The sequence below is a fragment of the Malania oleifera genome, chromosome 4, assembly GCF_029873635.1.
Source record: "Malania oleifera isolate guangnan ecotype guangnan chromosome 4, ASM2987363v1, whole genome shotgun sequence".
Classification (NCBI taxonomy): Eukaryota; Viridiplantae; Streptophyta; class Magnoliopsida; order Santalales; family Ximeniaceae; genus Malania; species Malania oleifera.
This window is the reverse complement of record NC_080420.1, coordinates 119,712,145-119,773,650: the sequence shown is the minus strand read 5'-3', so window position 1 is coordinate 119,773,650 and position 61,506 is coordinate 119,712,145. Positions and strand designations below refer to the sequence as shown.

The following is a 61,506-nucleotide window of genomic DNA, read 5'->3' as shown; positions in this document are numbered from 1 at the left end:
TCGGGTCTTTACAAAATCATTGGGACATTATCCATTGTTTCTCAATAATGTGTACCTTAAAATCTCCTGACTTGACTCGAATAATTTTTCCCAAAGATATAGGAGTAAGATGAATATTTTGCCCTAGAAGATTTGTTTTGATCCCATTTTCACACTTTTCCATATTTGCATAGAAAATCCGAACCACGTTTGGATAGAATCCTTTTGCTTGATAAGTAATAAATCGATCTCATCCAATTTCCTTAAAAAGTTCCATAATTTCAGGAAAATTGGAATTGAAAAATGTAATATCAAGAACTTTACATAGAATGGGTTCGGCCAAAGTGATTTGATTCCTATAGAGTTGCTTAGCATGTGGAGTTACTAACTATTTCTCTACTTCATCATTGTTGATCATTGTCGAAGAGGAAGAACCCTTATTACCAACTGATTTTACCCATGGTATGTTTGCATTGAAGAGAAAGGCAAAGAAACCCTAGGTAATATTCGCAATTTGATGTGGAGGGAAGGTTTTGATGTTAGGTTTTAGGCTGATTTGGACAAGGAGTCTGTGTGGAAAAGAGTAGGAAAGAAGAATTTTAGAGAGAGAGAGAAGAAGGAACAGGCGCCTGAAGGAAGTTAAAATGACATAAAACAGGGTTTTAAACCCTACTTGCCGCGAGGCAGTCGCCTGCTAGGATAAGGCAGGTCCTGTCAATAAAGAAACTCAAAAGTCAGTAGCCTAGCAGTCGCTTGGCACCTTGGTGGCAGTCGCCTGCCAAGCAAAAAAATTAATTTACTTCTTGAATATGCATCATTCCCAATTCTCTTCTAATGAATATGAATCGCTCTTCAGATAAAGGTTTTGTAAATATATCTACTAATTGGTCATTCGTATTTATAAATTCTAACATTATATTTTCATTTTACATATGATCTCTCAAGAAGTGATGTCTTATGTCCATATGTTTTGTTCTTAAGTGAGATACCGGATTTTTTTTGAAAAATTAATGGCACTTGTGTTGTCACATTTTATTGAAATAGTTTAATATTAGATTTTAAAATCTTTTAGTTGCTGTTTCATATACAATGTTTGGGTACAATAGCTCTCTTCTGTTATATATTCTGCTTCTACTGTGGATAATGCTACAGAGTTTTGTTTCTTTGAAGACCATGAGACTAAAGAGTGTTTTAGAAAATGACACATTCCATTTATGCTTTTTCTATCTATTTTGCATCCAGCAAAGTCTGCATCGGAATAACTTATCATTTCAAATTCAATTTTCTTTGGATACCATAAACCTAGTTCAAGTATGCCTAATAGATATCTAAGGATTCTTTTAACCGCTGATTGGTGTGATTTCTTAGGAGTTGATTGAAACCTAGCACACATACACTATAAAAAAATTAGTTTTTAGTGACAAAATTATTAGTGAAGGATTCAAATTCGTCATTAAAAATCGGAAAATATCGTGCGAAAACATTTTTCGCGCATAAATTATCCCGTGATAATATTAGCGACGATTTCTGTGGTATTAGTGACGAATTAAATTCGTCACTAAAAGATAAACACTAGTGACGATTAAATAACCGTCACTACTATTATTTAAAAAAAAAAAATTTAATTAAGAGTATTAGTGACGAATTTACAAATTCGTCACTATTGGTCCCTTATTAGTGACGGACATGCAAACCGTCACTAATACTTCCCTTTTAAAAAAAGAAAAGAAAACTTTAAGTTCAAAGTATTAATGACGAATTTACAAATTCGTCACTATTGGTCCCTTATTACTGACGAATTTGAGAACCGTCACTAATACTTCATTTTTTTAAATAAATAAAAAATTTTAGTTCAGAATATTAATGACGAATTTGTAAATTCGTCATTATTGGTCCTTTATTAGTGACGAATTTAAAAACCGTCATTAATACTTCCATTTTCTTTAAAAAAAATAAGAAATTTTAAGTTCAAAGTATTAGTGACGAATTTACAAATTCATCACTATTATTCTTTCATTAGTAATGGATTTGGGAACCGTCACTAATATTTCTCTTTTTAAAAAAAAAAATAAAATTTAATTCAGAGTATTAATGAGGAATTTACAAATTCGTCACTATTGGTCCGTATTAGTGACGGATTTGAGAACCGTTACTAATACTTCCTTTTTTAAAAAAAAAAAAAGAAAAAACTTCAATTTTAGAGTATTAGTGATGAATTTACAAATTCGTCACTATTGGTCCCTTATTAGTGACAGATTTGAAACCGTCACTAATACTTTTCTTTTTTTAAATAAATAAAAAATTTTAGTTCAGAATATTAGTGATGAATTTGTAAATTCATCATTATTGGTCCCTTATTAGTGACAAATTTACAAACCGTCACTAATACTTCTATTTTCTTTAAAAAAATAAAAAACTTTATATTCAGAATATTAGTAACGAATTTACAAATTCATCACTATTATTCTTTTATTAGTGACAGATTTGGGAACCGTCACTAATACTTTTCTTTTTTAAAAAAACATAAAAAACTTTAAATTCAGAGTATTAGTGACGAATTTATAAATTCGTTACTATTGTTTCCTTATTAGTGACGAATTTGAGAATCGCCACTACTACTTTCATTTAAAAAAAAAAAAGTAAAAAATTTTAACTTCAGAGTATTAGAAATGAATTTACAAATTCGTCACTATTGTTCCCTCATTAGTGACGAATTTAGAAATCATTACTAATATTATTTTTTAAAATAAAAATAAAAAAAATAATTTTACAAATTCGCCACTAATAATTGATAATTAGTAACGGTTTAAAAACCGTCACAAATACCTTAGCTAAATTCGTCTCCGCGCGATTATCCCAATCCCCCTCCTTTCCCAATCTCCATTTTCCCTCCTTTCCCTCTCCACCTCGATCCCCCTCCTTTCCCTCTTCCCTTCTTTCCTCTTCCCTCCTTCCTTCTTCCAGCCTATGCGCGTCCTCTCCAGCCTTGTTCAGAAGCAGCCAGTCTCCATACCCATCCCGTTCCCCGAGCTCCCCTCCTAAAACCCCAAAAATGATCCTAATGACCAAACACTAACCTTCTTACCTTCGTTGTCTCCATGAATCTTGTCTCCTAAAACATCAGCGTATCCACAACGTAGAATGTTGAGAGAGAGAGAGAGAGAGAGAGAGGGAGAAATGTTTTACAGAGGAGCCAATCGGAGCCGGTCAAAGACGTCAACATCTTTGTTCTTTCCAATCATCATAGTTTCGTTGGTCGTGATCCTTCCTGCTCGTGTCTTCCTGCGTTCTCACCCATTCCCCTCGCTAATTTCAACAAGCATTATCAGATTTTTCACTTCCAATTGCAACTTTTGATTCTCCGCGGGATCCGAAACGCCGCAACCAGTGATGGAACAACAACCTGTCGACGACTAGGCCAGCTCCAAGAAATTGGAGTTGGAGCCGTCTCCGAGTCACAACCCAGAGCCGATGAAATCGAAGTCGCAATCTTGGCCTTTGAAAGATCCTATGACCCGTACGGCAGCGGCGGCGAAGAAAACGGTGCATCTAACTGCTATATTAAGTTTTAAACTAAACTTATTAAGTTTTCTGCTCACTCTCTAAGAGGATCGATCATTTCATGCATGCAATACTAACCCACTCTCTTACAGTGAAGATTGTTTATGGGTTTTGGATTTGGAGTTGGATCGCTTCGATTTCGTCTTCGATGGTTTCTCAGTGGTCTGCTCATATTAGTTTTTGTTTCGCTGGTTTCTTTTTGAATCGTTTTATATTGATTTTATCTTTTTTTATCCTTGCTGAGTTTCGCAGTTCCTGATTTCCCTTTGCTCGGATGATTTTAGTTTTGTGGTTGGAAAAACTTGATTGAAACAGAGGACTTCGATTTCAGTCCTAGTTTTGTTTTCTGGTTTCTGCCCCTAGAAAAATGAGAAAGTTTTTCTGCTTTTCTAACCCTGAGATTCAGTTTGCGTTTATTCCCACATGTTGTCATTCAAAATCTAGGATTTTATTTTCTTTTTTGTGCAGAGATTTTACTGGGAAAAAATTCTAAGAGATTCACTAGTGTCGTGCACGTTATCAATCTACCTTTTGTTCTTTCCATTCCTCTGTATATTTAAAAATCATTAAGTATATCATATTTGGACCTAATTTCTTTTCACAATTTCCAAACCCAAATTGAATTTTGATGGTCATATACTATGACAAAATTTTCAACATCAGGTCTTTTGTGATACATGAAATTGCTATATTGACTTGAATTTGTTTTTTAAATTAGTGAAAACGGGCCCCAGTTTTGCTGATGCTGCCATGGGAAGAATTGCACAAGGAACTAAGGTTTTAGCTGAAGGCGGTTATGAGAAGATCTTTTGTCAAACTTTTGAGACTGTTCCGGAGGAGCTACTTCAGAATTCATATGCATGTTACTTGTCAACATCAGCTGGTCCAGTCATGGGAATCTTATATGTATCTACAGCAAAGCTTGCATTTTGTAGTGACAATCCTCTTTCTTATAAAGATGGCGATCAGACTGAATGGAGCTACTACAAGGTATATATCCTCAAGCCCTACTAGCATATGTATTTTTAATCAAAATGATTGTTGTGTGAAAGAATATGTGTAACTGTGAGATTTATTTATTTGTTCATTTCAAACTCGATGAGGTTCATTGCAGTCATTAGTGATGGTTCATTTCTATTGTTGATTCAAAATTCTTGTGAGGAACTTCGAAAAAATTGGCCTGCCATTTAATGATGATTTCCTCCATTTGAGAGCAGCACAAGTAAGGTTGAATTCTTCAAGAAGTGAAGTTATGAAGACTTTTCTGGATGTTCACTACCATTATTATCTTAGCCGGCAGAGTGATGAAAATTTGGCATCTTTAGTATGACATAAAATCAATCTCAGCATGATAAGATTCCACAAACCTGTAACACTCATGGCTTAATCTTTACCATATTCCACATGATTGTGTTTGTGTGATGCATGGTTATTTTTCTAAGAAATTTTTTGGGCCATTGTCTGGTGGGAATAGAAGTTCCCTAATCTCATCCATTAATGATTGAGGCTCATGAAATTAGAATTCTTCTGAATTTTTGTGCTGTACTAGCATTAACTAATGTGAGAATGTATCTACATATCTGCTTTTACAATGTGTACTACATTTGGGTGTTGATGGGCAGAAGAGACTTGTATGTCCCAGTGCGAGGCCTTTGTTGAGCTTGTCATTGGCCTAAAGAACTACCTATTCAATAAGCAAGTCATTTATATTTAATGCTTTGAAAGTGAGGCAATTGCATGACTTTGTCCCAACCTTTAATTTGCGAAGTGCAAAGGGCATTTATGAACAAAATGCCAGAACAGAATGGAACTACTGTTTTCTATCCAAATCTTTTATTAATTTGCGAAGTGCCTGGGACATACTGTTGCCACAATCTTTATTGCTGATGAAATTTTGTTCATATCCTTTATCTGGAGCTTTACCTATTAATAGCCATTGTAAATTCATTTATCAAACCATACCTCCTTTTTAGTGAGAATGAAATTATGATATGATTGATGTATTTACTGTTTATGCTTTAGTAAAAAGCAGTGGGTATGTGTTTATATTTTGGGAACGTCTTTCTGATTTACAAATCTGCACTGATTTGTTGGAAGAGCAACTTTGTTATCCCTGCCTTCTTCTTTTATTTTTTATTTTCTATGTCTAAAAGCATATTATTTCATTTCTTTGTGAATTTTTAATTAATTATCTTGGGAGTTTGATTATTATAAAAAGCAACTACTGAATTGTGTATATGATAAACATGTGGTGTCACAAATTATGCTTGTCGTCTCTTATTTGTGCATGTCATAGGGCTTTTCTTTTTAATAGAAAAAAGAAAATTTATTAAGAAACATGAGAATTATGCTGAGGAGACTATTAAGCCCTATTACATTAAGAAACAAGAGAATTATCCTCTGCATAATAACAGCAAACATCAAGCAAACAAAGCCATCCAATCCTGCTGAAAGTCTAAGAACCCAACAAAATTTAAATCCTAAAGAAGATTTTTTTTTTTCTTTTTTTTAAGAGATCAAACCGAACTTTAACGATAAAAAAATAACCCAAGAAAAAATTAACTCTAATGATAATATTAATTAAGAAGAGAAAGAAAATAAATTAACTTTAATAATAATATCCAAACAAGATTTAAAAGTTAAAATTTTAATCACTATTTAGAAGAGAGAGAGAGAGAGAGAGAGAGAGAGAGAGAGAGAGAGAGAGAGAGAGAGAATAAGCAAGTTTGGGGTAGACTACAAAGTTGATTTTTATGCTGTCTCTTTTCTGAAAGATGCTAAAGTGGTTCATGAGTTGAAGGATTATCTCCAAAGTAACTCTTCCCCCCGTCTTTTTTTTTTTTTTTTTTGTCTTCTCTTCTTCTTTCTTTTAGATTCAATGTTCATGTGTTTATTTATTTATAGTTTTATATGGTATTCTCATTTATTAATTCTAAAATTTTACACACTTTGTCCATAGGCTGCAATGCAGATATCCATGTAATTGTGAAAATTGAAAGTGTAGACTCCATACAAAATCTTCATTCAATAATTTTTGCGTCTGATGGGTTAGTTTTCAATATTTTTAAAGCGTTTCCATATTGTTTATTATTTACTCAATTAATATTTGAAAAAACTAATGCACATATGTGTAAACAATCTGTTCTCTGTTTTATTTCTTTAGCTTTGTTTTCTTAACAAGAGTTTTTACAATATTCATACTAAACTTGTTTAGTAAAGGAGGGGCAAAAATTAGCTTGATGCAATTCTCTTTTCCTAGTATAACTGCGCATCAAATTGGTGTATCCTCCCAACTTATGAGTTCCTTTAATAGCCATTTTTGTTGCCATTTTCTTCAATGAGTTGGGAGCTTATTTAGATTTTCGTGACTGCATTTTTAATGTTTTCATTCAAACTATTGGGAAGCAGCTCGAGCACACAACAAGAGCTTACTGTGCATTCTTTTGCATTCAAAATGTCCTTATATATCCTTTTTATTGGTAAATAATATTTTGTATCCATCATTCACCTATAAGTTACTTATAGATTGTGTAATGTATAGTTATTTAGACAATGTAGTTTGTATATCTGTTGGGCTTGGGCCATTGGGCTGGATTATTGACTTGGAGGATAAAACAATTTGAAGTAATAATTATGAGTATAAAGGCCTCAAGGTATTGGGGGTGCTGGGTTCACTGAGAACCTGGTAATATTTTAAGGGGATTTTATCATACAAAGATAGCAACTCATTTTATTTTTCACAAAGAGACAATTGTAATTTTAAAATAGGTATGGGCACTTACCTAGAATGCCTATCAGTTCTTTCTCTTCTTCTTTTCCTTTTTGTTGTTTCTCTTTCATTATTATTTGAAAAAAAAACCTTTTATAGGATAAAATCATAAAATCAATGAATATCACACACACACACACACATAATGCAATGGAAGAGGATTGGGGGCAAAACAAATGCATATATGAAAACAATGAATGGTGTATTTTTTTTCCCATATGATGATTGATAAGGCTTATATATATCATTGTGCTATGGTTGTAGTGCTTGTTTGTGTTGGTTTGATATATTGAGCCATGTTGAATCTCTAGTTTTGTGTGTTTTAGAACTGCAATTCCATTTGGACAATGATATTGGGATTGGTTCAGGTTTCCATTGAATATAGATATCATTGGTATTTGACTTGGAAAAAAGGGCATTTCTAATAATGCAAAATGGCTTCATCTCCCATAAAACAAATTAAATGCTCTCTTAATCTCTTTTTATGCCTATATGCCTTCATAAGAACAACACTATAGCATACTATCCATATATTGCCGATTGATTAAATTCATCTGATGGATAGCTTTTGATCAATGCACTGAACTCTTACTATCCTATTTTTGCTTAATGCTTATATTATCTGATGGATAGTTATTTCTGTTTAAATGCTTTTGAGCAACTGGATTGCATGCTATTTGTATGGAACGCCAACTGCATGACAGATGCAGTATTGTGTTTTGTATGCTGGTGGTGGATCTAGGGGTGCATGTTGTTTTATCTAAATGCCACCTGCATGGCTGATACAGTGTATTTGTGAATTGCATGCTGTAGAAACTCCTAAGATATCTAGTGCATATTTTTGTGATATGCAGGATGGGAAAATGTTATATTTACGGATGGTATGTTACTAAAATTTCATTATATTTTTTCCAAAATTATCAAAGTCCATGAAACATGCGCTAAAATGATTATGATATAATGCATGCTAAATTTTTTTTAAAAGGATGAATGAATGATAAAAGAAGATTGATCTTCATCTTGGATTGATATATCTTGTGAATTGCATGCTGGTAGTGGACATTAGGACTGCATGCTTGATTTGAACGCGATCTGCATAGCTGATGTAGTGATGTGTATTGCCTGCTGATAGATATACTTTAAAGTTGTTGCATATCTTAATCTAAATGACATATGTATGATGCAAAAATTTTGTGAATTGTATGCTTTTGACTTATAGGTTTGAAAAATGTTCTATTTATAGATGACATGTTGTCGAAAATTTATTGAATTTTGTCCAAAATAATTAAAGTCATATCATATTTGTGAGAATGATTATATTGTGCTGAATGTTAAAATATTTTTGAAAGGATGAGTGAACTTCATCTCTAAATTTACTTTTACATATGTTAAGTGAAAATTCTATCACTCATGGACTCATTTGCATTATTTGATTATTATAGTTATTTTTGAGTCCTAAGGAAGCCATGTAAATAATGAACATTACATCTTATTTTTTCATAAAATTATATTCTGATATAGATTATTTGTGGGATGTATGAATACATTACATTGTGTAATGCTTATTATATGAAGCTCTTGTACATTCGTAAAATTTAATACTAGTTGGATTATTGTGAACTGTTTATTATAAACATCTAGGTTTGGAGTATATATCTATGGAAAATGTCTTATTCATAGATGAAATGTTGCTAATTTTTCTATAAATTGATAAAACTTGACTATTTAAAATTGTATCATTTTTTTTAACTACGTTTGAATGTCCGATTATTTTGCTATCAAATCATTGATACTTATAGTACGTATACATATATGTTCAAAAATTTTATACTAATTTTTTTTTTTATAATTCTTAATTTGTAGGGTTTGCAGTTGTCATAACATTAGCACGATGTTATGCACTACGGTTGGATGCAGTTACTGATTATTTTTTTGTAATCTTTTTTTGTTATCTGAACAAATGGAATTTCTGTATTTTAATTTGAATTTATATAACGTATTTGTATTTGAATTTGATTTTTTTTAATTATATGAACAGATAGAATTTTTGTATTTTAATTGAATTTGTATAATGTATTTATATTTGAATTAGAATTTTGAATAATTTATAAATTTTGTAGTAATTATGGTTTAATGTTATGTATTTGAAAATGTAATTACATATTTTTACATAAATTAATGATTAAAAAAATTATTAATTTAAAAATTATTAGTGACGGTTTTAAAATCGTCACTAATAATTGTCCATATTTTAAGTATTAGTGAAGGATCCAAAACTGTCACTAAAAGTCGAGTATTAGTGACGAATTTCAAAATCGTTATTAATAGTATAATATTAGTGAAGGATCTCAAACTGTCACTAAAAGTAGGGTATTAGTGACGAATTTCAAAATCATCACTAATAGTAGAGTATTAGTGACATTTTTGAAATTCATTACCAATGCACTATTATTAGTGACGGTTTTATATTCTTCACTAATACTCTACTATTAGTGACAATTTTGAAATTTGTCACTAATGCCCTACTTTTAGTGACGGTTTTGGGTCAAGCGGATGTAAAATTTATAGTAACGGTATTAGGATTTTAGTGACGGTTATAATCCGTCACTAATAATATATTATTAGTGACGGTTTCAAAATTCGTCACTAATAATTATTAGTAACGACAGATTTAGCAATTAATTTAAAATCGTCACTAATATTTATAAATTCGTCACTAATATTATTAGTGACGATTTTGATCCTTTACTAATACCCTGATTTTTTGTATTGATACATACGTTAAACATAATATCTGGTCTACTTGCTGTTAAGTAAAGTAAGCTTCCTATCATACCTCGGTAATGCTTAGTATCTACTTGTTTCCTTTTTTCATCCTTGTCAAGACTAGTTGAAGTGTTCATGAGAGTTCTTGTAGGTTTACTTTCTTCCATATCAAACTTCTTTAACATGTCTTTAATATATTTAGTTTGATTTATGAAAGTTTCATTTTTTACTTGTTTGATTTATAATCTTAGAAAGTAATTTAACTCTCCCATCATGCTAATCTCAAACTCTTTTTGCATAGACTTAGCAAATTCATTACACAAATCCTCATGAGTTGCTCCAAAAATAATATCATCAACATAAATTTGTACTATAAGCATGTCTTTGTTTTTGGTTTTTATAATAAAGTATTATCTATCTTTCCTTTTGAAAAATTATTTTGAATTAGAAACTTACTTAACCTTTCATACCAAGTTCTAGGAGTTTGTTTCAATCCATATAAAGATTTAGTTAACTTAAATACATGATCTGGATTTTTTGAATTTTCAAAACGTAGAGGTTGTTTTACATATACTTCTTCATTTATATATCCATTTAAAAAAGCACTTTTTACATCCATTTGGTATAATTTGAAGTCCTTATAGGCTGCATAAACTAAGAACATCCTAATTACTTCCATTCTTGCTATGGGGGCAAAGGTTTCATCGTAATCGATACCTTCTTATTGATTATAATCTTGTGCTACTAGCCTAACTTTATTTCTTACAACAACTCCATTTTCATCCTTTTTATTTCTAAACACCCATTTGGTTCCTATGATTGATTTGTCCTTGGGTTTAGGAATAAGTTCCCATACATGGCTTCTTTCAAATTGATTTAGTTCCTCGTGCATAGTTATAATCCAAGAGTCATCTTTTAAGGCATCTTCAATATTTTTGGGTTCATCTTGAGACAAAAAGGCATAATGATTGCAAATATTTTTCAATGAGGCTCAAGTGGTTATTCTTTTTGAAATTTCTCCAAGTATTTATTCTTTTGGATGACTTTTAGTATATTTCCATTCTTTAGGTAGTTCTAGATTTTCTACAATGTTTTCATTTGAAGTCTCATTATTATTTTTTTCTTTTATTTCAAGATCTTCTTCTTCTTTTTGTGGAATATCTTCTTTTTCATCATTCTTAATTTTATTTTCATAATTGTTTGATTCATCAAATGTTATGTGTATTGATTCAATGATAATACGAGTTCTCCTATTATAAACCCTATAGACTTTGTTATTTGTAGAGTAGCCTAAAAAGATACCTTCATTAGATTTTGCATCAAACTTTCCTAAATCATCTTTAGTGTTAAGGATGAAACATTTGCATCAAAAAACATGAAAGTAAGATATATTAGGTTTTCTTCCTTTCCATAGTTCATATGGTGTTTTATCTATACTTGATCTTATAGATACCCTATTTACAATATAACATGTTGTATTTATAGTTTTAGTCCAAAAGTATTTAGGTAGATTATTTTCGTATATCATTACTCTTGCCATCTCTTGTAGGATTCTATTTTTTCTGTCTACAACTCCATTTTGTTGTGGAGTTATTGGTGCTGAGAAATTATGGTTTATTCCATATTCATTATAGAATTTATCAACCTCTTTGTTTCTAAACTCCCTACCTTGATCACTTCTAAAACTTGTTACATTATAACCCTTTTTATTTTGTAATTTCTTACATAAGGTGATTAGCATGTCACAAATTTTATCTTTATTTGTTAGGAACAATACCCAAGTGAACCTTGAATAATCATCCACTATAACAAAAGCATATTGTTTTCCTCCTAAGTTTAAGGTTCTAGTTGGACCGAATAAGTTTAGATGTAATAGTTCTAGGGGTCTTTTAGTAGATATATACTTTTTATTTTTAAAGCTTGTTTTAACTTGCTTTTCCTTTTGGCATGCGTCACACATCTTGTCTTTTATGAATTTGGTATTTGGTAATACTTTTACAAGATTTTTCTTTGATAATTTGGATAATAAGTTCATGCTAGCATGTCCTAACTTTCTATGCCATAGCCAACTTATTTCATTCATGGCTGCCAAATAAGTTACGTTTTGATTCATTAGATTCTCAAGATTTATACAATAAACATTATTTATCTTAAGAGTTATAAACAAGATTTAATTTTCTTTGGGATCTTGAATAATACATTTTTCTTTCTTAAAGATTATTTCAAACCCTTTGTCACTCAATTGGCCAAATGCTTAAAAGATTGTGTTTTAAACCTTCTACTAATAATACATTATCAATAGTAATGGAAGGTTCTTTACCTATTGTCCCGATGCCAATGATCTTACCTTTGGCATTATCGCCGAAGGTGACATATCCTTCATCCTTTTGTTTTAGAGGGGAAAACTTAGTCTTATCGTCGGTCATGTGTCTTGAACACTCGCTGTCCAAGTACCACTTGTCCATTGATGATGATGTCCTAAAACATATCTACAATGGAGGATTCATTGTGTTAGTCTTTGGAACCCAAATCCTTTTAACTTTCTTTGTTTTGTTGTTAGTTCCATTGTTAACTTTCCATGCTCCTTGTAATTTAACATACTTCCTTTTTAGTGGGTAATCAAACATTACGTGACCTTTAGTCTTGTACATATAGCAAATAGTGTGTTCATGTTTGTTGTTTAAGGAAGTGCTAGCATAGTGCTTGGCTTCCTTGGCAAAGTATCCCATGCATAATTTCTTATTCTTTTTGTTTGTTTTATCATTGTAACCTATTCCTTCTTTATTCCCATGTAGCCTTTGCTGCCCAATCATTTTTTCAAAATTATCTCTACCTTTTGTAAAATTATATATAATTTTTTCTTTATCCTCTACTAATTTCTTTAGTTCATTTATTTCTTGATCCTTTCTATTCAAGTCTTCTTTATAAGTTTTGCCTAATTCTTGAGTTACTTTGCTTACTTCCTCCTCTAACTTCTTAATACAAGAATCTTTTTCTTTTTCAATGGTTTTGAATGATTCAAGTTGCTTCAATAGTTCCTTATTTTGATCCTTCAAGGTTATATTTCTTTTGAAAATTTTTATGAATCTTTTATGTAAGGAAAATAATTCAGCTTGTAATTTTTTGTATGAGGGCATACTATCACATGACTCATCATAAGATTCATTACAAGATTTTGTTGAAAAGTAGTAGGAATTTACCTCTTCATCATTCGCCATGAAGCATACATTTGCCATCTTTTGTCCACTTGATTCATTTTCAGTTTCGTTGGAGCTTGAGTCATCCCAAGTGGCCTTCATAGCTTCCTTCTTTTTCTTCTTGTCTTTCTTGAGCAATGGGCAGTCTGGTTTGATATGTCCTAGTTTTTTACAATGATAGCATATAGGAGGTTCACTTATACTTTTATTTTCTTTTCTACTTGATTTTACTTTTTCAATTTTTCTTTTGTTGAACTTAGGAAATTTTTATTCCATCTATAAAACTTTCCTAGTCTCTTAGTGATGAATGCTCATCTTGATCTAAGTCACTTGATTCACTTTCTTCTTCACTTGAATTGTGGCTTGATACTTTTAGTGCAATAAATTTCTTATGCTTTGGTTCAGGATTTTTTTCTTTTAGAGCCATTTCATAGGTAAGGAGTGATCTTATGAGTTCATCTAAGGAGGTGGTCTTAAGGTTTCTTCCTTCAGTAATTGTTGTAGCCTTAGGTTCCCATATGTAGGGAAGGCCTCTCAAAATTTTCCTAATAATTTCATAGGTGGTATAAGTTTTTCCTAAGGCACTTAAGTAATTAATTATGTGGGTGAATCTTGTGTATATACTCGATATGGATTCATCTGAATTCATCTTGAATGCTTCATATTCGCTTGTTAACATGTCTATCCTATTGTCCCTGACATCAATAGCTCCTTCATATGTAACTTCCAATTTGTCACATATTTCTTTAGCTGTTTTACAAGCCATGACCCTATTAAATTCGTTAGCGTCTAAAACACAGTACAAAACATTTATAGCACTTGAGTTTATTTGAAGCATCTTATAATATGAATCGATCATATCCTTTTTCTCTTTTGGAATATGTTTTCCATCTATTATCTTGGTGGGAATAAGGTCTCCATCCATAACTACTTCTTATGCTTTCCAATCCATGTGTTGGAGGTAGATTTGCATTTTCTTTTTCCAAAAGGTGTAGTTGTGTCCACAAAAGATTGGTGGACGAGTTGAGGATTGACCCTCTCCAAAAGGAGCTATTCCTATGTTAGTCATTTAGATCTTTTTATAGCTTCTTGTCAGGAATTTTCTATAACTAGGCTCTAATACCAATTGAAATTAGGATAGCTTCCTAAGAGGGGGGAGGGGTGAATTGGAATTTTAAAATTATTTCAACCACAACCAATCAACAAGATAATCAAAAACTCGATTTTTGTATCAATAGCCTTGTAATAAATTGTAAAGCACGCTGAATTTATGTAAGCCTTGTGTTTATTCCAAACTCACAATTCTTCTTTGTGTTTAGCTTTTAAACAAACTTTCAGATTAATAAGTTTAGCTTGATCAACCAACGTAATCCCTTTTTGTTTCCACAATCAATGCTGATCAAGCCAAAATGAATTATCTTCCGGTCTATTTAACAACCATATACTCAGAATTAACAATTTAAAGCATACATGCAGGTTGTAAGTATTGCTAAAAAATAAAGAGTAAGGAAGAAGAAAGACACAAGATTTTACGAGGTTCGACTTGTTGACCTTATTGGTCACGCCCAGTTTTGATTATGACAAATACTCATTGTATCTAATGAGTGTTTGAGTTTTTGTGCAGGAATCAAGAATGATAAGATCAAGATGTGCACAAAGCAAAGCTTGAAGGCCAAATCATATTCTTTGTAATATATCTATATTGGTCTGTAATAGTAATTAGGACATTTGGTTTGTAATAAGTTCACACACATCACACGTATGATTTATTATGTAAGCTCAAACCGAACCATGAATGAGAAAGGACCATAGAAAGACCTTAGGGTGCACCTTCGGTCGACCAACACCGAACTTTTTCGGTGTCTTCAAATTGGACCCCAAGTGACCTAGGACACGCACATATTTTACATATGTTTATAAGGCACTTGAATAAGACTTATTTGGGTCGATACGGGACCGAAATGCACACTTGGTGTACTTTCGGTCGACCGGCCAATTCAGTTCAATTTGGCCCGGTCGACCGAACTGGCCCTGGGTCAACAATTTGACCAAGGCCCGGTTGACCGAGACCATGTAGTTCATTTGACCCCGGTCGACCGAACCACCTGGAAGTCAACTTTTTGACCTCCCGGTCGATCGAGCACTTTTGTACTTCAACTACCTAGTTGACCAAAGGGTCGTGGGAGAACTCCCAACGGTCTGGTCGACCGAGCCCTTCAGTTCAAAATAGCCCCGATCGATCGAACCTCGGAAATTTGGGAAATCACCCTTCCTCGGTCGACTGACCACTTAGTTCAAAACACCCCTGGTCGACCGAGCCATTTGAATCCTGGTCGACCGAACCACTTCTGGTCTACCGGACCTTCGGGTTGCTCCCATTTTTATCGTGGTTAATATTTTTCTAAGCAGGGTTAAAATACCTTAAACATCATTAAACTTTTCTAATAATACTCAATAGGTCCCCAACGGTCATATTTTCTCCTTTGCCTATATATATATATGAGTTCATTTGAGAAAATTAATAAGACATTAGCCACTTTGATTAGGGAAAATTCTTTGAAAAATCAAAATCCTATAATATTCAGTTTATTACTCAAACCACTCATACTTGCCTTCTATCATTGCCTACATATTTTGTAAGTTGATTGAGTGTTTTGTTTAAAAGGTTTGCTCTCCTTATGCTACTTGTTTGACACGATTTTCTTGAGAGCCAAACCTAAGGATTCTTAGGAGGCTTTTGCTAATAAGCATTTCCTAAGAAAACCTTGTTAGATCTTCTAAGCTTGCACTTTCATTGCAAGATCTTGAAAAGAGTGTATTTGTTTTTGTTTGCAAAAACTTTTCAAACACTTCCAAATATCTATTGTACTTTTATATTGGAAAATACTTTGAACAGATATTTGCTTGTGTGATTGTGATCTTTGTTGTAATATTCTTTCATTAATATATTATTTGCTGAATACAAAGATTACATGTCTTTTGCAAACCAAGCATATACATTGTTTAATACTTACATGTTTGAGATATCTTAATGATTGAAATACATAAGACTTGACATCTTTGTGTGAACCTATTTGTTGAATATCTTGTGATACAAAGATTGTTTGTTTGACACTCTCACTTACTCTTTACACCTATAGAAAATACCTTTGAGAGTTGAATCATCTAGACCACATTGACCTTACAAATTATTTCATATTTGTGGTGTATATTATTGCGCAAATTTGGGTACATATCTGCTTTACTTGAAAGCACAATTATTGTACCGTTTCATTGTAATACACTTTGGTTGTATTTTTAGGCACGGGCCTGAAGAGGGAGACTAGCCCTGGAATAGTCCCGGATTGGCTTAGACCCGGTTAGGAAAGTTAGGTGCGTCGTCCTGTTAAGGCGTGTAGGTTGAGGTCAGCCCGCTAATTGACCTGGTTAAGGTTGAGGTTAGCCCTGTGTTAATTTGACCTGTTTGTAAACGGTGTCGCTCCACCCTTAGGTGAGCTACTAGTGGAATCCTCAAGCTTGTGAGCTTGAGGCGGGGACGTAGGCACAGTTGGTCGAACCCCGATAACATATCGTGTGTTTGCTTACATTTTCGTACTTTACATTTACCGCACATGTATGTTATGGGTGAATGATGCGTATGACTTAATTTTCATATTATATTTATCTACGCATTTGGAAATTGCATAGACAGGTCCTAGGTTGTGCATATACTGTTATTGAATACATTAACCTAGGAGAAAAAGTTTAAAATTCCAATTCACCCCCCCTCTTGGGAATACACAAATTCTAACAATTGGTATCAGAGTTTCGTTGTACTTGACTTAAACGTTTTTGTAAAAAGATGGCAATGGCTCACATTGGTGTATCCCCATTCGTTGAGGGACAGTCACTTTTCAGGCCTCCAGTATTTTGTGGTGTCGACTACACCATATGGAAAGTTAGAATGACCATATTTTTGAAATCCATGGACTGGAGGATGTGGCTTGTGACTACCAAAGGAAGATGTGCACAAATAAATGAGACTGATTTTAATATGATTAATTCTAATGCCATGAACATGTTATATCTTGCGTTAGATTCTGATATCTTTGTTGAGTTTGTGGTATATCAGACTGCACAGGAAATCTGGGATGAATTAAAAAAGCAATATGAAAAATCCCAGAAAACAGAGATGGTAACTCCTCCAGATGATCAAGAGGAGGTAATTCATGAGCTAGACATCAACGACGAGGTATATGATTCTCACTCTAGCCCAATTGATGATGAATGCTGGATTGGGTCATATATTGAATCATCTATTGATAATGCTGTAAATGGTTCATGCGATGTTATGAAAAATTTTGTAATGAATCATATGTTTGTTTTTGTAACATATCAAATGCTGGACCATCTGTTGGATATCATAATAGTTTTGATAGTGATGTTTGTGATGATTCATATATTGAATGTTGCAGCATATTATGGAATGAATCATCCTTTGTACTTCATGATAGTCATATTGAGCATGCATGCAATGATTCGTATGAAAACTGTTGTGATAATTCTCTTGATGAATCATGTGCTGATTTGAATATTAAAAGCATGCTATCATATGAAGAACTAGAAAAGACTTTCTTGAAAATCCACAAGTTTCTAGTTATAATCTCTAAGCATGAAATACGCCTAAAGAATGAGAACAAAAGAATAGCAAAACAATTAAAGGGGCTGAAAAATTTTCATGCGATTCTTGAAATGAAAAAGGTAAAGAAAATATTGAATATTGCATGCTTGGATGAAGAAAGAAATGATTATTCGAAAATTGCTCTTGAGATTAAAAATGATACGAATAATCATAATCAACCCTTCGGACCTAAAGAGAAAACTCTTCTCAAAAAGGGTTCGGGTTGCTCACATAAAACTGATGATCCAGTCTCACTAAAGAAAGATGGACTAAATAAGCACAATCCCTCACGTATATTCTACACTGGCTTATTTTGCAAATCTATGTGGCATACGTGGTTTAATTGCCTACTAAGAAGTGTGAGAGGTCTAAAAAAGGAAATGAGATGGATAATCAGCGAAGCAAACCCCTTAGGACTTAAGGAAAGACAAATTCAAATCGAAAATACATTCTTGATATATTTCCTTAGTTCCTAGGCCTAAATTTAGGAGGTTGTGATGACTGTAGGTTTGGGAAGTGGTGTTACTTAAAATGAAAATCTTAGTATACGCACTATCTTGTTATACTAAGAACCTTTATCCTCTTCCAAATGGACATGGCATGTACGCCCTATATTTAGGTCTGATTGCTTAACCCCTGTCGTCATGAAAAACATAAAGTTAAGCAGCAGTTGTCCATTGCACAAAGTTGAATCTTAGGGCTTCATCTTGTATCTCATCCATAGGGAATTATCACCAAACCACGATCATACTCGGTGAGTTTTCATTCGTTCATTGGTTCATATCCTTGCTCCTTTATGGCATCATCTCTGCAGGATACTCTCTGATCACCATAGAGCACAAGTTAAGAAAAGCCGCATACTCCGTAGTGCCCGGTACCTAAAATAGGTCGATAAATCGATTCTCGATACGCACCTCATTTGAGCGATATCTCTTCACTAAGAACCCCTAAGAATCATGGCTATACTGTTACACATCAAATCTGGACCTTAGGGAGAATCTTGGATCAAAAATCAAGAAAAATCGGGAAAATCCACTATGCTCGGTCGACCGAGCACTTCAGTTATAAACCGCCCCGGTCGACCAGTGCATGTTGACTTTGACCCTTGTCGGTCGACCGAACCCTTATGAACAAATTCTCTCGGTCGACTAGAAGTCTCGGTTTCCCCTCGGTCGACCGAAACATGGCACAATATACCTTTTCGGTCGACCGGCCATCCTAGTTCATTTTCGCCTCGGTCGACCGACCTGTGTCGGTGCCTGGGAAATCTCAAGCATCGGTCGACCGTATCAAGTTCTGGTCGACCGAGCTGCGATATATATATATATGTTTCCTTCGTTTTTCAGCTCATTTACGAGAGAAATCTTGAGAGATCCTTCTCAGTTCCTAGTAAACCCAGTTTCCAAGCCTCATACCATCATCATCATGACTCACATTGAAGCCCACGAACTTGCACATGCCGAGGATGAGTACTTTCTCTCAGACAGATGCAAGATGCGGTACATACGGGAGTTCCGTCCCAAGGAGGCTATACTTGGTAAGATACTCGACTTATTCTTTATGGGTTAATATTTTCAGAATATATTGGATATGTTCGAGTATCAGGGGTGGAGATCCTTTATCTCCTACCAGCCTGGGGGACATTACCCGACGTTCGTTAGGATATTCTATGCCAACCTTGGCAATGATGAGAACGGGTACTTCTCCCGTGTTTTGAGGACAGATGTGCGCTTTGACGCACAATATATATCTGACGTCCTGGACATTGGCCGTGGCGATTTTGAGTGCCCCAAGGTGGGTAACTCCTGGATCCTTGATCAAGGATTTACCGTATCCACATTTGCCAATCTGACCATGTCTGATCCAGGCACTGCTAGCCAGATCCATCCTCCCCAGTACAGATAGTTCAACTTAGAGGCTAGGGTCGTGCACCATCTGATCACATACAATGTCCTGCCTAAGGCGGGATCTAGAGTGCACGTCTCCTTCTTAGATTGTTTTATTATGTGGTGCCTCTTTGCCCGAAAGAAATTGGACCTGGTGAGTTTGATTATCCAGTGGATGATGGCCAAGACGATTGACCACCGAGTGATCATGCCATATGGAGGAATCCTGAACAAGTTGTTCAGGAGTATTGGAGTCACGAGAACGAATGTGGCTTCACTGAAGAGGAGACGACCGGCGGACACCTTCTCTGGCGTGACCCTTAGACTGATGGGGTACGAGCTCGTAGGGAACATTTGGGCTCCCTCTAGAGCAGCTGCAGCACATGTTGAGGCCCCACAGGTGCCACCACAGCCTCCACAGCCATCGAATGTGGATCTCATGGCTGCTATCTCCGGCTTGTCTGACATGTTCATACAGTTTCGAGGATCAGTCCAGTCAGACTTGCAGGACTTGGCATCGTCATCCGCTGCACTTCGACAGGAGTTCCAGCAGCACTCCATCTCCACTGATAGCCGCCTTACAGATTTGGAGCGGACCATGACAGCTGGCTTCAGTGAGCTGAGTGACCGCATTCAGGAGATGCAGGATGAGAGAGATCGGATGACGATGGATTTCGATTTTGATGCCGCCGATGGTGGTGATGGAGGAGAGGATGGAGGAGATGATGGAGGGGAGATCTAGACTCCGGAGTTGTCCACAGATCAGATAGCGTGGCCTTGATTCTTTTTGTTTTATTTTATATATCATCTGATCTGTATTAAATAAAAACAGCTCTTTCACTTTATTTTGTACCCTCATGATGTTATTGACATACTACCCCGGTTATTTATGATATATATATGCATCTGCAGTTTCTTGACTTGCTTGTTCTTGTGGTTAATTGTGTATGGTATTAAAATGCATGAGTAGTATAGAATGCTTACTGCATGGCGGATGCAGTTGTTGAGAATTGCCTGCTAATAGATGATAGGTTCTCGTGTGCCCTACTTCTATAATACTGTCTGTTTGAGAACGTTTTTGTGCAGGTAAAATTTGGGAAATGTCCTATTTACAACTAGTATGCTGCCGAATTTTCTGTAGGCATTTGCCCAAATAATCAAAACAATTACTTGTGTGTGCCAAATGTATATATCCATGTGAAGTAATTGTTTCATAATTTGCATACATTTAGGGGGAGCATCTAAAAATAAATGTCTATCTTGTCTTGCTCACAAAATATGTTTTGATTGGGTCTACTTTAAATTAAGTGTGGCTTGTGCTTAAATGGAATGCTTTAATCATAAAATTGAAACATGTTTTTGTTGCCACTATTCCTTGATTTTCCATATGATTATGCATGCGGATCTTAAATTTCTGGATCATTATGGTTATGATTTTTCTGGTGATAATTTAGTATGTGCATAATTGACAACCCAGAAAAATTTTGCTTGATTATCTTAAAATTGAAGTTCTCCTTTTCATCAAGCAATTTCCCCAGTACCTTTTGCAAATATTAAAGGGAATATATAAATCCATTTATGAAAGCAAGAACTGAACTCAATTTGGATATATTGTATGTCTTGCTAGTGTGTTTACATGCCTTCATGACTTGTGCCTTCCATGCTTTAAAACTTTATGTCATGAAATCTCTTAAGGGTGTTGCGTTATATAACTGGTTCATTGATAATATGTGAAAATGCATGTGAACTAGTTAGACTATATTTATGCTCAAACTTTCTTTTAGGTATCATATGCCATGTATCCTTAACTCAAATCTTCCATGGGTCTTATGATATGTTTTCATTGTTAAATGGTTTGTGTATATTTCTGGTTTGATCAGGTTTGCTATGACATCTGAACCTTGTAATCACCAGTTATATTGATTATGTGCACACCGTATACCTTTATTGCACAACTTGTCCAATTCATGTTCATAAATAATATTTCATTTGTTGTATTGGACCATACTGAACTGTTTGAGTAGTTGTAGATAAACTGTCAGGAAATTTACACTCAAAACAGGTTACACTTATACAGGTTTACTTTTGGAAAGTCTTATTTACAAATGACATTCTGTCGAAATTTTTTCAAGAAATTCCTTCCAAAATTGATATTGTATAAATGTACTAAACACCCATTGCCTAGAACTTTAATTCCAATGACCCTTTTTACTGTTGCCAAAAAGGGGAGATGAAAAAGGCAAAAATAATGGGTTTGTTTCAACACATTAGATGCATATTGTGAGGGGGAGTCCTCTTAGGCTTAACCCTATATTTTTGACTGTCGTATTTGTCATCATAAAAAAGGGGGAGATTGTTGACCTTATTGGTCACGCTCAGTTTTGATTATAACAAATACTCATTGTATCTAATGAGTGTTTGAGTTTTTGTGCAGGAATCAAGAATGATAAGATCAAGATGTACACAAAGCAAAGCTTGAAAGCCAAATCATATTTTTTGTAATATATCTATATTGGTCTGTAATAGTAATTAGGGCATTTGGTTTGTAATAAGCTCACACACATCACACGTATGATTTATTATGTAAGCTCAAATCGAACCATGAATGAGAAAGGACCGTAGAAAGACCTTAGGGTGCACCTTCGGTCGACCGACACCGAACTTTTTTGGTGTCTTCAAATTGGACCCCAAGTGACCTTAGGACACGCACATATTTTACATATGTTTATTAGGCACTTGAATAAGACTTATTTGGGTCGATACGGGACCGAAATGCACACTTGGTGTACTTTCGGTCGATCGGCCAATTCAGTTCAATTTGGCCCGGTCGACCGAACTGGCCCTGGGTCAACAATTTGACCAAGGCCCAGTCGACCGAGACCATGTAGTTCATTTGACCCCGGTCGACCGAACCACCTGGAAGTCAACTTTTTGACCTCTCGGTCGATCGAGCACTTTTGTACTTCAACTACCTGGTCGACCAAAGGGTCGTGGGAGAACTCCCAACGGTCTGGTCGACCGAGCCCTTCAGTTCAAAATAGCCCCGATCGACTGAACCTCGGAAATTTAGGAAATCGCCCTTCCTCGGTCGACCAACCACTCAGTTCAAAACACCCCTGGTCGACCGAGCCATTTGAGTCCTGGTCGACCGAACCACTTTTGGTCTACCGGACCTCTCGGGTTGCTCCCATTTTTACCGTGGTTAATATTTTTCTAAACAGGGTTAAAATACCTTAAACGTTATTAAACTTTTCTAATAATACTTAATAGGTCCCCAACGTCATATTTTCTCCTTTGCCTATATATATGAGTTCATTTGAGAAAATTAATAAGACATTAGCCACTTTGATTAGGGAAAATTCTTTGAAAAATCAAAATCTTATAATATTCAGTTTATTACTCAAACCACTCATATTTGTCTTCTATCATTGCCTACATATTTTGTAAGTTGATTGAGTGTTTTGTTTAAAAGGTTTGCTCTCCTTATGCTACTTGTTTGACACGATTTTCTTGAGAGCCAAACCTAAGGATTCTTAGGAGGCTTTTGCTAATAAGCATTTCCTAAGAAAACCTTGTTAGATCTTCTAAGCTTGCACTTTCATTGCAAGATCTTGAAAAGAGTGTATTTGTTTTTGTTTGCAAAAACTTTTCAAACACTTCCAAATATCTATTGTACTTTTATATTGCAAAATACTTTGAACAGATATTTGCTTGTGTGATTGTGATCTTTGTTGCAATATTCTTTCATTAATATATTATTTGCTGAATACAAAGATTACATGTCTTTTGCAAACCAAGCATATACATTGTTTAATACTTACATGCTTGAGATATCTTAATGATTGAAATACATAAGACTTGACATCTTTGTGTGAACCTATTTGTTGAATATCTTGTGATACAAAGATTGTTTGTTTGACATTCTCACGTACTCTTTACACCGATAGAAAATACCTTTGAGAGTTGAATCATCTAGACCACATTGAGCTTACAAATTATTTCATATTTGTGGTGTATATTATTGCGCGAATTTGGGTACATATCTGCTTTACTTGAAAGCACAATCACTGTACCATTTCATTGTAATACACTTTGGTTGTATTTCTAGGCACGGGCCTGAAGAGGGAGACTAGCCCTGGAATAGTCCCGGATTGGCTTAGACCCGGTTAGGAAAGTTAGGTGCGTCGTCCTGTTAAGGCGTGTAGGTTGAGGTCAGCCCGGCTAATTGATCTGGTTAAGGTTGAGGTCAGTCCTGTGTTAATTTGACCTGGTTATAAACGGTGTCGCTCCACCCTTAAGTGAGCTACTAGTGGAATCCTCAAGCTTACGAGCTTGAAGCGGGGACGTAGGCACAGTTGGTCGAACCCCGATAACATATCGTGTGTTTGCTTACATTTTCGTACTTTACATTTACCGCACATATATGTTATGGGTGAATGATGTGTATGACTTAATTTTCATATTATATTTATCTACGCATTTGGAAATTGCATAGACAGGCCCTAGGTTGTGCATATATTGTTGTTGAATACATTAACCTAGGAGAAAAAGTTTAAAATTCCAATTCACCCCCCCTTTTGAGAATACACAAATTCTAACACGACTTATACCCAGCCTACGTTCTCGCCTTTGGCAAACCACCAAAGGATTTACTAGTTCAGTTCTGTTGACGGGTGGAACAATACCGATTAGAATGACTCCTTTCGTTAGGCTAGAGCTTGTTTCTCCAAACGATATTCCCTCGTTTGGTCCAACGATTCTACAGCCCTGAATCATTTATAAACAAGAACCAATATAGAGAAGAGTTTGTGTACAAGAAAACACTTTCACAGCAGAGTAGGTTAGTACAATATTCAGCACAATAATACTTCAAAGTAAATCAAATATAAAAGGATTGAAGCTTAATACTGAATTTAAATTACCAAATATCTTCCAAGTATTGAAAGATTTACTTCGAAGTTTGTATCAACAGTAACTCAGTAGATGAAGATGAATGAGCACAAGAGAATTTGAGAACTTTTTAGAGAGCTTTGATTGTTAGAAATTTCTTGATGTATAAAATCTTTGAAATTTGAGGCTATTTATAGAAGTCTAAAAGTAATTCCTTACACTCAAAGTTTCCTTGAAGTAGTTTCCAAGTTTTTCAAAATAATAATGCTCAAAAAGTCCACTTATAAATCTTCCCGTTGAGAGTTTTTAAGCCAACGTTCGAATGGCAATCGTATGTCATGGTTTGTCAATCGTCTGTCATAGAAGAAACTCACAACACAGAACACTGGCAGTTGCCTGCTAGAACTCAGGCAGTTGCCTAGCATGACCACCCAGGCGCCTGGCTATATTCAGGTAGTCGCCTGACAAGTTACTGTCTCATTGAAAAATTCTTCATTTAATTTGGCAGTCGCCTGCCACAAGAGGATAGTCGCCTGGCCCTTATGTTTTTTCAAACACTTTTCTTTTTCAAAAACCTTTCTTTTCTTCGATTTGAAAAACATACTTTATGGTTTTTCTAATTTATGAGTTTCTTTTGATTTTATGAAAGTTTCAATTCAATTTATACTTGAAATTAACTTGAAATACTTACATACAAATATCTTTAAAACTTTATTCCATTGATCTTCAAGTAAGTCCTTATTCTTCCATCATCTTTGAGTTTCTGATCTTTTCTTTGAGTTTTCATTAATTTATCTTTAATCTTCATGCTCTTCAAGACCTTTCTTGATCCATAAACTTTATCATTCTTTTTAACTTTGTCACTACCTTTAAGCTTTGTCTTTTTCCTGAAAAACTTTCACTTAAACCATATTAAACACATTATGATTTGTTATTATCAAAATAAAAATTGTAAGCCTTGTTAAGCCAACAACATCGGTTCAAACGATTCTTTTGGGAGAAGAGAGTTTTGTAATTTACAGTGATGCATCACAAAAAGGGCTTAGGTGTGTTCTGACGCAGCGGGGAAGAGTTGTAGCTTATGCTTTATGGCAGCTCAAGGAATATGAAAAAAATTACCCTACCCATGATTTGGAGTTAGCAACGTTGGTTTATGTGTTGAAAATTTGGAGAAATTATTTGTATAGGGGTAGGTGTGAAATCTTCACCGACCACAAAAGCTTGAAGTACTTTTTCACACAAAAGGAGCTCAATATAAGACAAAGAAGGTGATTAGAGTTGATTAAAGATTATGATTGTACCATCAGTTACCACTCCGGAAAAGCTATTAAGGTAGCTGATGCTTTGACTCGAAAATCAATGGATTTATTAGTATCAGTAGTGGTGACTCAGCATCCGATCCAGATGGATTTAGAAAAGCTTGGTGTGGAGTTGGTAGAGGGAAATCACCAGGTACTCAATGCTAATATGGTATTTCAACCCACATTGTAGGAAAGAATTAAAGTTGCTCTAAATGAAAGATGTAGAATTGGTAAAGATTATGGATAAGGTATGGAATGGGCAGGGAACAAATTTTAATATCTCAGTTGATGGAGTGTTTAGATTCCATACCAGACTACGCGTACCTGCAGATGCTGAGACTAGAACCATCCTGGAGGAAGCGCATCAATCCCTTTATGCAGTACCCCCAGGAAGTACTAAGACATACAAGGATCTTCGGGAGTCTTTTTAGTGGGGGCAATATGAAGAAAGAAATTGTTGTATATGTAGAGCAGTGTTTGACATGCCAACAGGTGAAAACTGAACACCAGAGACCAGCGGGAACATTGCAACCACTTCACATCCCCAAATGAAAGTGGGAGCACATATTTATGGACTTTTCAAAGGATTACTGCCGACGCCTCATGGATAGGACGCCATCTAGGTAGTTCTTGACCGATTGATAAATACTGCAATTTTCTTCCAATCAGAGTTAACTCCTCCATAAGTAGATTGGCGAAGTTGTATATGGACGAAATAGTTAGATTGCATGGCGTGCCAGTGTCCATTGTATCTGACTAAGACCCACAGTTCACATCACAGTTTTGAAAAAGTTTGCAAAGAGCCATGCGTACACAGTTGACATTCAGTACAACCTTTCATTTTTAGACCGATGGATAGATAGAGAGGACTATAGAGATATTTGAGGATATGTTGCGGGCTTGTGTGCTAAACTTCAGAGGTAGTTTAATACATTTTTTACCACTAGTTGAATTTACTTATAATAATAGTTACTAGGCCAGCATTGGGATGACATCATATGAAGTATTGTAGGGTCGAATGTGTTAATCTCCATTATATTACGATAACATTGGTGAAAGGCAGGTTTTGGGGCCAGAGATGGTTCAGGAGACTTCAGACCTGCCGACGAGAGCTGGAATTTGGTCTGAGGGATCAAGTGTTCTTGAAAGTCGCATTGATGAAAGGAATTATGAGATTTGGGAAAAAGGATAAGTTGAGTCCTAGGGTTATTGGACCATTTGAGATATTAGAAAGAGTGGGTCCAGTCACCTACAAGTTAGCATTACCTCCGGTGCTATCTAAGATCTATGACATATTCCATGAATCCAAGTTGAGGAAGTATGCCCCAGATCCCTCGCATGTAATCAGTTATGAGGTATTGGAACTTAGAGATACCCTATCATATGAAAAAGTGTCAGTGTAGATTTTGGATTGGAAGGAACAGGAACTACATACTATAAAGATCCCACTAGTAAAAGTACTCTGGCTCAACCATGCAGTAGAAGAAGTTTCATGGGAATTAGAGGAAAAGATGCGCCAGATATATCCACATTTGTTTAGCAGGACCCAAAGTTAGACCAGTACGTAAAAGTAAAAGTAAGTGATAGTGTACACCTATTGGCTTGTACTGTGTAACATAGTTAGTGTTTTGGTTTTGGTTATGAATGGTTTTATGAGAGTTTTCTTTTATTTGAGTGATTGTAATCTCTCAGGACCCTCCTTTGTAACTACGGTATTCTATCGCCATAAGTGAGGGTAATTAATAAAATTTCAGTATTTTTCCTTAAGGTTGGTATCATGTGATAGAGAGCAATATTTGAGGACGAAATTTTTTGTAAGGAGGGGAGGATGTAGAGACTCGAAAAATTTAAATAATAAAAAAAATAAAGAAAATATGGAAGATGGTTTGGTGTAGACCAAACCGTCAACGGTTTGGTGGGAGGTCAGAAAATCGTCGACGGTTTTAAGTTACCACAGCCAGTTAAGGGTAAAATGATGAAAATGGGTTTGGTTAAAAACCAAACCATTAATGGTTTCAAGAAAACCGTCGACAATTTTGCTGTGGGTTAGTGAGCTATATAAGGAACTCAAGTCATATTTTTGAGAGGAAATTAAATCCTCTCTCCTTCTCTTTCTAGGGTTTCGACCCTCACCCCTTCTCTCTTCGATTTTGTGCTTGGTTTAAGCCCGAATTAGTTGAAAAAAACCATTTTGGGATCCCGACGATGATTCTTCGCCTTTTAATCGGAGCAATTTCGTGTTCTGGGGTTTCCAAGCACCACTCCAAAGTTGAGGTAAGGACGATAACTGTGTTATCTACTTAGAATTTAACTGATTAAATGGAGTGTATGAGCCTAGGGATGTTTAAATGATTATAATTCTAGGGTTGAGTTGATTGAATTGGGGAAAAATGATTTCAGGGTTTTGAGCTCCGAACGCTACGAGTGTGGGTTTAGAGATCTTAGAAGGCACCCTCTTAATAAGCAGGTAAGGGGAATAAGTTATGTCGGTTATTTTTATAAATTTTATCAGCTAAAGAATAATATAGAGTGTAGGATATCAGTATATGATTTTCTAGATATTACAGAATATGAAATTATAGGTATCGAAATTTATGATTTTTCATATGTTATACGTATTCAAGAAAATGCAAAAATTTGGGTTTCAGGAAAAATCCTATATATGATATATTATTTTCATACAACAGAGAATATAGTTTTCCCATACAGTAGAAAAATACAGTTTTTCCCATACAGATTATAGCATTATGAGTATCACTTAAATCGTGTGGCTTGAGAAATATCAGTTTTAGTATAGAGTTTTAATACATGATTTTATGCAGCTTTTATAGAACCATGATATTACAACTTTTACAAAACCATGATATTACAGTTATTACAAAATCATGGTATTACAGTTATTTCAGAATCATGGTATTACAGTTATATAGAGTATCAAAACCCTGATGGATTAGAATAGAACACAGAGGAGAGTAGAGTAGTTCTCTAGCAGTCCGGACTAGGTTGAGCATACCAATCGTACTACAGACGGATCATAGTTTGACTTAGTCTAGTAGGTCAGCCAAGGTTAAGTCCAATCTACGGGCCGCACAACCCGATCATGCGGGATTAATTCATGATTACAGTTATCCATCTAGGGAAATTTTCACTATTTTGTGTGTGTGTATATATATACGTAGATTTATAGAAATAGAAACTATTTATTACAGCTAAAAGTATGAACAAATAGAAAACTTATACTTTAAATGGCATAAGTGTGAGTTATGATACGTATTTACATTCAATTGCTATCTCAGTTACAATTTAATTAATAGTTATGTTATTCATGTAAAAGCTTGTTTGCCACACACTGGTAATAACTTATCCCGTCTCATTGAGAGGTGTCTTACTCCAATAAATATCCCAGCATTTCAGGACCATGAGGGGATCGTTCTTAACACACTAGGACATGACTTAGATAGTGTTATTAAAAGTAATTGTTGGTGAAACCTTTCATGCATATAGTGATGCTTTTGATAAATTTGGGGCTGTTATGTAAGTAAGATATTTTAATAGTAACTTATGTAATTATGATGACATTAGTACTCTAGTATTGTATCTGGGATGTTATATGTATTTTCCTTTCGTTGCATAGTTAGATTTATGTGATGGATAGGTTAGCTTGGTACCCATTTTGGGTTCAGGATATTATAGCATGGTATCGGAGACTGGAAACATTTTTTTTTTAAATGGTAATAATTTGGGGTCGCTACAACAATATTCGTTAATTTTAATAAACATTATGAGCTCTATTAATTAATAGAAGGCTTCTAACTAACTAGAAACATGTAATAGTAGTCCAAACAAGTTTTTGGCTAAAATTTACACAATAACAACATGGTTATTTGAGCTTCGACTAAGGCATGAGATGTCCAGAGGGTGCTATTTACTTCTCAAAAGACAAAATCATAATGAAATAATATTTTTTTAGAATTATATTCTTGAAATTTGTAGGAATGAGATGTTGATCTCAGGAGAATTTTTTATCTTGTTAGCATTATAAGATTTCCATTAATATTCACAAAAATCAAAGGATTGTTTCGTTTAAAATGTGAAGCAATTCACTTTTTCTTATTTAGAAAAATAAGAAAGTAAAATTTATAGAAATGAAAGAAATTTTAATTTTATATTCATGGTTAATATATATTTGGTTTTCTTAATTTTTAAATATATTAATATGAATTTTTTTTTATTAGTGCTTGATGTAGATAGAAATTAAAAAAAAAATAAAAATAGCGAATTTACCCCTTATTTTTATTTCTTTTTCTTTTCTCATTTAAAAAAGTCTTCATCCGAACCTAGCTTACTCATATCTTGATTCCAACTGCACTTAAGAAACTAAAGTGGAAAAAAAAAAAAAATTCCCAATTAGACATTCCTAAATTTTTCACAAAAATATCTAAGGACTTGCACTATTGTTGATCATCGTTAACAGGTATGCAAATATTACGTGTATGGAATTACAAGAGAGAGAGAGAGAGAGAGAGAGTGCAGCTTGCCGGAAAATATGGCTTGAACTTTTGAAAATTAGAACAAGTCATTGGGATTTGTTCTTTTATAGCATTTTTCCGTGTATAAAAAGCATGAGATGGGCCACTTATAGGTCATTTATCTTGCAATAGGGTTTTCATTAGATATTTAAAAATTAGTTGTTTAAAATTCTGAAAAAGTATGTTACCAAACGTACCAAATTAAAATTTGACTTCTAAAAAGAAATGTTTCTTAGAAAAGGATGTCAAAACCTAGGTTAATTAATTTGAACTATTTTAGAGCACAAATTGATCATTTTTAAAGATGCTTAATTATGATATCTTTCATATTTTAGTTGAAAAGTATGTATAAAAATATATAGAACTAAAATATTATATCTGATTTGGGGAATTGAATAGGATGAGAGTGAATTACTATTATACAACAATATAATAATTTACAAAAAAAGATAGTGTTTCCCTATTTAGTAAATGATCAGGTGTAACAAATTCAAATTGTTTTTCTATTAACACACACACATATATATATATATATATATATATATGCTAAGATATGAATACATATTAAATATGAATAGATATTAATATCATGATATATTCTTTATCTATTTTGTGCTAGTTTAAAATTATTTTAGAACATGAAATTTTGCAAAGGTGCCTCTTAATTGGGTGACATCTAATTTGTTAAAAGTTTAAAGGGTCCATTTAATTTTGAAATAAAAAAAAAAAAATATATATATATATATATATATATATATACATATTCTTTATTTTATATTTTTCAATATAAATGTTGGAAATTAAAAAAAAAAAAACTGGAATTTATATATATAATCAGTAAAGGCACAAGATGTAGCTGCATGGGGCCTGCAATTTGAATTTCACACCCTCTTTACTGTGTTGATTTTAGTTTCTCTCTCGGTTAATCCTTTCAGCCCCTAAATTTTAGTTTCAGTCTCTCTCCTTTAAATTTGAGCTCCCTCTGAATTTCAATTTTTTCTGTCCCCTCTATTTTTATTCTCCTGCCTTAATTATAGGCAAAATAAACCTGGGCAAATGAATGAAGGTGGCTAGCTATGGGAATTAGCCACTTCTAAAAATTGGTGCACAGGGTAAAGGAGAAGGCATGCATGCCTATCATGGGGAACAGTCATGTGAGGCTGCTTGGCTAATTGCTATCCTTGGCCCCAAATGAGTTTGGCTTTTCAAAAACTAGGCCTAAAAATTGACCTTTTAAATGTATAATCAAGCTCCATGTTGTCTTTTCAAAAATGGGCCCAATATGGCCTCTGAATTTTAATTACAAGATTAGTCCAAAATATGCTCTCTCTGCCTTAGTTGTGGATTAACATTAAGTTCGAGTGGTAAGGAGGTTCACCAGACAGTCTTGGACAAAGGTGAGGTATGGGGTTCAAACCTTGCTGCCTACAGCGTACATCCACGATTTACCTCCTATGTGTTGGTTGAGGGCACGACAATTGGTGTAGACGTGAGATTAGTCTGGTGCGCAAGCCCAGGAAACCCGGTATATAAAAAAAAAGAACATTAAAAATCCTTCTTGTGTGCACAGGTAATGAAGAAAGGCCAACAAAGCAACCCAAGACTAAGGACTCATGATGTATTTGGACTATTCATGAATGAATGTGAAAAAAAAAATGTACCAAAAACCCAATCAATGAAATTAAATTCCATCTCGTGAGATTGAGTTAATAAGAAAAAGAAAAAGAAAAAGGAGTGACCTACTCTAGGTGAAGACCTTAGATAACACTTAAAAATGATGACTAAAACAACTAAATTAAAGAACAAAAATTTCCTAAGTTTGACTATATAATGGTCGGAAAAAATAGGGTGTCTATATGAACTATTCTTTTTAACCATCTCGCTCCATTTAACTTCTTCCATGCCCATTACCTAATAGGCAAGAGGAAGCAATTGGACGAGAGAGAGAGAGAGAGAGAGAGAGAGAGAGAGAGAGAGAGAGAGAGAGAGAGAGAGAGAGAGAGAGGGATTGCCAAAAATATGACGAGTTGGGGAGCTTTATTTTGCTTTATTTTTTCCGACCGTGTCGCATGCAAGCACATGTCACCCACTTGCTCTTTTATTTCATTTTTCCTTCTTTTTTTTTTTTTCTAAAAAAAGAAAACTTTTGAAAGTTAAATCAAGTCACTAAGACTTGTTTTTCTATAGAGTTCTCTTAATAGAAAGGTGGAACGAGCTACTTAGACTTCGCTTGTTTTTCTATAAAATTGTCATTAGACATTCTAATTTCCAAGGACCTTCAAAATTTAGTTGTTTGAGCTGCTGAAAAAGTGTATTATCAAATATATCAAAATAAGCACTTTTTTTTTTTAAAAAAAAAATGTTCCTTAAAAAGGAGCACCAAATATGGACTTGTGTGTGTGTGTGTGACTTTTATAAGTTGGTGGTATCAAGTTTATATCTTTCATGGGTGGAGAGGGACATGAAATGAGAAATAAGTTACCTAAATTCCTTTCTATTGTATAGACCTAATATAAAAGCTTTTCAAGCTGAGACATTGTAATGCCTAAAAAATTCTACTATAATTTTTTTTTTTTCCATTTTACTTAATAAACTTTGATATCACAAAGTGTAAACAAAGTCAACCTGAACCCAAAGTGGGGTACCGGGGATATACCTGTTCATAAATACATATAAACTGTGCATCGGAAAACATGATATACCTTAACCTTATACACAATACTAGAGTCCTACTAACTTCATAATTATACATATATATCCCCAAAAATCCATAGAAATATTCTAAGTACTCACACAAAATCTCTCTTCTAACTCAAACACTTACCCTACAGTTAGGGTAGTATTGAAACCTCCTCTATCTCAGAGCTCACTCCGCTCGTCTGTCTGAGTTTCCTGAAATGTTTGAATTCTGAGGTGAGACACCTCACAGTAAGTGGGATAAATTAGCATCAGTGTGTGGCACATGAGTTCTATTGTGTTATAAACATATACTGTACATAATTAACTTTAACTGAATTAACTGTAACTGATAAGTCAGGAAAAATCAATTCTGTATAACTCTAAAGAAATTGTGTTTCAACATACACATACTGTCATAATAAATTTCTGTATGCATATAAATCGTCTACTATATCTGTATAATATTGAAATTCTCCCTAGGATGGGTACCTAGCTAATATCATGTATTACCCCCATATGATTGGATCGTGCTGCCCGTAGGCGGGACCTAACAATGGTTGGCCTACCATGCTAAGCCAAAACTAACTCGTCAGTAAGTACGATTTGTGACGACCTGATTTTCATACCATTTTTTTTCTAAAATATTTAATCAATAATACTAAAACATCCGCCACATCAGAATCTCAGATACCATTTAAACATAACCCGACCCAAAGTGGATGCCCGCTAAATAGTCATACAAACAACCCTAATAGTGGAAGTCAATATTTAATAACCATTCAAAATACAAATAACCAGAGGTATAACCATCCATATATAAATATCTACATATCCAACACATCCCCAAAAATCAACCAAAAAATTATAAGCGAATCATACATCCCTAGCTCAAAACACTCACCCTGATTGTCAGGGTACCAACTCCCCTCTGTCTCAGAGCTCTTTCTACTCATCTGTCACGGTTCCTTGGAATATTTAGATATTTGGGTGAGACACATCTTAGTAAGATGGAATAAATTATTTATAGTGTGTGGCAGTAAGAGTTTCATTATAACATAATATTCTCATTTCAGTGATATTACCATCTGAGAAAAATACCATTTATACTCATAATCATATAGATATAAAACACAAGCTTTTATAAGCTTTAATTCCATTTTTCCAACTCATTCACATGCAATCCATATTCATCAGCGAAGGTTCCCGAAGATAAGGGAGATTACACACCTATACATGTAGCTCCCCTCTACTCTGGTATCATTTGTATCCTAGGCCGATTAACTTGGGTACGACTACAACTGATATTTATCAAGGCACTCACCTTACTCAGTAAGCCCTCAGGCGAAAAGTTTTACTTCACTCTAATTATTTACGTAATTAGACTTACACTCTTTTATTTCTCATATTCATATTTCAATAACTTTGATAAGCTTATTTTATTTCTCATTTTCATATTTCAATAGATTTCATCAGTTTTTCTTTCCCATTTTCATATTTCACAATTTAGCCCATGAGTGTCCTCGGTAACCAATACATGCACATCTGTAACTCATGGCGGCCCTCAGGATATTTTCCACGCCATGCTTCCTCCCATGGTCGAGGTTGTGTGGCCCGAAGGCTAGATCTAAACTACGGTTGGCCTACCCGGTTAGATCAAAATAAACAAATCCATATACCTATTTGTAGTACATATAGCCTGCCTAACCCTAGTCCAGACTCCAGGGGGCAAAACTACCCTTCTCACTAGCTTATACAATTTCCACGCCACACTCTCCACAATACCATGTGGTTGCACTTATCATCCGCTAGCATCGATACCGTGCTTTCTATCACAATTCGCCCATCAGGGTTCTCGTTTCCACATTTCATTATTCACATTTCGCATTCACATTTAGTATTCGCATCGCAATTTTCACATTTCCAGTATTCATGTTACAGTATTCACATTGCAATTTTCACATTTCCAATATTCACATTTAACCATCCACATTGCAGTATTCATAGTGCAATATTCACATTTTCATATTCGCATTTCAATATTCACATTTTCATATTCGCATTTCAATATTCACATTTCATCATTTTCATTGCAGTATCCACATTTTAGTATTCATATCTCATCTCATAATGGTATCTATCACATTTCAATATTCTCCTCATTTTCTATTTTTTTCCCATCTTTCAATACACATTTCAGTCTCATAATAGTATATCTCATTTTGCGTATTTTGACATTTCTCAATAAAACATAATTCATTATTTCACATAATTTCAAATCCCAAAACATCATAATTCAGAATTACTCATATACCACACAATTTTATCTGATATGGATATCATAATAATTTCAGAAAAAATGTCATTTATTTCATTTTCACGTAATAATTCATCCACAAATTCCCAAAATGACTGTTATAATTTATTCCATTTACCTGATTTACTGAGAGGCTTGCTAAATCCCAACTCTCACGCCAATAGCGTTCGAAACTCAAAACCCTGAAATTTATATTTTCCTCAAATTAATCAACTCAACCTCCAGAATATTATCATTTAGTATTCCCTAGGCCCTAAATACTTCATTTTAATAATTAAAACTAATATTTAACACCCTTACCTCAGTTTTGGAGTGGTACCCTGGAACCCCAAATCACGATTCCACTCCAGTTAACTTGAAGAGAATCTTCCCACGAACCTCGTGGTGGTTCCAGATTATTGATCTGGCCTAAAATGAAGCCGAAATCGAAAAGAGAAGGGAGGGGTGTCGTAGGGTTTGGGAGAGAGAGAGAGAGAGAGAGAGAGAGAGAGAGAGAGAGAGAGAGAGAGAGAGAGAGAGAGATAGAGAGAGAGAGAGAGAGAGAGAAGATTTTGTTTGTTTAACAAAATCGCGCTTATAGGATCCCCTTTATTTTCACACTGTAGAGAAAACCATCGCCAATTTTCTCAAAAAAAATGTTTATGAATTAGTGTAAGCTTTTGAGAAATTTGATGTTTGAACTGAGTAAACCCTAAAAACAGATTTATTGTTATTTTTCAGAAAAATATAATCTTCCCAGATGAATAGCATATTATATAATAGCACTCACTTGTGCAGCATGAATATAAATATTTTACTACAGATATTAGCATGTCAGGTTATTTTATGGTTACACAGAACAAATATGTTTTTATAAGAATTTTTAGAAAATCTATAAAGAGTACAAAACATATGATATTTTCAGTATATCGTGATAATTCAGCCGGCACAGATGTCATGAAAATTTAGTCGGCCCAGATGCTGTGATAATTTAGCCGGCCCAGATGCCGTGATAATTCAGTCGGCCCAGATGTCGTGATATTTTAGCCGACCCAGATACCGTGATAATTCAACTGGCCCAGATGCCGTGATACTTCAATCGGTCTAGATGTCGTGATAATTCAACCGACCCAAATGTCGTGATATTTCAGTTAGCCTAGATACCATGATAATTCAGTTGGCTTAGATGCCATGATAATTTAGTCAGCCCAGATGCTGTGATAATTCAGTCAGCCCAGATGCTGTGATAATTCAGCCGACCCTGATGCCTGATAATTTAGTCAGCCCAAATGCTATGATATTTTAGTCGGCCCAGATGTCGTGATATTTTAGCCAGCCCAAATGTCGTGATTAGATATATTTATAACAGTTTATTCAGAAACATTATTATGACGGATTTTACATAGAACCATGAAACGATTGTATTACAGTTATTTATGAAATGTACTATATGTTAGCAGAACCCAGATGACTTAGTTTAGTTTCAGAGCACGGTATCGTAGCTATCAGTTCAGATTAATGCCACCACATGTCCTAGATAGAGTGTCGGTGTATAGATAGTCGATTGAGCCCAGTGTAGTAGTGTGCCCCTCTGGTAGTCTGGACCAGGCCAATTGTACTTACAAACTAATCAGTTTTGGCTTAGCATGGTAGGCCAACCATTACTAGGTCCCACCTATGGGCTGCATAACCCAATCATGTGGGGGTAATAAATGATATCAGCTAGCTATCCATCTAGAAGAAAATTTCAGTATTATACAGATATAGCAGACGATATATATGCATACAGAAATTTCAATATTATATAGATATAACAAATAATTTATATGCATACAGAAATTATGACACAATATATTTATGTTGAAATACAATTTCTTCAAACTTATATAGAACATATTTTTTACGACTTATCTGTTATAGTTAATTCAGTTACAGTTAATTACGTACAATATATGTTTATAACACAACAGAATTCATGTGCCACACATTGATGCTATCCCACTTACTAAGAGATGTCTCACCCCTGAATTCAAACATTTCAGGAAACCTAGATAAACAAGCGGAGTGAGCTCCGAGATAGAGGAGGTTTTAGTACTGCCCTAGCTGCAGAGTAAGTATTTAAGTTGGAAGAGGGATTTTTTGTGTCCCTATAATATTTCTATGGATTTTTGGGGATGTATGTAACAACCTCAAAATTCTTATCATTTTATATATATATATATATACAATAAACATTCCTAACAGCGGAAACACAAATCATAAAATCATTTATACGTAAACTGTACAATACCAGAATCCAGAATATACAGACCATACAAAAATGTCCCTCCAGTGTCATCTATCCAAAAACATACACTACTCTGACAAAAACTCACCCTATAACCAGGGTGATCTGAGCTACTCTCTATTCGCGAGCCTGATTTGCTCGCCTCACTGGCTCACCTGAAAAATGTTAAAATAATGGGGTGAGTCAACGCTCAGTAAGTGGAAATATGCTATCACTAGTGTGTGGCAACTAAGTTAAGGATACTTTAAAAATAATAACTGAACTGCAATATAATAAATCATTTGTAAAACATATATTTCTTTCACAATTTAAAACATATTGTATCGTCTGTTTTTCTACTTTTCATACTGGTAATATCATACCATACTCATCATATACTGCAAAACTGTATACATATAAATATCTATGCTTTATCCATGGGACTCTGTACGTCATGATTTGACCCCTCATGACAGGGTTGTTTGGCCCGTAGGCGGGACTCTATCTGGTCGGCCCTCCAGATAAGTCATCATACTCTACACTACCTCAGCCCGGCCAAACTGCATCCTCTCCTAAGCTCGGGACTGGCTACTACCTCGTCAAACCGGCCCCCTCAACTCAATGTACTGGGGAGCTGCATACTCTCCGAGCACGGCTGACGGTACCCACATACTATCTGAGATATGTGATTGCACTCTATCTGTATCTAGCAACGGTACTGTGCTCTGTAATCTGTATCTATCTGTGTATCTTTCCTCAGGGATCTGATACTATATACATATATACTCTTTTACTTTCTTCATCATGTTTCCAAAATTACCGTAATGCTATCTTTATGTACTATATATATATATATACTGTAAAACTGTATACTGCATACTGCATCTGTAGCATCTTGATGCTACCTTTGTAATCTCTGTCTGTATATTACGGTAATAGGAAACATGACATACTAAATTCTGTATAAAGTTGTGGTATAAATACCAATTTGAATAATACTGTATACATGTATATGTATATATGTATATATATATATATATATATATATAAATATATGTTCATGAAATTACTTGTATAAAAACTGTATATGCATGTAAATTTCTCTGTATATGTATATCCTTATCTGTATAATTTGTATAATCTCTCATTGAAATTGAGGCGTTACGTATCGCCGTCCCTCAATTTAGTATAGTATGATATATTATAATAGTTGTATAAATTTTGTCATCTCATAAAAATCTACTCAGGCCACACAAGCATTTAAACTCATATTCTAAAACAAATACTGTTTCAAACTTATATTCTGAAAGTTCTGTATAGTAAAATGGTGTAGTTATGCATCTATAAAATCTCTAATATCATTACAAAAACTCCTAGCATAGCATATTTCCCTTACCTCAACTTTGAAAAACCCATGTAAAATTCTGGCTCTATACCCATAAGGTTCCTATCTCAACATCCTGAAACACAATCCCCTAAAACAAAACATCAATATTTCCTAGCCCATATCATTTCCTATAACTGTCAGGGGGCTAAAAATTGAATAAAATATCTTATCCTGAATTTGGGATGAAATCCAACTTTGTTTTCCCGATGATCCGCTCCAGCAGATTTGTGGAGAACTCCGCTAGGAGCGTCGTGGTAGCTTCGGATCGTCGATCCGGCTACCGGTGGGGCTGAAAATGAAGAGAGAAGGGAGAGAGAGTCGTAAGAGAGAGAGGAGAGAGAGAGAGGTGCGGTGAAAATGAGAAATATCCCGTCTTTCCACTATTTATACTGCTAGGTTCGTCGACGAGTCCTTCATTAAATTCGTCGACGAAGCCCTGTATTCGTCGATGAAATTCAAGCTGCTCCAGAATCCCTCTCGGCATTTTCTCGTCGACGAAACCCTGTGTTCGTCGACGAAGTTTGGCAATTTCCCGCAATTATGATTATTTAATATTATCTCCAAAGTGTAATGTCGTCGACGAAGTCTACGACCTCCTTTTGTTTCTGTATTTATTTTCTCTCCCTCTTATTATTAAAATGTTATTATTCTTTGAGTCACTACAATGTATATGTATAATTATAAAGTTAGTAGGACTCTGGTATTGTGTATAAGGTTCAGGTATATCATGTTTTCTACTACACAGTTGATATGTATTTATGAACAGGTATATCCCTGGTACCCCACTTTGGGTCTGGGTTGACTTTGTTTATAGTTTGTGGTATCAGAGTTTGTTAAGTAAAATGGATATATATAGCCAATATTTTCGGGCATTACATAAATGGCCGCCTCTCCTCCACACATGGGCTTGCATGGCTCATGCAACAACCTCTTTTTTCTTTTTTTATTTTCATTATATTATTAATTTTTTAAATCATCAAAATAAGACCTAAAAATGCTCAACCTCCATAAATAGTTCTGGGACTCAATTAAAATTTTGAAAAATAAAAGACTCAATTTAAAAATTATGGGAACTCTATTTAACATGACAGATTTCAATTAAAATTATGCGACTCGATTAAAAAATACCAGGACTCAATTAATACACTGGGACTCAATTTAAAAAGACTAGAACTCAATTAAAACACTGGACTCAATTTAAAAATATTAGGACTCAATTAAAACACCGAGACTCAAATTAAAAATACCGGGCTCATTTTTGAAGACTTAGGACTCAATTAAAAGGACTCATTCGACTTCCTGGAGTATCGGGTTCTCTCAAAATGGTCTGGTTAAAATTGGGGTGTCGACACTATTATTGATCATCGTCAACACGAATGAAAATATTACGTGTATGGAATTATGAGAGAGAGAGAGAGGGGCTAGAGGGAGCAACTTGCCGGATAATATGGCTTGAACTTTTGAAAATTAGAACAAGTCATTGGAATTTGTTCTTTTATAACAATTTTTCTATATGAAAAAAGATGGAATGAGCTACTTATAGGTCATTTATTTTGCAGTAGAGTTTTCATTAGAAATTTTGATTTACAAAAACTTTTAAAAATTAATTGTTTAAAACTTTAAAAAAGTATGTTCTCATATCAAAATAAAATTTGACTTTTGAAAATAAAGGTTTCTTAGGAAGGGAGGGTCAAAACCTACGATTAATTAATTTGAACTATTTTAAAGCACAAATTGATCATTTTTAAAGATGCTTAATTATGATGTCTTTCATATTTTTGTTGAAAAATATGTATAAAATTATATAAAGCCAAAATATTACATCTGATTTGGGAAATTGAATAGGATGAGAGTGAATTACTATTATATAAGAATATAATAATTTACAAACAGAGATAGTGTTTCCCTGTCTAGTAAATGATGATCAGGCTAAGCAAATTCAAATTGTTGTTGTATTAACATATATATATATGCTAAAAAATGAACAGATATTAATATCATGATGTTTGGAAATAAAATTTATTTATCTATTTTGTGCTAGTTTAAAATTATTTTAGAACATGAAATTTTGCACGTTTAATTGGGAAAGAGCCTCTTACTTGGGTGACAACTAATTTGTTAAAAGTTTGAAGGTTCCATTTAATTGTGAAAACTTATATATATATAATAGAAAAGTAACGATGCATCTTTTTGTAATTTTTTCAAAATAAAAATGTGTGAATTTCTTCTAAATTAACGAAAATGCGAATTCAAACTCTAAAATCCATAATCATAAAAATTGTTTTATTAATATTTAAAAAAAAAAAATTAAAAATATGTATCTTTTTTATCATTTTGACATTTAGAAATAAAAATGAACACTTGTTTTATATAACTAAACAAATTCTTTATTTTCTATTTTTCAATATAGACTGCTGGAAATTAAAAAATAAACTAGAATTTTTATAATTTTTTGAAATATATATATATATATATATATATAATTTTCGAAAATTATATAATTCCTATAAATTGGAGCTATCAAGTTTGAATATTTAATGGATGGAAAGGGATATGAAATGGGGATATAATTTTTCTGGCTCCCTTTGTGTAGTATAAGACCTAATATAAAGACTTTTTTAATAATAATTGAAAAAATAATTCCAACATACCTTCAAGTGAACTTCAACGTGAACATGGAATTAAGCTATTCTTTTCTTACCTTTTTTTAGTTTGTTTTTATTTTTACTTTTTTTAAAATTATATATTCACAACCCACAGTTTTAAAAAACTAATGGTTCTAAATTGAAGTAAGGAAGGAAAAAATCGTATATATAGACATAGACATATATGCAATGCTCTTTTTTGCTTAGAGTTTTTAGCACCAAGGATTTTACGTGGAAAAAGGAAATGAAAGGAAAATAAAAGGAAATTTATTTTCCCTTATATTTTTTTTCTCTAGTAAATACTATAAAAAATATAAATTTATTTTAACATGACTAAAAATTAAGAAAAACTAAATATTATAATGTATAAAATCAAAATTTTATGGATTTGTTGATATTTTCCTTTCTTTTCTTTAAAATTTTCTGAGTTCTAAACGGAGGCTTAGAATTTTTTATGAGAACCTGTGTAAACATGTAATTTTGTTATACCTATGGAAACCACTAAGTTAGTAGCTCCTTTGATAATTTGTGTCTGCTTCATTATATACATATAAAGGTATATATAGCGATAAACACACGGTTAGCAAGTGTGTTGTAATTTATAAATTATAATTGACATGGATGTGTGTGTGTGTCTATATATATATATATAGCAGAAGTACTACTTTTGATTTTCAATCTTAACATTGTTGCTATATATATTAAGTAGTTTAGGTGCAAGTGGGGCGTGGAGGATTAAGTAATTAATTAATGGGTTCTTCTAATTCTTTATTGGGTCTTCTTGCCCTTCTCCTTGTCTTTGCAGCAGGCCATGCAGCTGCAGCTTGTGCCTCTACTGATATTAATTGTGCCGTTGCTGCTCCTATGCCTAATGCTATGTTTTACAAAAACTATTATGTCACATTCGGTGGTAACCATGTCAGCGTTTCTCGAACCCAAGTTCAACTTTCAATCACCCAGGCTTCAGGTTTCCTCTCTCCCCCTCTCTCTTTGTGTGTGTGGAGTGTACGCAACCTTACCTCTCTTTCCTTAGACTTGAACTCATAACCTACGAAAGAACAGTCTTATCAAAACTCATGCAGCTTGGTTGCTTTGTGTGTGTGTTTGTATGTGTGTGTGTATGGGGAGTATACGCAACTTTGCCTCTGTTCCCTTAGACTAAGGCAAAGTTACATACAGTCCACTTTGCCTCTGTTTCCTTAGATTCAAACCCATAACCCACAAAAGAAGCTCAACCAGGTTGACTCAAGTGAAAAGGGGGATTTATGACTTTGGTGACTCTAAGGTCACGGATTCGATTCTTCCTTAAGAGTTTATCTTGGTGAATTACCAGGAATGCATCAATGGGCAGACAACTTTCACCCCCCCGGGGGTTTGGTGCCGCACCGTCCAAAGTGACACGATGGTGGCTAGAGTCCCCAAATTATCCAAAAAAAAAACCCACAAAAGAACAACCTTACCAAAACCTACGGGTTGGTTACTCTATGTGCGTGTGTGTGTGTGTGTGTGTGTGTGTAGGTTTCTAGGTTGGATATATAAAAGGGTTTCTCCATCCATAAGCATCTTTGTGTGTGTGTGTGCTTGTGTAGGTTTCCTGGTTGGATATATAAAAGGGTGTCCCCATCCATAAGCGTGTGTATGTGTGTGTGTGTGTGTGCGTGTGCGTGTGTGTGTGTAGGTTTCTAGGTTGGATATATAAAAGGGTGTCCCCATCCATAAGCGTCTGGAGGGTCTGCAATCTTACCTTTGTTTCTTTTGACTCAAACATATAACTCATAAAAGAACAATCTTACCAAGGCCTACCAGGCTTAGGTTGCGCAAATTAATGGAAATAATCCATTTTCCATTGCATATCCTTTTTTCTTTTCTTTTTTTTTTCCTTTTTGTAAACTCTTGACAGGATTTGGACTTGTGACCCCAAAAATAAAATTTCAAACTCGGCTAACTATTAAAGATAACTAATTTATTTGTTGTCTATACATTTATTAAATACATAACATTCTCTTATGTTGTACTTGATCTTGCTAATAAGCCAATAATCATATAGAGACATTTTAAAGATGGATACTAAAGTAGAGAATTTCCTTTACATGTACTGGCCACAGTATTACGGTCCCACATCGGATGTATACTAAGAAGATCTTGGGTTTACAATTAGATGACTTGAGCTCCAAGCATGTGAGACACCTTTTATAGGACAAATCCATGAGGTCAGTGGGCCAAAGCAAATAACACCCCTCGCCGGAGTGCCCAAGACCATTACACACGAGCATGCACTATACACGTGCTTTTTATAAAATCTCATATTTATTATGAAAAAGTAATTAAATAGAAAACAATTAGCTAGGAGTTGAAAGATATTTAAATTTGTTTTAAACAGTAGTTATGGTAAATTATAAAGACATTTTAGATTAGTTATAGCTAGCCATAGACGTAATTTAATTATATATAAATTTGAAATTCAAATTATATATCTTGGTTTTTTTTTTAAAGGAGTTAGGTGTTTTTTTACATTTATATACTCAATTATTAACCTTTTTGAAAGGTGAAAAACATTTATATAGTGGTAAATTTCATATTTTAAAAAGATGACACCAAGGTATAATCCCCTTTATATAGTATTATAATTGCCATCAAACATGCGATAATTGTCATCAAACATACAATAATAGTAATTGTACAAAAAATAATTCGAGGTACATTTTTACTAATACACACAATGTATTGTGGAGATTGTGTTTTGTTTCTGCAATGATAGTTCATTTGATTGCTTATGGCTACTTAAGGTTCATTGAATATCTCAGTTTTAAAGGAAAAGGGGGATCATTGATTAAGCTTATTTTTGTATTTAAGGATCTGGGTTCGCATCAAGGAGCACTTATATTTTTGGATTCTTTACCATGAAGATAAAGATGAGCAAAGCACCTACTGGAATTATCATAACTCTCTATGTAAAATTTCATTCTCTAATTATTTTGTCTAGTACATTTTTAATTTTTTTTATTAATTGGATTTTTTTAGTTAGAGAGGCACTATTGGCATTCCAATAATCACAGTTGACACTTTATTTTTTTTACATAAAATGACAAATTTACCCCCCCTCTCTCTCTCTCTCTCTCTCTCTCTCTCTCTCTCTCTCTCTCTCTCTCTCTCTCTCTTGCAAATAATATTTTATTTTTGTGTGCCCATAGTGTCTCCTTTTAGTTAAAATTATATTAATCATTATTGTATCGTGTGCAATGGTAGCTAGCTTCGGAAAAACAATACACGGAGGCACGAGACGAGCTTGACTTTGAGTTCCTGGCTGGTCCTACTTTTGTTCTACAAACCAATGTGTTTGCTAATGATTTAGGAGGTAGAGAACAAAAGAAGATTCTTCCGTTTGATCCCACAGCAGATTTCCATAATTATTCAATCCTCTGGAATCAAAAACAAATAGTGTATGAATATACACGATACCTTTTAACATATCTAATTTCCTTTTCTTCTTTTATCAATTTTGATTTCCCGTGATTTTTCTTTGATTAGGTTTTTTGTGGATGATACTCCAATCAGAGTGTTTAGAAACAATACAAATGTTGGATTCAAGAAATACCCCTCAACACCAATGATGCTAAAAGCAACCATATGGCAGGGAGATTGGGTACTACCTAAAGGAGCCAAAATGAATTGGAGAAACGAACCCTTCTTTGCTCAATATAAAGGATTCAAAGACATAGATGCTTGCCCTCCCAAGGGTTGTCAGCCTACCCTTATCATTCATGGTGAACCAAAAGAAACAATCGAGTCTAATCTCGTTCAGGAAAAACGATATAAAGATGGGCAAAAGTCTTAGTTTATCTATACTACTGGACGGGTTCGGTAACTGGACAAAAAAGATAACCCTCAGAGCAACCGTACCAGTCGGAAGAATGCAAATACAACCAGTAAACAATTTGTAGTGAGAGAAGCGAGATTAGCCTGGGACTTTGGTGTTCATCCAAACTCTTCAATTTATCCCATTAGGGATGCTAGTTAACTTTCCTTTCTATGTTTAGAACTAAAATGGCGGTACCTACTATGGATTATTTATGTGACGTTTCTTGTGCCGGGCACCCCACTTGTACCAAACACCAATATTACAACTAATGTTATTGAAATCGTTTGTACAACTATCTTGAAAACTATTTTGTAGTCTGCGAAAATAAACAGAATGATCATGTTTTTTTTCTGATGTACTTGTGACCCATCATAAACTGATGAAATTGTTTGTGCGACTATCTTGGAGACTGTTTTAAACCATACAATGATTTCCCAAGTTTACATACGCAATTTTCTTTTTCAGCAACCTAAAATCCATCTAGCTGAGTCATAATAAATTTCCTCTTCCAAATAGAATAAATGTAAAAATGGGCAGTTTTTATACGCGAAGCTGAACTGAAGCTCAAGACTCAAAAATGTGCTAACCAAAGCCAACAAATTAAATGGAATAATATTAACAACTAATCAACATACCTAATTATAACAATGATCTTCGTTCTGTTGGCGTATGGCCCGTTCGCTAACGAGTAGTTTTTTGAAGACGAACTTATTTGCATGCTAGATCCTTCTTTCTTTACATATACCGGCATTTGCAGACCCATTGCGTATTCTCTACCACTTGGGGGCAGCTCGACGAGCATTCCCAGTCTGAGGTCTGGGGATGAAGAACTGCATCATATCATGCCATCTCTACTTTCCACTTATCTAATTCAGTTTGGCGCGCATTGCTGTATCTTGTGAAGTGTAAGAACTTATCATCCACAATTGAAGTGCATAGACCACCATATCCAGGATAAGGGACCAAGGCAGAGTTTGGTAATTTCTTCGCAGTCTGTGGTTTGTCATAAAAACTAAATGTATGTCTTCGTTGCGCTATCGGAGGTCGCGGTAATATTCTCTAAAGAGTTTTAAATCTTCCTCTTCTGTACACTATTCCCCATCTGAACTAGAGAGTTACCGTTGTGTAGTCCTCATTTCAATTTCGCTCATAAGGTTTTCTCGCCACAATGATCTTTACCTCGTACCTTATTGTGTGAGATACCACGGTCTTTTTCTTCGATTGCAACTCCTTGCATATTGTTTCATTCTCTAAATCGCAAGTTACATCAAAAAGCATCAAAGTCCCATAACCGCCCTACTTACATCATGATTCGGAGTTCTTTCTTCTCTTGGACACCGAAAGATGGTACCGTTTTACTCCTGTTCACTATCCCGCAGCAAAATTGCTTTTCGGGCTTATGATCCAGCGTAGATTCTGGTTAATATAGAAAATAAGTCAATAGTATCAAATCATGGAAACAATCATAAGAAGCACTAGCAGCTTTTCCAACCATACTGTCATGAGGGCTTGTTTATCCCCATAGGGGGGCAAACTGATGGTAACACGGTTGAATGAGATGACACAGCATATCTAACAGTCTCAGCCTGGCAGAAAAAAAAAGAAAAATCTACATTTCCTAACCCATACATTAGACGACTACATCGAACTGTTCGTCCAGCAAAGGCTATTCTGGTTGGGCGCTCGGGCCATACCCCATTTCTGTGGGTGTATATCTCAACACATTGATGTCCAGCATACCTTCATCCTGTACATCACCTTCGTTAAATGGGTCACGCGTGTATGTCACCACCGAATTATCGATGATCTGTGGCCGTTTAAAGTGCTTTCTTTCCTGCCAGTTGAGTTTCAACTATTTTTTTCACTTAACTGGAAAATATCACTCAGGTCGCACTTCAGTTTATGCTTCATTAGATTAAGATACACCAGACTCTCCTAGAAAAATCAAAATCAACAAAAGGTGACCAAAATAATGCAATACGCACCACAATGAACCGTCTTGTTGGGGCCCGATACATCTTATGGACGGGTAGTCTAAAACCACCTTTCAATTGCTGGATGGAGGGAGTTGTAGGTTTCAAAATTTCACACTCTAATATGTTGGTCCGCAGAATGCAAGTGGGGCCACTAAAATTGAAAGTTTGGGGCACACCTCGTTGCACCGTCATGCAACGGGTATGGTTTGCTGGGTATACTAATTGTGTTGGAAATATCATTTGTCTTGTTGTAATGGTGCCAATTTGCTATGGCATAACCTAGATTACATCATACCATGGGCATTTATTTCTCAGAAACAAACAGAAACGGGCGAAGACCAGACTAAACTGATAACTATCTGTGGAAATACAATTACAATGTTATTTTTTTCCTTATATTCAACTTTCATCACCAACACGTCGGCCGCACGTAACTGATTGTAAATCTTTAAGGTTCCAAAGTGCGTTCCAAATGATTGTGGAACGACCTATTAATATTCTCAACAGACCCCATGAAGTACGAATTTCCTTTAGGATGCTTGGGAACATAGCTAACATTAGTCAACGTGTCTAATAGTTCCATCATGAATTTCAACTATAGTGTCTTAATATTCCCACTTTGTTTTTAAATTGAAAGTATTATCAGTTCTACCTAGGAAGCAAGATCCAAGTGAGAACACATCCATCGTAAGGGTTCTTCAAATTGGAAAATAATTTCCTATTGGTGGAAAAGAGGGCAAGTGTGACTAGTACAAAAAAGCAAAAATTAGAATCACAAAATCTCACATCCTAGAAAAGATGTCTGAATATCTTCCGAACAAGAGAAAAATCTGACGCACGTCGCATCATCAATTTGGCTATCATTAGGGGGGGAAGAACATTAGAATTGCATTTCCCTTATCTTTTGCTCAAGTTAATATGGATCTTTCGTCAATAGTATCTTTCTCATGACAAACAGCACAGTACAATCTTTACAGGTCTCCCACGAGATTTCTTTACGTCCCTGAGCAATGAGTATGTACATACCTCGTCCAAGGCATGGAGGCGACTCGAGAACGGCCCTTTAGTATTAGTGCGGTCTTAGACTAATCTGCCATTTCCTTATGGACCGCTCTGTCCTTCTTGGTCTACAAGTCAATATTACATCAATGGTTAGTATGCAAACAGTTTAAGGGTATGACATCAAAAGTAAGTTTTAAATAAGAAAATATCTTTCACTACTAAGAAGGTGGTGTCAAAGTGTTCAAAATCTTGGGGTCAGGTAGAGAGGTTCAGTCACAATAGGCTTTAAATTAAATCCTCATCTTTCACGCTTTATCATCATGTCGCAACGGGTCCGGGAGCGCGTGTGTCCCGGGCGGGCGATATTAGAAATCAATTAAAAACATAATTTTCAAGTCAAAGATACGGCACTAGTAATTTTCCGCCACTGATAACCTTTATGTGGGTGTAGAACCTCATGAGTATACCTTAGAAAAGCGGGTAAAGGTACCAGGGGGATTCTGGAAACGCAAGGGGGAACCCCGTTCGATGGTGGAAGAATACTGGCGACATTACCTAGTGGGGTCGGGGAGGGGCGGGTTACGCCGAGGGGAAGGTAAACGCAGCACCACCTACGCGCCCGTTCTTACGAACGATACCTAATTAATTTGAAATTATCCCTAAGTTAATCTAATAAGTCTTTTGATTACTCCTTTTTTATGAATTTATAATTACACGTGAAAAATAAATAAATAAATAAATAAAGATAATATATGCATATATATATATATTCCCTCAGAGCTTAGGGTACGTGATGCCCGAAGGCTCATACTCCCGCAATAAAATCATAGGGATAATAATTAAGAAAATACACTCCCAAAATTTTGAAATTATATATAAAATTTTTATAAGAAAATACTAGTATGGGAGGTTTTAATAAGATAATAAACTAAGAAATTAAATTACCATAATATATGTAATAATAATAGGGATACATATATGCTATATATACTATATAATAATAAATTGCTTATAACGCCTAATAACTTACCCTAATAATAAACCAACCTAATAGATAGTAATAATACACGCCTCATAATAATAATAATAATAATGTAACTCATATCATAATAATACTAAACTTAGAATAATAATAATAATGATACTATATCATACGTAATAATAATAACAATAATACTAATAATGACAATAATACACTACCATATAATAAGATATTAACATCCTATATGTACAATAACAACAACCTGGAAATAATCAAAACCCTAAAGTTAATATTCAATATATACACATATGGAAACAATTAATCCCTAAAGAAATAATAAAATTATGGAAACAAAATTATTGCTAAAAAATAGTATATACAAATGCAGCATGGTCGCCAAATTAATATACACCCCTAGCTATACAAATATTAAACATAAAATGAGTGCAATGATAACCGAAAATCCTATATACACACAATAATGAATATGACCTATTTACATAAACGCAACTAAAATCCTAAATATTAACCCCATCATATAAACCTTACATATCCAAACGCAATCAACCAAACCCTGCATATTAAACATATCACGTGAGCACTGCACATTTAATAATAGGAACAATAATAATATAATAATATAATAATAATAATAACATGCTAATAACGGCAACAATATTACTAATAACGTACAAATAATATACTTGTGCTTATAATAATAATACATAAACAATGTACTAATACTACCAAAAATAACGTACAAGTAACATAATAATAATATTAACACAATTTATATAATCATAATACTAATAAATTAATTATAATATAACCAATAATAGTATACGAACAATATAATAATAATATTAATAATAATATACCAATAATAATAGTAGTATGATCAATATATAAATGAAAATAATAAACCAATACTAAGATACATATAAGTTTACATAATATTAAGCATTCAATAATAAAGAAGTGAACTTTAAACAAAAAAAATAAAAAAATAGATAAATAAATAAATAAATCTACATGAAATATACAGTAAATACAGTGCAGGTGCTGGGGGGTGTGCGTGTGTGCGAGTGTATGTGCTGTGTGTGTTTCAGTGGGTGTAAGTGTGTGTTTGCTGTGTGTAAATAGTGTGCGTGTGTGTCCGGGTAGAGGCCTAAGAGACTCACCATGGGATTGCTGCCAGAGTTGGAAGAACCGGCTGCCGGAGTTGATGGGCAGCAAACCAGTGATGACAACGGAGAGCTTGAGATGCTGCCGTGAAGAGTCGCCGGAGTGATGGCAGCTGTGGAGAAACGGAAGCCAGGGATGTGTTGGCGAGATCGGTGGATGCGGATTGGCAGCAGGTGTTGCTGGGGGTTGTCGCGGTGTGGCCGTGGAGCCTCGCCGGAGGTTCGGGTTCAGTATGAAGCAGCGACGGACTGGAGGGCCGTTCGGGTAAGGGACTGAGAGTGAGGGTGAGGTTGAAACTGAGAGTGAGGGAGAGGCTATGTGGTGGTTGATGGTGGCTGTGCTGCGGCAAGAGAGAGCAGAGGGAGGCTGGTTCGTCGGCTGGGACTGGAGAAGATGAAGCAGATTTTTTTTTTTGGTTTTCCTGAACCCCCCCCCCTCTTATAAAAATAATTTTGAAAAAACCCTAAAAACATTTCCTTTTTCGGTTTTTGGTATTTTTCTTTTTTTTGGAAATAATATATACTACTATTATGGTTATAAGGAAATAATAATAATAATAATAATAATAATAATAATAATAATAATAATAATAATAATAATAATAATAATAATAGTAATAACAAAGATAAATAAATAAAATAATAATAATAATAGTAATAATAAAGGTAAAAATACTAATAATAATAATAATTAAAAATAATGTCAATAATAATGAAAATAATAAATAATAATAATAATAATAAACAATATAAATAGAAATAAAAATAAAAGTAATAATAATAATACTAATGAAAAATAATAATAATAATAATAATAATAATAATAATAAATAAGATAATAGTAATAATAGTAATAAAAATACTAATAATAATGATAATAAAAATAATAAAAATAATAATGAAAATAATAAATAATAATAATAACAAAATAGACATAAAAAATAAAAATAAAAGTAATATTAATAATACTAATGAAAAATAATAATAATAATAAAGAAAATAATAATAATAATAATAATAAGATTAGTGAAAATTAATAATAATAATAATAATAATACGAATAAATAAAATAATAATAATAATAAAATAACAATAATAATAATAATAGTAATACATATATTGGGCCTGGGTAAAAAATGGGGTGTCTACAGCTGCCCCTCTTTGTAAGATTCGTTGCTTCAAAGTAAAAGTAAGATCTCTCCTACGTTATTTGTGGCAACAAGCCTGCAAAGATAAAAGACGCTGATTTTGGACCAGGCCCATTGTAACGGAAGAGACCAAAATGATTTGTGAAAAACGATTTGCATGTATGCTTGAGAGCACATGAGAATGACTTGCGTCGAGTGTAGGAACCCGAGCTATAGTTCATGAGAGGTGACTTGCACCGGGTGTAGGAACCCAAGTTATAGTTCACGAAGGGGTGACTTGCACCGGGTGTAGGAACCCGAGCTATAGTGCACGGAAGGTGACTTGCATCGGGTGTAGGAACCCGAGCTATAGTTCACGGAGGATGACTTGCACCGGGTGTAGGAACCCGAGCTATAGTTCATGGAAGGGTGACTTGCACCGGGTGTAGGAACCCGAGCTATAGTTCATGAGAGGTGACTTATACCGGGTGTAGGAACCCGAGCTATAGTTCACGAAGGGTGACTTGCACCGGGTGTAGGAACCCGAGCTATAGTTCACGATGGGTGACTTGCACCGGGTGTAGGAACCCGAGCTATAGTGCACGGAAGGTGACTTGCACCGGGTGTAGGAACCCGAGCTATAGTTCACGAAAGGGTGACTTGCACCGGGTGTAGGAACCCGAGCTATAGTGCACGGAAGGTGACTTGCACCGGGTGTAGGAACCCGAGCTATAGTTCAAGGAGGATGACTTGCACCGGGTGTAGGAACCCGAGCTATAGTTCATGGAAGGGTGACTTGCACCGGGTGTAGGAACCCGAGCTATAGTTCACGAAAGGGCGACTTGCACCGGGTGTAGGAACCCGAGCTATAGTTCACGGAAGGGCGACTTGCACCGGGTGTAGGAACCCCAGCTATAGTGCACGGAAGGTGACTTGCATCGGGTGTAGGAACCCGAGCTATAGTTCACGGAAAGGTGACTCGCACCGGGTGTAGGAACTGGAGCTATAGTTCACGAAGGGTGACTCGCACCGGGTGTAGGAACCCGAGCTATAGTTCATGAAGGGTCAATAAGGTGGGACCGTGAATGGTCAATAAGATGGGACCTCGATGGGTCAATAAGGTGGGACCGCAAAGGGTCAATAAAGTGGGACCGTGATAGGTCAATAAGGTGGGACCACGAAGGGTCAATAAGATGGAACAGCGATGGGTCAATAAGGTGGGACCGCAATGGGTCAATAAGATGGGACCGCGATGGGTCAATAAGAATGGGACCGTGATAGGTCAATAAGGTGGGACCGCAATGGGTCAATAAGATGGGACAGCGATAGGTCAATAAGGTGGGACCGCAATGGGTCAATAAGATGGGACCATGATAGGTCAATAAGGTGGGACCGCAATGGGTCGATAAGAATAGGACCGCGAATGGTCAATAAGGTGGGACCGCAATGGGTCAATAAGAATATGACCGTGATAGGTCAATAAGGTGGGACCGCGAAGGGTCAATAAGATGGGACCGCGATGGGTCAATAAGAATAGGACCGTGATAGGCCAATAAGGTGGGACCGCCAAGGGTCAATAAGATAGGACCACGAAGGGTTAATAAGAATGGACCGCGATGGGTCAATAAGAGTGGACCGCGATGGGTCAAATAAAAGTGAATAAGATAATCAGAATAATTTGGATGAAACTGCTCTCATGAATGAGGTAATGAAGAAAGCTTTGAGGTGATCCAACACCTCGATTTCGTCGTGAACAACACCAATCTTGGATGTGAGGGTCGATGCCCTAATTTTAAGGTAGGTGACTCAATTTGGACCAGGAAAATGGCCACTTTGTATGGGGGATGATGAATCGGGTACGAAGTCTTGAGATTTTTTTGGAAAGTGTCCTCAAGCATAGGGCTCAGAATTATTCCATTGGGGATTATCAATCGAGAATGAAAACATGAGTTTCTTTGGCTGTCTTTAGATTACCCTCTTTGAGACTCAACAACTAAGGGGTCAACTGCCACAAGTTCAAAGTATGTTAATCTGTGCATTGGGGCCAGTTGCCCCAATTTCAAAATACATCTAGACCAGAATGGCTCAGTTAATGAGGCAAAAGAATTATTCAAAATTTTATTCAACCAGGAAAGTGTGATTGAATAGTGCTCTATTGCTATATGTATGCATGTTGCTACCTAAGATGCTAGAATGCAGTGAAATGTTGTTCTGTGTGCATAGTGATGCGTGAATGCAAAGATGTATGCATATTGAATGAGATGCCCTTTATATTTTCTTTCTTATGCAATGCATAAAATGTATGGTAATGAATGAAATGCATGGTAATGAATGAAATGCATGGTAATGCATGAATCTTTTCTCCTTCCAACATGCTTGTAATCAACAACCCAATCTCTGATCTTGGGTGTGCCTGCTGATTCTGGCCATGTTTCAAATTCCAAAAGGCACTCAAAATCTGCCCTTGTGTTTACATGCCACTGGTCATGACCCTGTTTTTGACTTTGATTCTGTCCTGAAAGCTCTTGAATTTGCTCCAATGAACTCAAAAATTGCCTAGTTTCGATCCTCATCCACTGATATTGGCTATGTTTTCATCATGCACTCTGATATGACGGCATCGAAATTAGTCCAAACAAAACTCAACCCAAAATCTGCCCCATTTACCATTGTTTGTTACTGATATTGGCTTCAAATTTGACTTTGACACGAAGGCACCCCAAATCAGCGTCACTAAAACTCAACACGGAGTTTGGATCATTTGAGTGCATCTGTAACTATTCTTGACCATTTTACCTGTCTTTCACAAGGATCCTCTTTTGGCGAATGTGTCAGTGATTAAGCCCTTTTGACCATCCGTTCTCCTTTTAGAGCTTTTGAAGAATGGATTTTTTTTTTTTTGATGGGGGAATGAATGATGAATGATCATGCATTTAGGACATCAACTTGCTAAATCAAAAGGTCATATGCACAAAATAGATGTTTTACTAAGTTCGCTTGCTATTTCAATGGAAAAAATTCATACCAGTATTCGAGAGCCCTAATGATGATGGTGCTAACTTTTCGAACTGAATAACTGATTTTCTTCTTTCACCAATTGCCCCAGTTTCATTGGGGGACTATTCTTCTACCTTGTTCTGCCGTGAAACCATTGAGAACCTCTTATTTAATGGTTGCCCCTAGTTCAGCCAAGTCCGACCAATGTTTTGATCTTAAGATGGTCTTTAAGACTCGGGACGAAACGTAGGCTGAGGGACACAGGTTTTTAGAATAAAAGGGAAACTAAGGCTCAAAAATCCCATCCCATAATGATGTTTTATGCTCCAAGTTTGAATTGAGGCACTTGCAAGATGTTGACCGAACTTGTCATTTGGACAAGTTGCTTACGTACCCTTTCAGGATCAGGTCATTACGTAGTTCAGACACAATATTGCGTCTGACAAATCATTTGACACAACAATGTATACCAATCTGGTCAGGACTTCATTTGGACTGTAATGCAGGCTAGGGTTTGGGTTAAAGAAGAAAAGAGTTAAATAAGGCTCAAAATCGTTGATTTTATCAAGGGTAATTTGGTCAAAGATCACATATGTAGTACATCCCTTATTTTTCTTTCTTCTTCCTTTTCTTCTTCCTTTTATCGCAACTTTTGCTTTTCCTTTTATGAAGGAATCTTAACTTCATTTTCATTTGAATTCCATTTGGGACTGATCATTTTCTTAAAATTGCCCCAGTATTGGGTGTGATCCTTTGACGGGTTAAGAATGAAATTTTTCAGGCTCAAAAAGGGCTTTGCAAGGGGTTTCTCTTTTGCCTTTCTTTTGGGTAGCAGAAAAAATAGCCTACCATCCTTTTGATAATGATTATTGTCTCAAATGACTTGTCAAATGCTAAGGCACCCAAACCTGACTTAAATTTCTGGTGAACTGACTTTTAAGAAAAATTAGTTTAACAATCAAGTTCAAGTGGGTTAATAAATGGTAAATCAATATTGGGTTCTTTTTAGGGATAACTGATCGGCCAAAGATGGCCATCTATCATTCGATCAAAACTTGATTAGCGGACTGACATGAGATTCGTGGAACCAACCCATATTTTACTGAGGCTTTCAGAACTTCTTCGCAGTATTCAAACTCATGGAGCGACGAACATTGTTTCATCTTGCTTTATTTTCATCTCGTAGCTTGAATTTTTCATAACTAACACCTGCTTTTGGTTCATGAATACTAGTATTTTATTTTCCTTATCTTAGCAAAGAAACACGAGTAAACAAAATTTTGGACATTGAACTCCCGATGCAAGTGATATACGAAAATGCATAATTTCGTTTCTTTGATAGCAAAGGAAACTTCAGAGATAAAACCTTTAATCAATTGCAACAAAAGAAAGAAGAAAACAAAAGAAGATAAAAGCATCCATGTAGGGGGCGAATAATCAAAAGCTTGCCACTTGTATTTCCCTGTTTCCATGGTCAAAAGTAAACCCATTTATTCAGACTATATGCGGAATATCTCTGGTTCAAAACTTGTTGTACTTCTTTGAAAGATCTGATCTTCAAAATATTCCTTCAATGTTGCACAATAGGCTCCTCCACGTTAATTGCCAATAGACCCAAATCTCTTAAGGTTTGTACTTTATGCTTGAAATGCCAACATTTTTCGATTGAATGACCTATTGCCCCAGAATGATACTCGCATCGAGCATTTGGGTCGTACCACCTTGGGAAAGGGGATTATAGCAACAATCCTGGTATTGGTGCAACCATTTGAATTTCCACCAATTACGGGAACAATTCTGCGTAAGTCATCGGAATAGGTTGAACTTCTTTTCTCTTTCTTTCCATTAGGGGGCTCCCTCCCGTGTCCTGAACACTCAGCTCCCTTGAAATAGGCTTAGGTACAAAGGGAACTGCTTGGGGTTGCGCACCTGAATGCACTATCTGATGGACTATGGGCTTGTAGGCAAAATTCTTATTTGTCCCCCGGATTTTACCCTCTTGGTAATGATGCCCCTGAATCATTTGTGCTTCCTCGTCTTTCTTCCTCTTACTTGGGTCAGTTTCTGCATCACCACTTTTGGTTCTTCCGACTTTGATGGCTGTTTCAATTCTCTCTCCAGTTGCAACAATATCCATAAAGTCATGTGGGGTTGCCCCTAGGAGATGTCCGAAGTAGGGATCTTTCAATGTATTCACGAATAGGGAGATAGCCTCCCTATCTTCCACTGGAGGGCTCACTTGGATGGACATGTCCCTCCATCTATATGCATATTCTCTGAATGTTTCATTAGGTTTCATTTGCATGCTTTGTAAGGTCATGCAATCAGGTGCCATTTCTATCACGTGGCGGTACTGAGCTATGAAGGAATTTGCCAGATCTTTCCAAGTACGAATTCGAGCTCGATCCTGCTGAATGTACCATCTGATAGCTGCTCCATGTACCATCTGATAGCTGCTCCAGTCAAACTATCTTGAAAGTAATGCATCATCAACCTTTCATCATCAATATGTGCAACCATTTTTTGGCAATACAAGCGCAGGTGGGTCCGAGGACAGTGGGTCCCATCAAATTTTTTAAAATCCAGCAACTTGAATTTTGGCGGCAGAGTGACCTTTGGTACTAGGCAAAGGTCATTAGGGTCAATGGAATCAAATGTATTATACCCTTCAATTGCTTTCAAGCGCTCCTCCAATACGTCACAACGACGCTCAGACTCAGGTCTATTTATCCCCATATCAGGAGTTGCTAAGGGAGAAGTCCCTGCCACTGGAAACCCCTGTGCAGGCATAGTTGGGATAAATGGAGGCATATTTGGCATTGGATCCCCCATGACACCCGGCGGTGGAGCTGATGTTTGTTCATGATTTAGGGTGAACCCTGGAGGATGAGTAGGGTCTATATCTGTTTCAGAATCATTTTGTACCGCTTTTCCTTTGTTCATCAACAATTCCATAATTTTACTCATTTTTTCAATCAATTCTTCCTGTCCTTGTTCTATGCCCAGGACTCTACCTTCCAATTGTTCACTCATTTCTTTTGCCCTTCTCCTGGTATTGTATTGATGCGTGACAGTCTCAATGTTGCTTGCTTAGATGAATTCTGTGGCTAGGCATTGCAAACCAAAACCTTCCCTTTTTAGAATCGTGAATGCATAGGTATGAATGCATGGATGCAATGTATGTTTGTGCATGGATGTAACTAGTGCAATTACACATACAAATAAAGATATGAACATGCATGTGACCTAGCGTGCATGATTACGCGTGAAATTACGCATGAATACATGGATGCAATGTAACCTAACTAACTACTTTGTCAGCATTCTAGGAAAAGTCCCACTAATGAGAGATTTCAAGACAATCATTGATGGGCCACAATTTAAATTCAATTCTTCCCTCAATCGGTTCATGTATCTCAGATTCTATGAAGGGTCAAATTATGATCTGAGGTTGGGGTTGACCCAGGTTGGTCAACCCGTTGGATTTGTTCAGTGCGGACTTGTGGACTTTAGTGTGCACTTGGGCCTCAAGTATTTTAAAATATGGGCTTCAATATACTTCATGATGAGATCAGGCCCTAATTTTAAAAGGATTTGGGCTTGGATTGTTTAGAAAATATGGGCCCGGATTTTTAGGGTAATAAGGCCGAAGCCCATTTATGGAAATCTGGATTTGATCCATTTTGAAAATCAGGCCTGGATCGAGTTTTTACTTAGGAAAAGGTTGGGCCTATACTTGTTATTTCTCAAAAAATTGGGCCCGAGTTACTTGAAAAGGGTTGGGCCAACCCATATTTTAAAATGCTTGGGCCAAGTGCTTCATTTTTTGAAAGGATGTCAAATGTATGATATAATACAAAGTATCTCATAGCTTATATACAACACATTATACATGGAGAAGGATGTGACTCCTGTCCCAACCCAGGGTAGGTACACCTATTTTATAGGGTTTCTTCATGACTCTATCCTAATTAAGGGAAAACTATGGACAATTACATGTGGGTAGGCTTTAATCCCTATTGACAAAAAGGTCCCCAATTTGAAATTTCATCCTCCCCCATAGGGGTCCGAACAAAACTCGCATTGAGCGGGGTGGTTCGCGAGTCCCATCAAGCTTAAGCTACGAAGGGACAAACGCTATTACACCCCTATCTAATCTTAGCAGGTAAAGCTCGGGTATAGAGCGTGAGAGTGTGTGAATTCAAACTTTAACCTAATCCCGCTATCCCCACATTTATTCACATGCTATAAAGAATATGGAAGCAAGATATCTACCATTAATGTATTTATTCACAAGATATGGAAACATATTATCTGCCATTAACATGTTGATTCTAAAAAATTTGGAAACAAAAAATAAGGAAACAAAATATTTATGATTAGTATACAAAATATCTATAATTAATATGCTTATTCACAATATCTACAATTAATATGCTTATTTAATATTTAGAAACAAAATATCTACAATTAATGCTCAACAAATTAGGAAACAAAATATTTTTAATTAATTGAGGTTTTTTACAAATTATGGAAGTAAAATATTTACAATTAAGTAAAGTTATTTACAAATTACAATATTTACAAAATAAGGAGTAATTAATAGATTTATTAAATTTAAACTTGGGATAATTTTTAATTAATTAATGGCTCGACTCTCTAGGTCCCCAGCGGAGTCGCCAAGCTGTCGCGACGTCCCGGGAGCGCGTGTTTCCCGGGCGGCGAGATTAGAAATCAATTTTATATTTTTAAGAAAAATACGGTGTAGGAGTCGCCACTAACCTTTAGTGTGGTTAGAACACATGATTACTACCCCGTTAGGGGTAGAATCGGTCTACATTACCAGAGTTGGGGTCAGGAGTTCGGTTACGCGAGGGGAAGGTACGAGCACCTCCTACGCGCCCGTTCTTACGAACGGTACCTAATTAATTTGAAATTATCCCTAAGTTAATCTAATAAGTCTTTTGATTACTCCTTTTTTATGAATTTATAATTACACGTGAAAAATAAATAAATAAATAAATAAAGATAATATATGCATATATATATATATTCCCTCAGAGCTTAGGGTACGTGATGCCCGAAGGCTCATACTCCCGCAATAAAATCATAGGGATAATAATTAAGAAAATACACTCCCAAAATTTTGAAATTATATATAAAATTTTTATAAGAAAATACTAGTATGGGAGGTTTTAATAAGATAATAAACTAAGAAATTAAATTACCATAATATATGTAATAATAATAGGGATACATATATGCTATATATACTATATAATAATAAATTGCTTATAACGCCTAATAACTTACCCTAATAATAAACCAACCTAATAGATAGTAATAATACACGCCTCATAATAATAATAATAATAATGTAACTCATATCATAATAATACTAAACTTAGAATAATAATAATAATGATACTATATCATACGTAATAATAATAACAATAATACTAATAATGACAATAATACACTACCATATAATAAGATATTAACATCCTATATGTACAATAACAACAACCTGGAAATAATCAAAACCCTAAAGTTAATATTCAATATATACACATATGGAAACAATTAATCCCTAAAGAAATAATAAAATTATGGAAACAAAATTATTGCTAAAAAATAGTATATACAAATGCAGCATGGTCGCCAAAATTAATATACACCCCTAGCTATACAAATATTAAACATAAAATGAGTGCAATGATAACCGAAAATCCTATATACACACAATAATGAATATGACCTATTTACATAAACGCAACTAAAATCCTAAATATTAACCCCATCATATAAACCTTACATATCCAAACGCAATCAACCAAACCCTGCATATTAAACATATCACGTGAGCACTGCACATTTAATAATAGGAACAATAATAATATAATAATATAATAATAATAATAACATGCTAATAACGGCAACAATATTACTAATAACGTACAAATAATATACTTGTGCTTATAATAATAATACATAAACAATGTACTAATACTACCAAAAATAACGTACAAGTAACATAATAATAATATTAACACAATTTATATAATCATAATACTAATAAATTAATTATAATATAACCAATAATAGTATACGAACAATATAATAATAATATTAATAATAATATACCAATAATAATAGTAGTATGATCAATATATAAATGAAAATAATAAACCAATACTAAGATACATATAAGTTTACATAATATTAAGCATTCAATAATAAAGAAGTGAACTTTAAAAAAATATATATATATAGATAAATAAATCTACATGAAATATACAGTAAATACAGTGCAGGTGCTGGGGGGTGTGCGTGTGTGCGAGTGTATGTGCTGTGTGTGTTTCAGTGGGTGTAAGTGTGTGTTTGCTGTGTGTAAATAGTGTGCGTGTGTGTCCGGGTAGAGGCCTAAGAGACTCACCATGGGATTGCTGCCAGAGTTGGAAGAACCGGCTGCCGGAGTTGATGGGCAGCAAACCAGTGATGACAACGGAGAGCTTGAGATGCTGCCGTGAAGAGTCGCCGGAGTGATGGCAGCTGTGGAGAAACGGAAGCC

At 34.9% G+C, this 61,506-nt stretch overlaps 3 protein-coding genes across 3 annotated transcripts; all 3 read left to right on the top strand.

Moving 5' to 3' along the window:
* Positions 1–2,946: 2,946 nt before the first annotated feature.
* Positions 2,947–15,675, top strand: LOC131153968 (uncharacterized). The gene is made up of 4 exons (XM_058106413.1): positions 2,947–2,982; positions 3,120–3,522; positions 4,259–4,530; positions 14,897–15,675. Exons 1-4 carry the CDS (start codon positions 2,947–2,949, stop codon positions 14,939–14,941), a joined length of 756 nt encoding a protein of 251 aa, XP_057962396.1. The 3' UTR covers positions 14,942–15,675.
* Positions 15,676–16,901: 1,226 nt separating this feature from the next.
* LOC131154190 (uncharacterized) lies at positions 16,902–23,922 on the top strand. The gene is made up of 2 exons (XM_058106780.1): positions 16,902–17,503; positions 22,253–23,922. Exons 1-2 carry the CDS (start codon positions 17,114–17,116, stop codon positions 22,295–22,297), a joined length of 435 nt encoding a protein of 144 aa, XP_057962763.1. The 5' UTR covers positions 16,902–17,113; the 3' UTR covers positions 22,298–23,922.
* An 18,636-nt stretch (positions 23,923–42,558) lies between these two features.
* On the top strand, positions 42,559–50,902 carry LOC131153967 (putative xyloglucan endotransglucosylase/hydrolase protein 1). Its single transcript, XM_058106412.1, has 4 exons — positions 42,559–42,726; positions 45,055–45,248; positions 45,337–45,451; positions 50,792–50,902. Exons 1-4 carry the CDS (start codon positions 42,559–42,561, stop codon positions 50,900–50,902), a joined length of 588 nt encoding a protein of 195 aa, XP_057962395.1.
* Positions 50,903–61,506: the final 10,604 nt, after the last annotated feature.

What these genes read in the sequence shown, in the direction of transcription:
- LOC131153968 (XM_058106413.1), top strand. Translation starts at nt 2,947, where the DNA reads ATGCGCGTCCTCTCCAGCCTTGTTCAGAAGCAGCCA. An exon ending in CAGCGGCGGCGAAGAAAACG is followed by an intron (nt 3,523 to 4,258) that starts GTGCATCTAACT and finishes TTTTTAAATTAG; the next exon opens with TGAAAACGGGCCCCAGTTTT. An exon ending in CTGAATGGAGCTACTACAAG is followed by an intron (nt 4,531 to 14,896) that starts GTATATATCCTC and finishes GTTTTTGTGCAG; the next exon opens with GAATCAAGAATGATAAGATC.
- LOC131154190 (XM_058106780.1), top strand. Translation starts at nt 17,114, where the DNA reads ATGGCAATGGCTCACATTGGTGTATCCCCATTCGTTGAGGGACAGTCA. An exon ending in AGCTAGACATCAACGACGAG is followed by an intron (nt 17,504 to 22,252) that starts GTATATGATTCT and finishes GTTTTTGTGCAG; the next exon opens with GAATCAAGAATGATAAGATC.
- LOC131153967 (XM_058106412.1), top strand. Translation starts at nt 42,559, where the DNA reads ATGGGTTCTTCTAATTCTTTATTGGGTCTTCTTGCCCTTCTCCTTGTC. An exon ending in TGGAATCAAAAACAAATAGT is followed by an intron (nt 45,249 to 45,336) that starts GTATGAATATAC and finishes TTCTTTGATTAG; the next exon opens with GTTTTTTGTGGATGATACTC. An exon ending in CCATATGGCAGGGAGATTGG is followed by an intron (nt 45,452 to 50,791) that starts GTACTACCTAAA and finishes GTGTCCGGGTAG; the next exon opens with AGGCCTAAGAGACTCACCAT.